Raw genomic sequence first — 72,089 nt, 5'->3', positions numbered from 1 at the left:
CAATCCTCAATCCTCAATCCTCAATCTTCAATCTTCAATCCTCAATCCTCAATCTTCAATCCTCAATCCTCAATCCTCAATCCTCAATAGCCAATCTTCAATCTTCAATGCTCAATCTTCAATCCTCAATCCTCAATCTTCAATCCTCAATCCTCAGTCCTCAATCCTCAATCCTCATTCTTCAATCCTCAATACCCAGTCCTCAATCTTCAATCCTAAATCCTCAATCCTCAATTCTCAATCCTCAATCCTCAGTCCTCAGTCCTCAAACCGCAATCCTCAACCCTCAGCCCTCATAGTCAATCCTCAATCCTCAATTCTCAATACTCAATCTTCAATCCTCAATACTGAATCTTCAATACTCAATCCTCTATGCTCAATCCTCAATCTTCAATCCTCAATAGTCAATCATCAATCCTCAATCCTCAATCCTCAATCCTCAATCCTCAACCCTCAATCGTCAGTCTTCAAACCTCAATACTCAATCTTCAATCCTCAATCCTCAATCCTCAATCCTCAAGCCTCATCCTTCAATCCTCAATACCCAATCCTCAATCTTCAATACTCAATCCTCAATCCTCAATCCTCAATTCTTGATACTCAATCCTCAGTCCTCAGTCCTCAAACCTCAATCCTCAACGCTCAGCTCTCATCCTCAATCCTCAATCCTCAATCGTCAATCCTCAATCCTCAATCTTCAATCCTCAATAATCTATCTGCAATCCTAGATCCCCAATCCCCAATCCTCAATCCTTAATCCTCAATCTTCAATCCTCAATCCCTGTCCTCAATCTTCAATCCTCAATGCTCAGTCCTCAATCCTCAATCTTCAATCCTCAATCTTCAGTCCTCAATCCTCAATCTTCAATCCTCAATCCTCAGTCCTCAATCCTCAATCCTCATTCTTCAATCATCAATATTCAATCTTCAATCCTCAATCCTCAATCCTCAATCCTCAATCCTCAATCCTCAACCCTCAATCCTCAATCTTCAATCCTGAGTACTCATTCTTCAATCCTCAACCCTCAACCCTCAATCCTTAATCCTCATTCTTCAATCCTCAATACCCAATCCTCAATCTTGAATCCTCAATCCTCAATCCTCAATTCTCGATCCTCAATCCTCAATCCTCAATACTCAATCTTCAATCCTCAAAGCTCAATCCTCAGCATTCAATCTTCAATACTCAATCTTCAATCCTCAATCCTCAGTCCTCATCCTCAATCCTCAATCCTAAATCCTCAATCTTCAATCGTCAATACTAAATCTTCAATCCTCACTCTTCAGTCCTCAATCCTCAATCCTCAATCCTCAATATTCCACACAACCCTCAACCATCAATCCTCAATACTCAACCATCAATACTCAAGCGTCAATCCTCAATCCTCAATTCTCAACCCTCAATCCTCAGTCCTCAAACCTCAAACCCGAATCCTCAACCCTGAATCCTCAATCTTCAGCCCTCAGTCCTCAACAATCAATTGTCAATCCTCAATCCTCAATAGAATATCCTCAATTCACAGTTTTCAATACCCAATCCCCATACTTCAATCTCCAAATCTCAATCCACAAACATCAATTCCCATCACTCAACCCTCAACACTAAGACCTCAATATTCAATCCACAATCCTCAATCCTCAATCATCAATCCTCAATCCTCAATCCTCAATCCTCAATCGTCATTACTCAATCCTCAATCGTCAATCCTCAATCCCCAATCCTCAATCTTCAATCCTCAATCCTCAATCCTCAATCCTCAATAGCCAATCTTCAATCCTCAATACTCAATCTTCAATCCTCAATCATCAATCCTCAGTCCTCAATCCTCAATCGTCAATCCTCAATCCTCAATCCTCAATTCTCAATCCTCAATCCTCAATCCTCAGACCTCAAACATCAATACTCAACCATCAGACCTCGTCCTCAATCCACAACCCTCAATCCTCAATCCTCAACATTCAATCATCAATATTCAATCTTCAATCCTCAATCCTCAATCCTCAATCCTCAATCCTCAATCCTCAATGTTCAATCCTCAATCCTCAATCCTCAATCTTCAATCCTCAACCCTCAATCCTCAATCCTCATTCTTCAATCCTCAACCCTCAATCCTCAATCCTTAATCCTCATTCTTCAATCCTCAATACCCAATCCTCAATCTTGAATCCTCAATCCTCAATCCTCAATTCTCGATCCTCAATCCTCAATCCTCAGAAATCAAACATCAATACTCAACCATCAGCCCTCGTCCTCAATCGACAGCCCTCAATCCTCAATCCTCAATCTTCAATCATCAATATTCAATCTTCAGTCCTCAATCATCAGTCCTCAATCCTCAATCCTCAATCCTAAATGTTCAATCCGCAATACCCAATCCTCAATCCTCAGTCCTCAAACCTCAATCCTCAATGTTCAATCCTCAATCCTCAATCCTCAATCTTCAATCCTCAATCATCAATTCTCAATCCTCAATCCTCAATCCTCAAACCTCAATCCTCAGTCCTCAAACCACAATCCTGAATCCTCAATCCTGAAACCTCAATCTTCAGCCCTCAGTCCTCAACAATCAGTTGTCAATCCTCAATCCTCAATAGAATATCCTCAGTTCAGAGTTTTCCATACGCAATACTCACTCTGCAATCTTCAAATCTCTATCCACAAACATCAATTCTCATCACTCAACCCTCAACACTCAGTCCCCAATCCTCAATCTTCAATCCTCAATCCTCAATCCTCGATCCCCAATCCTCAATCTTCAATCCTCAATCCTCAATCCTCAATCCTCATTTTTCAATCCTCAATACCCAATCCTCAATCTTCAATCCTCAATCCTAAATCCTCAATTCTCAATCCTCAATCCTCAGTCCTCAGCCCTAAAACCTCAACCATCAACACTCAGCCCTCATCCTCAATCCTCAATCCTCATTCCTCAATCCTCAACCTTCAATCCTCAATTCTCAATCTTCAATGCTCAATCCTCTATCCTCAACTCTCAATCCTCAACCCTCTGTCCACAGTCCTCAAACCTCAATCCTCAAACCTCAGCCCTCATCCTCAATCCTCAATCTTCAATCCTCAATCCTCAACCCTCAATCCTCAACACTCAATCCTCAGTCCTCAGTCCTCAATCCTCAATCCTCAACCCTCAGCCCTCATCGTCAATCCTCAATCCTCAATCCTCAATCATCAATCCTCAATCCTCAATCCTCAATCCTCAATCGTCATTACTCAATCCTCAATCGTCAATCCTCAATCCCCAATCCTCAATCTTCAATCCTCAATCCTCAATCCTCAATCCTCAATAGCCAATCTTCAATCCTCAATACTCAATCTTCAATCCTCAATCATCAATCCTCAGTCCTCAATCCTCAATCGTCAATCCTCAATCCTCAATCCTCAATCCTCAATTCTCAATCCTCAATCCTCAATCCTCAGACCTCAAACATCAATACTCAACCATCAGACCTCGTCCTCAATCCACAACCCTCAATCCTCAATCCTCAACATTCAATCATCAATATTCAATCTTCAATCCTCAATCCTCAATCCTCAATCCTCAATCCTCAATCCTCAATGTTCAATCCTCAATCCTCAATCCTCAATCTTCAATCCTCAACCCTCAATCCTCAATCCTCATTCTTCAATCCTCAACCCTCAATCCTCAATCCTTAATCCTCATTCTTCAATCCTCAATACCCAATCCTCAATCTTGAATCCTCAATCCTCACCCCTCAATTCTCGATCCTCAATCCTCAATCCTCAGAAATCAAACATCAATACTCAACCATCAGCCCTCGTCCTCAATCCACAGCCCTCAATCCTCAATCCTCAATCTTCAATCATCAATATTCAATCTTCAGTCCTCAATCATCAGTCCTCAATCCTCAATCCTCAATCCTAAATGTTCAATCCGCAATACCCAATCCTCAATCCTCAGTCCTCAAACCTCAATCCTCAATGTTCAATCCTCAATCCTCAATCCTCAATCTTCAATCCTCAATCATCAATCCTCAATCCTCAATCCTCAATCCTCAAACCTCAATCCTCAGTCCTCAAACCACAATCCTGAATCCTCAATCCTGAAACCTCAATCTTCAGCCCTCAGTCCTCAACAATCAGTTGTCAATCCTCAATCCTCAATAGAATATCCTCAGTTCAGAGTTTTCCATACGCAATACTCACTCTGCAATCTTCAAATCTCTATCCACAAACATCAATTCTCATCACTCAACCCTCAACACTCAGTCCCCAATCCTCAATCTTCAATCCTCAATCCTCAATCCTCGATCCCCAATCCTCAATCTTCAATCCTCAATCCTCAATCCTCAATCCTCATTCTTCAATCCTCAATACCCAATCCTCAATCTTCAATCCTCAATCCTAAATCCTCAATTCTCAATCCTCAATCCTCAGTCCTCAGCCCTAAAACCTCAACCATCAACACTCAGCCCTCATCCTCAATCCTCAATCCTCATTCCTCAATCCTCAACCTTCAATCCTCAATTCTCAATCTTCAATGCTCAATCCTCTATCCTCAATTCTCAATCCTCAACCCTCTGTCCACAGTCCTCAAACCTCAATCCTCAAACCTCAGCCCTCATCCTCAATCCTCAATCTTCAATCCTCAATCCTCAACCCTCAATCCTCAACACTCAATCCTCAGTCCTCAGTCCTCAATCCTCAATCCTCAACCCTCAGCCCTCATCGTCAATCCTCAATCCTCAATGTTCAATCCTCAATACCCATTCCTCAGTCTTCAATCCTCAATCCTCAATCCTCAATGTTCAATCCTCAATCCTCAATCCTCAATCATCAATCCTCAATCCTCAATCCTCAATCCTCAATCCTCAATCCTCAAACCTCAATCCTCAGTCCTCAAACCACAATCCTGAATCCTCAATCCTGAAACCTCAATCTTCAGCCCTCAGTCCTCAACAATCAGATGTCAATCCTCAATCCTCAATAGAATATCCTCAGTTCAGAGTTTTCCATACGCAATACTCAATCTGCAATCTTCAAATCTCTATCCACAAACATCAATTCTCATCACTCAACCCTCAACACTCAGTCCCCAGTCCTCAATATTCAATCCTCAATCCTCAATCCTCCATCCCCAATCCTCAATCTTCAATCCTAAATCCTCAATCCTCAATCCTCATTCTTCAATCCTCAATACCCAATCCTCAATCTTCAATCCTCAATCTTAAATCCTCAATTCTCAATCCTCAATCCTCAGTCCTCAGTCCTAAAACCTCAACCATCAACCCTCAGCCCTCATCCTCAATCCTCAATCCACATTCCTCAATCCTCAACCTTCAATCCTCAATTCTCAATCTTCAATACTCAATCCTCAATCCTCAATTCTGAATCCTCAATCCTCAGTCCACAGTCCTCAAACCTCAATCCTCAAACCTCAGCCCTCATCCTCAATCCTCAATCCTCAATCCTCAATCCTCAATCCTCAATCTTCAATCCTCAATCCCCAATCCTTAATCTTCAATCCTCAATCATCAACCCTCAATCCACAATCCTCAATCTTCAATCCCCAATCCTCAATCTTCAATCCTCAATCCTCAATACTCAATCCTCAATCCTCAATCCTCAATCCCCAATCCTTAATCTTGAATCCTCAATACCCAATCTTCAATCCTCGATCCTCAATCCTCAATCCTCAATCCTCAATCCTCAATCCTCAATTCTCAATCCTTAATCTTCAATCCTCAATCCTCAATCCTCAATCCACAATCCTCAATATTCAATCCTCAATACTCAATCTTCAATCCTCAATCCTCAATCCTCAATCATCAATCCTCAATCCTCATTCCTCAATCCTCAATCCTCAATCCTCATTCTTCAATCCTCAATACCCAATCCTCAATCTTGACTCCTCAATCCTCAATCCTCAATTCTCAATCCTCAATCCTCAATCCTCAGACCTCAAACCTCAATTCCGAATCCTCAATCCTGAATTCTCAATCTTCAGCCCTCAGTCCTCAACAATCAGGAGACAATCCTCAATCCTCAATAGAATATCCTCAATTCGCAGTTTTCGATACACAATACTCAATTTGCAATCTTCAAATCTCCATCCACAAACATCAATTCTCATCATTCAACCCTCAACACTCAGTCCTCAATGTTCAATCCTCAATCCTCAATCCTCAATCTTCAATCCTCAATACTCAATCTTCAATCCTCAATCCTCAATCCTCAATCCTCAGTCCTCATTCTTCAATCCTCAATACCCAATCCTCAATCTTCAATCCTCAATCCTCAATCCTCAATCCTCAATCACCTATCCTCAATCTTCAATCCTCAAACCTCAATCCTCAATACTCATTCTTTAATCCTCAATACCCAATCCTCAATCTTCAATCCTCAATCCTCAATCCTCAGTGATCAATCCTCAATCTTCAATACTCAATCGTCAATCCACAGTCCTCAATCCTCAACCCTCAATCCTCGTTCCTCAAACCTCGGTCCTCAACCCTCAGTCCCCATCCTCAACTCTCAATTCTCAACCCTCAATCATCAACCCTCAATCTTCAATCCTCAATCCCCATCCTCAATCTTCAATCCTCAATGCTCAATCCTCAATCCTCAATCCTCAATCCTCAATCCTCAGTCCTCAATCATCAATCCTCAATCCTCAGTCCTCAATCTTCAATCATCCATACTCAATCTTCAATCCTCAATCCTCAATTCTCAATCGTCAATACACAATCCTCAATCTTCAATCCTCAATCTTCAATCCTCAATACTCAAACCTCAATCCTCAACCCTCAGTCCCCATCCTCAATTCTCAATTCTCAATCCTGAATGCTCAACCCTCAATCTTCAATCCTCAATAATCAATCTCCAATCCTAGATCCCCAGTCCCCAATCCTCAATCCTTAATCCTCAATCTTCAATCCTCAATCCCTGTCCTCAATCTTCAATCCTCAATGCTCAGTCCTCAATCCTCAATCCTCAGTCCTCAATCCTCAATCCTCAATCCACAAACCTCAATCCTCAACCGTCAGACCTCGTTCTCAATCCCCAACACTCAATCCTCAATCCTCAGTCTTCAATCGTCAAAACTAAATCTTCAATCCTCAATCTTCAGTCCTCAATCCTCAATCCTCAATCCTCAATATTCAACACACAACCCTCAACCATCAATCCTCAATACTCAACCATCAATACTCAATTCTCAATACTCAATAGAATATCCTGAATTCTCAGGGTTCAATACACAATCCACAATATTCAATAATCAAATCTCAATCCTCAAACATCAATTCTCAACACTCAATCCTCAACACTCAGTCCTCTCCCTTCAATCCTCCATCCTCAACCATCAATCCTCAAGCGTCAATCCTCAATCCTCAATCCTCAACCCTCAATCCTCAGTCCTCAAACCTCAATCCTCAATCATCAATCCTCAAACCTCAATCCTCAGTCCTCAAACCACAATCCTGAAACCACAATCCTGAAACCTCAATCATCAGCCCTCAGTCCTCAGCAATCAGTTGTCAATCCTCAATCCTCAATAGAATATCCTCAGTTCAGAGCTTTCCATACGCAATACTCAATCTGCAATCTTGAAATCTCTATCCACAAACATCAATTCTCATCACTCAACCCTCAACACTCAGTCCCCAATTCTCAATCTTCAATTCTCAATCCTCAATCCTCAATGCCCAATCCTCAATCTTCAATCCTCAATACTCAATCTTCAATCCTCAATCCTCAATCCTCAATCCTCAATCTCAATCCTCAATCCTCAATCCTCAATCCTCAATCCTCATTCTTCAATCCTCAATACCCAGACCTCAATCTTCAATCCTAAATCCTCAATCCTCAATTCTCAATCCTCAATCCTCAGTCCTCAGTCCTCAAACCTCAATCCTCAACCCTCAGCCCTCATAGTCAATCGTCAATCCTCAATCCTCAATCCTCAATCTTCAATCCTCAATACTGAATCTTCAATCCTTAATCCTCAATCCTCAATTATTAATACTCAATACTCAATACTCAATCGTCAATCCTCAATCCCCAATCCTTAATCTTCAATCCTCAATCCTCAATCCTCAATCCACAATCCTCAATATTCAATCCTCAATACTCAATCTTCAATCCTCAATCCTCAATCCTCAATCATCAATCCTCAATCCTCATTCCTCAATCCTCAATCCTCAATCCTCATTCTTCAATCCTCAATACCCAATCCTCAATCTTGAATCCTCAATCCTCAATCCTCAATTCTCAATCCTCAATCCTCAATCCTCAGACCTCAAACCTCAATTCCGAATCCTCAATCCTGAATTCTCAATCTTCAGCCCTCAGTCCTCAACAATCAGGAGACAATCCTCAATCCTCAATAGAATATCCTCAATTCGCAGTTTTCGATACACTATACTCAATTTGCAATCTTCAAATCTCCATCCACAAACATCAATTCTCATCACTCAACCCTCAACACTCAGTCCTCAATGTTCAATCCTCAATCCTCAATCCTCAATCTTCAATCCTCAATGCTCAATCTTCAATCCTCAATCCTCAATCCTCAATCCTCAGTCCTCATTCTTCAATCCTCAATACCCAATCCTCAATCTACAATCCTCAATCCTCAATCCTCAATCCTCAATCACCTATCCTCAATCTTCAATCCTCAAACCTCAATCCTCAATACTCATTCTTTAATCCTCAATACCCAATCCTCAATCTTCAATCCTCAATCCTCAATCCTCAATCGTCATTCGTCAATCCTCAATCGTCAATCCTCAATCCCCAATCTTCAATCTTCAATCCTCAATCCTCAATCCTCAATCCTCAATAGTCAAACTTCAATCCTCAATCCTCAGTCCTCAATCCTCAATCGTCAATCCTCAATCCTCAATCTTCAATCCTGAATCCTCAATCCTCAATCCTCAATCCTCAATCCTCAATCCTCAGTCCTCAAACCACAATCCTGAATCCTCAATCCTGAATCCTCAATCTTCAGCGCCCTGTCCTCAACAATCAGATATCAATCCTCAATCCTCAATAGAATATCCTCAGTTCGGAGTTTTCCATACGCAATACTCAATCTGCAATCTTCAAATCTCTATCCACAAACATCAATTCTCATCACTCAACCCTCAACACTCAGTCCCCAATCCTCAAACTACAATCCTCAATCCTCAATCCTCAATCCTCAATCCTCATTCTTCAATCCTCAATACCCAGTCCTCAATCTTCAATCCTCAATCCTCAATCCTCAATCTTCAATCCTCAATCCTCAATCCTCTATCCTCAATCCTCATTCTTCAATCCCCAATACCCAATCCTCAATCTTCAATCCTCAATCCTGAATCCTCAATTCTCAATCCTCAATCCTCAGTCCTCAGTCCTCAAACCTCAATCCTCAACCCTCAGCCCTCATAGTCATTCGTCAATCCTCAATCCTCAATCCTCAATCTTCAATCCTCAATACTGAATCTTCAATCCTCAATCCTCAATCCTCAATTCTTAATCCTCAATACTCAATCCTCAATCCTCAATCCTCAATCCCCAATCCTTAATCTTCAATCCTCAATCCTCAATCCTCAATCCACAATCCTCAATATTCAATCCTCAATACTCAATCTTCAATCCTCAATCCTCAATCCTCAATCCTCAATCCTCAATCCTCATTCCTCAATCCTCGATCTTCAACCCTCAATACTCAATCTTCAGTCCACAATCCTCAATCCTCAATCCTCAATCCTCATTCTTCAATCCTCAATACCCAATCCTCAGTCTTGAATCCTCAATCCTCAATCCTCAATTCTCAATCCTCAATCCTAAATCCTCAGACCTCAAACATCAATACTCAACCCTCAGTCCTCGTCCTCAATCCACAGCCCTCAATCCTCAATCCTCAATCTTCAATCATCAATATTCAATCTTCAGTCCTCAACCCTCAGTCCTCAATCCTCAATCCTCAATCCTCAATGCTCAATCCGTAATACCCAATCCTCAATCCTCAGTCCTCAAACCTCAATCCTGAATCCTCAAGCCTGGATCCTCAATCTTCAGACCTAAGTCCTCAACAATCAGTTGTCAATTCTCAATCCTCAATAGAATATCATCAATTCACAGTTTTCAATACTCAATACTCAATCTGCAATCTTTAGATCTCTATCCACAAACCTCAATTCTCATCACTCAACCCTCAGCTCTCAGACCCCAATCCTCAATCTTCAATCCTCAATCCTCAATCCTCAATCCTTAATCCTCAATACTCAATCCTCAATCGTCAATCCTCAATCCCCAATCCTTAATTTTCAATCCTCAATCCTCAATCCTCAACCCACAATCCTCAATATTCAATCCTCAATACTCAATCTTCAATCCTCAATCCGCAATCCTCAATCCTCAATCCTCAGTCCTCAGTCCTCAAACCTCAATCCTCAACCCTGAGCCCTCATAGTCATTCCTCAATCCTCAATCCTCAATCCTCAATCTTCAATCCTCAATACTGAATCTTCAATCCTCAAATCTCAATCCTCAACATTCAATCCTCAATACTCAATCTTCAATCGTCAATCCTCAGTCCTCATCCTCAATCCTCAATCCTAAATCCTCAATCTTCAATCGTCAATACTAAATCTTCAATCCTCACTCTTCAGTCCTCAATCCCCAATACCCAATCCTCAATCTTCAATCCTCAATCCTGAATCCTCAATTCTCAATCCTCAATCCTCAGTCCTCAGTCCGCAAACCTCAATCCTCAATATTCAATCCTCAATCCTCAATCCTCAGACCTCAAACCTCAATTCTGAAACCTCAATCCTGAATCCTCAATCTTCAGCCCTCAGTCCTCAACAATCAGGTGACAATCCTCAATCCTCAATAGAATATCCTCAATTCGCAGTTTTCGATACACAATACTCAATCTGCAATCTTCAAATCTCTATCCACAAACATCAATTCTCATCACTCAACCCTCTGTTCAATCCTCAATCCTCAATCCTCAATCGTCATTACTCAATCCTCAATCGTCAATCCTCAATCCCCAATCCTCAATCTTCAATCCTCAATCCTCAATCCTCAATCCTCAATAGCCAATCTTCAATCCTCAATACTCAATCTTCAATCCTCAATCATCAATCCTCAGTCCTGAATCCTCAATCGTCAATCCTCAATCCTCAATCCTCAATTCTCAATCCTCAATCCTCAATCCTCAGACCTCAAACATCAATACTCAACCATCAGACCTCGTCCTCAATCCACAACCCTCAATCGTCAATCCTCAACCTTCAATCATCAATATTCAATCTTCAATCCTCAATCCTCAATCCTCAATCCTCAATCCTCAATCCTCAATGTTCAATCTTCAATCCTCAATCCTCAATCCTCAATCTTCAATCCTCAACCCTCAATCCTCAATCCTCATTCTTCAATCCTCAACCCTCAATCCTCAATCCTTAATCCTCATTCTTCAATCCTCAATACCCAATCCACAATCTTGAATCCTCAATCCTCAATCCTCAATTCTCGATTCTCAATCCTCAATCCTCAGAAATCAAACATCAATACTCAACCATCAGCCCTCGTCCTCAATCCACAGCCCTCAATCCTCAATCCTCAATCTTCAATCATCAATATTCAATCTTCAGTCCTCAATCATCAGTCCTCAATCCTCAATCCTCAATCCTAAATGTTCAATCCGCAATACCCAATCCTCAATCCTCAGTCCTCAAACCTCAATCCTCAATGTTCAATCCTCAATCCTCAATCCTGAATCTTCAATCCTCAATCATCAATCCTCAATCCTCAGTCCTCAATCCTCAATCCTCAATCCTCAATCTTCAATCCTCAACACTCAATCATCAATCTTCAATCCTCAATACTCAATCTTCAATCCTCAAAGCTCAATCCTCAACATTCAATCCTCAATACTCAGTCTTCAATCGTCAATCCTCAGTCCTCATCCTCAATCCTCAATCCTCAATCCTCAGTCTTCAATCCTCAATACTCAATATTCAATCCTCAATCCTCAATCCTCAGACCTCAAACCTCAATTCTGGAACCTCAATCCTGAATCCTCAATCTTCAGCCCTCAGTCCTCAACAATCAGGTGACAATCCTCATTCCTCAATAGAATATCCTCAATTCGCAGTTTTCGATACACAATACTCAATCTGCAATCTTCAAATCTCTATCCACAAACATCAATTCTCATCACTCAACCCTCAACACTCAGTCCTCAATGTTCAATCCTCAATCCTCAATCCTCAATCTTCAATCCTCAATACTCAATCTTCAATCCTCAATCCTCAATCCTCAATCCTCAATCCTCATTCTTCAATCCTCAATACCCAATCCTCAATCTTCAGTCCTCAATCCTCAATCCCCAATTCTCAATCTTCATTCCTCAATCCTCAGACCTCAAACATCAATCCTCAACCGTCAGTCCTCGTCCTCAATCCTCAACACTCAATCCTAAATCCTCAATCTTCAATCGTCAATACTAAATCGTCAATCCTCACTCTTCAGTCCTCAATCCTCAATCCTCAATCCTCAATGTTCCACACAACCCTCAACCATCAATCCTCAATACTCAACAATCAATACTCAATTCTCAATACTCAGTAGAATATCCTGAATTCTCATGGTTCAATACTCAATCCACAAATTCAATAATCAAATCTCAATCCTCAAACATCAATCCTCAACACTCAATCCTCTACACTCAGTCCTCTCTCTTCAATCCTCCATCCTCAACCATCAATCCTCAAGCGTCAATCCTCAATCCTCAATCCTCAACCCTCAATCCTCAGTCCTCAAACCTCAATCCCGAATCCTCAATCCTGAATCCTCAATCTTCAGCCTTCAGTCCTCAACAATCAATTGTCAATCCTCAATCCTCAATAGAATATCCTCAATTCACAGTTTTCAATACTCAATCCCCATTCTTCAATCTTCAAATCTCAATCCACAAACATCAATTCCCATCACTCAACCCTCAACACTAAGTCCTCAATATTCAATCCACAATCCTCAATCCTCAATCTTCAATCCTCAATCCTCTATCCTCAATCGTCAGTACTCAATCCTCAATCGTCAATCCTCAATCCCCAATCCTCAATCTTCAATCCTCAATCCTCAATCCTCAATCCTCAATAGCCAATCTTCAATCCTCAATACTCAATCTTCAGTCCTCAATCATCAATCCTCAGTCCTCAATCCTCAATCGTCAATCCTCAATCCTCAATCCTCAATTCTCAATCCTCAATCCTCAATCCTCAGACCTCAAACATCAATACTCAACCATCAGACCTCGTCCTCAATCCCCAACCCTCAATCCTCAATCCTCAACCTTCAATCATCAATATTCAATCTTCAATCCTCAATCCTCAATCCTCAATCCTCAATCCTCAATCCTCAATGTTCAATCCTCAATCCTCAATCCTCAATCTTCAATCCTCAACCCTCAATCCTCAATCCTCAATCCTCAAACCTCAATCCTCAGTCCTCAAACCACAATCCTGAATCCTCAATCCTGAAACCTCAATCTTCAGCCCTCAGTCCAAAACAATCAGTTGTCAATCCTCAATGCTCAATAGAATATCCTCAGTTCAGAGTTTTCCATACGCAATACTCAATCTGCAATCTTCAAATCTCTATCCACAAACATCAATTCTCATCACTCAACCCTCAACACTCAGTCCCCAATCCTCAATCTTCAATCCTCAATCCTCAATACTCAATCCTCTATGCTCAATCCTCAATCTTCAATCCTCAATACTCAATCATCAATCCTCAATCCTCAATCCTCAATCCTCAATCCTCAACCCTCAATCGTCAGTCTTCAAACCTCAATACTCAATCTTCAATCCTCAATCCTCAATCCTCAATCCTCAAGCCTCATCCTTCAATCCTCAATACCCTATCCTCCATCTTCAATACACAATCCTCAATCCTCAATTCTTAATACTCAATCCTCAGTCCTCAGTCCTCAAACCTCAATCCTCAACGCTCAGCTCTCATCCTCAATCCTCAATCCTCAATCCTCAATCCTCAATCCTCAATATTCAATCCTCAATAATCAACCTTCAATCCTCAATCCTCAGTCCTCAAACCTCAATTCTGAATCCTCAATCCTGAATCCTCAATCTTCAGCCCTCAGACCTCAACAATCAATTGTCAATACTCAATCCTCAATATTCAACCCTCAATACTCAACCTTCAATCCTCAATCCGCAATCATCAATCCTCAATCCTCAATCGTCAGTCATCAATCCTCAATCTTCAATACTCAATCGTCAATCCTCTGTCCTCAATCCTCAACCCTCAATCCTCGTTCCTCAAACCTCAATCCTCAACCCTCACTCCCCAACCGCAATTATCAATTCTCAATCCTGAATCCTCAACCCTCAATCTTCAATCCTCAATGCTCAGTCCTCAATCTTCAATCTTCAATCCTCAATCTTCAATCCTCAATCCTCAGTCTTCAATCCTCAATCCTCAGTCCTCAATCCTCAGTCCTCATTCTTCAATCCTCAATACCCAGTCCTCAATCTTCAATCCTACATCCTCAATCCTCAATTCTCAATCCTCAATCCTCAGTCCTCAGTCCTCAAACCGCAATCCTCAACCCTCAGCCCTCATAGTCAATCCTCAATCCTCAATTCTCAATACTCAATCTTCAATCCTCAATACTGAATCTTCAATCCTCAATCCTCAATCCTCAATTCTCAATCCTCAATACTCAGTCCTCAATCGTCAATCCTCAATCCTCAATCCTCATTCTTCAATCATCAATCCTCAATCCACAATCTTCAATCCTCAATACTCATTCTTCAATCCTCAACCCTCAATCCTCAATCCTTAATCCTCATTCTTCAATCCTCAATACCCAATCCTCAATCTTGAATCCTCAATCCTCAATCCTCAATTCTCGATCCTCAATCCTCAATCCTCAGAAATCAAACATCAATACTCAACCATCAGCCCTCGTCCTCAATCCACAGCCCTCAATCCTCAATCCTCAATCTTCAATCATCAATATTCAATCTTCAGTCCTCAATCAGCAGTCCTCAATTCTCAATCCTCAATCCTCAATGTTCAATCCGCAATACCCAATCCTCAATCCTCAGTCCTCAAACCTCAATCCTGAATCCTCAATCCTGAATCCACAATCTTCAGACCTAAGTCCTCAACAATCAGTTGTCAATTCTCAATCCTCAATAGAATATCATCAATTCACAGTTTTCAATACTCAATACTCAATCTGCAATCTTTAAATCTCTATCCACAATCATCAATTCTCATCACTCAACCCTCAACACTCAGTCCCCAATCCTCAATCTTCAATACTCAATCCTCAATCCTCAATTCTCAATCCTCAATCCTCAGTCCACAGTCCTAAAACCTCAATCCACAAACCTCAGCCCTCATCCTCAATCCTCAATCCTCAATCCTCAATCCTCAATCCTCAATCTTCAATCCTCAATCCCCAATCCTTAATCTTCAATCCTCAATCATCAATCCTCAATCCACAATCCTCAATCTTCAATCCTCAATACTCAATCTTCAGTCCTCAATCCTCAATACTCAATCCTCAATCCTCAATCCTCAATCTTGTATCCGCAATCCTCAATCCTCAATTCTCAATCCTCAATCCTCAATCCTCAATCCTCAATCTTCAATCCTCAATACTCAATCTTCAATCCTCAATCCTCAATCCTCAATCCTCAATCCTCATTCTTCAATCCTCAATACCCAATCCTCAATCTTCAGTCCTCAATCCTCAATCCCCAATTCTCAATCCTCAATCCTCAATCCTCAGACCTCAAACATCAATCCTCAACCGTCAGTCCTCGTCCTCAATCCTCAACACTCAATCCTAAATCCTCAATCTTCAATCGTCAATACTAAATCTTCAATCCTCACTCTTCAGTCCTCAATCCTCAATCCTCAATCCTCAATGTTCCACACAACCCTCAACCGTCAATCCTCAATACTCAACAATCAATACTCAATTCTCAATACTCAGTAGAATACCCTGAATTCTCATGGTTCAATACTCAATCCACAAATTCAATAATCAAATCTCAATCCTCAAACATCAATCCTCAACACTCAATCCTCTACACTCAGTCCTCTCTCTTCAATCCTCCATCCTCAACCATAAATCCTCAAGCGTCAATCCTCAATCCTCAATCCTCAACCCTCAATCCTCAGTCCTCAAACCTCAATCCCGAATCCTCAATCCTGAATCCTCAATCTTCAGCCCTCAGTCCTCAACAATCAATTGTCAATCCTCAATCCTCAATAGAATATCCTCAATTCACAGTTTTCAATACTCAATCCCCATTCTTCAATCTTCAAATCTCAATCCACAAACATCAATTCCCATCACTCAACACTCAACACTAGGTCCTCAATATTCAATCCACAATCCTCAATCCTCAATCTTCAATCCTCAATCCTCAATCCTCAATCGTCATTACTCAATCCTCAATCGTCAATCCTCAATCCCCAATCCTCAATCTTCAATCCTCAATCCTCAATCCTCAATCCTCAATAGCCAATCTTCAATCCTCAATACTCAATCTTCAGTCCTCAATCATCAATCCTCAGTCCTCAATCCTCAATCGTCAATCCTCAATCCTCAATCCTCAATTCTCAATCCTCAATCCTCAATCCTCAGACCTCAAACATCAATACTCAACCATCAGACCTCGTCCTCAATCCACAACCCTCAATCCTCAATGCTCAACCTTCAATCATCAATATTCAATATTCAATCGTCAATCCTCAATCCTCAATCCACAATCCTCAATATTCAATCCTCAATACTCAATCTTCAATCCTCAATCCGCAATCCTCAATCCTCAATCGTCAGTCATCAATCCTCAATCTTCAATACTCAATCGTCAATCCTCTGTCCTCAATCCTCAACCCTCAATCCTCGTTCCTCAAACCTCAATCCTCAACCCTCACTCCCCAACCGCAATTATCAATTCTCAATCCTGAATCCTCAACCCTCAATCTTCAATCCTCAATGCTCAGTCCTCAATCTTCAATCTTCAATCCTCAATCTTCAATCCTCAATCCTCAGTCTTCAATCCTCAATCCTCAGTCCTCAATCCTCAGTCCTCATTCTTCAATCCTCAATACCCAGTCCTCAATCTTCAATCCTACATCCTCAATCCTCAATTCTCAATCCTCAATCCTCAGTCCTCAGTCCTCAAACCGCAATCCTCAACCCTCAGCCCTCATAGTCAATCCTCAATCCTCAATTCTCAATACTCAATCTTCAATCCTCAATACTGAATCTTCAATCCTCAATCCTCAATCCTCAATTCTCAATCCTCAATACTCAGTCCTCAATCGTCAATCCTCAATCCTCAATCCTCATTCTTCAATCATCAATCCTCAATCCACAATCTTCAATCCTCAATACTCATTCTTCAATCCTCAACCCTCAATCCTCAATCCTTAATCCTCATTCTTCAATCCTCAATACCCAATCCTCAATCTTGAATACTCAATCCTCAATCCTCAATTCTCGATCCTCAATCCTCAATCCTCAGAAATCAAACATCAATACTCAACCATCAGCCCTCGTCCTCAATCCACAGCCCTCAATCCTCAATCCTCAATCTTCAATCATCAATATTCAATCTTCAGTCCTCAATCAGCAGTCCTCAATCCTCAATCCTCAATCCTCAATGTTCAATCCGCAATACCCAATCCTCAATCCTCAGTCCTCAAACCTCAATCCTGAATCCTCAATCCTGAATCCACAATCTTCAGACCTAAGTCCTCAACAATCAGTTGTCAATTCTCAATCCTCAATAGAATATCATCAATTCACAGTTTTCAATACTCAATACTCAATCTGCAATCTTTAAATCTCTATCCACAATCATCAATTCTCATCACTCAACCCTCAACACTCAGTCCCCAATCCTCAATCTTCAATACTCAATCCTCAATCCTCAATTCTCAATCCTCAATCCTCAGTCCACAGTCCTAAAACCTCAATCCTCAAACCTCAGCCCTCATCCTCAATCCTCAATCCTCAATCCTCAATCCTCAATCCTCAATCTTCAATCCTCAATCCCCAATCCTTAATCTTCAATCCTCAATCATCAATCCTCAATCCACAATCCTCAATCTTCAATCCTCAATACTCAATCTTCAATCCTCAATCCTCAATACTCAATCCTCAATCCTCAATCCTCAATCTTGTATCCGCAATCCTCAATCCTCAATTCTCAATCCTCAATCCTCAATCCTCAGACCTCAAACATCAATACTCAACCCTCAGTCCTCGTCCTCAATCCACAGCCGTCAATACTCAATCCTCAATCTTCAATCATCAATATTCAATCTTCAGTCCTCAACCCTCAGTCCTCAATCCTCAATCCTCAATCCTCAATCTTCAATCCTCAATACTCAATCTTCAATCCTCAATCCTCAATCCTCAATCCTCAATCCTCATTCTTCAATCCTCAATACCCAATCCTCAATCTTCAGTCCTCAATCCTCAATCCCCAATTCTCAATCCTCAATCCTCAATCCTCAGACCTCAAACATCAATCCTCAACCGTCAGTCCTCGTCCTCAATCCTCAACACTCAATCCTAAATCCTCAATCTTCAATCGTCAATACTAAATCTTCAATCCTCACTCTTCAGTCCTCAATCCTCAATCCTCAATCCTCAATGTTCCACACAACCCTCAACCGTCAATCCTCAATACTCAACAATCAATACTCAATTCTCAATACTCAGTAGAATACCCTGAATTCTCATGGTTCAATACTCAATCCACAAATTCAATAATCAAATCTCAATCCTCAAACATCAATCCTCAACACTCAATCCTCTACACTCAGTCCTCTCTCTTCAATCCTCCATCCTCAACCATAAATCCTCAAGCGTCAATCCTCAATCCTCAATCCTCAACCCTCAATCCTCAGTCCTCAAACCTCAATCCCGAATCCTCAATCCTGAATCCTCAATCTTCAGCCCTCAGTCCTCAGCAATCAATTGTCAATCCTCAATCCTCAATAGAATATCCTCAATTCACAGTTTTCAATACTCAATCCCCATTCTTCAATCTTCAAATCTCAATCCACAAACATCAATTCCCATCACTCAACACTCAACACTAGGTCCTCAATATTCAATCCACAATCCTCAATCCTCAATCTTCAATCCTCAATCCTCAATCCTCAATCGTCATTACTCAATCCTCAATCGTCAATCCTCAATCCCCAATCCTCAATCTTCAATCCTCAATCCTCAATCCTCAATCCTCAATAGCCAATCTTCAATCCTCAATACTCAATCTTCAGTCCTCAATCATCAATCCTCAGTCCTCAATCCTCAATCGTCAATCCTCAATCCTCAATCCTCAATTCTCAATCCTCAATCCTCAATCCTCAGACCTCAAACATCAATACTCAACCATCAGACCTCGTCCTCAATCCACAACCCTCAATCCTCAATGCTCAACCTTCAATCATCAATATTCAATATTCACTCGTCAATCCTCAATCCTCAATCCACAATCCTCAATATTCAATCCTCAATACTCAATCTTCAATCCTCAATCCGCAATCCTCAATCCTCAATCCTCAATCCTCAGTCCTCATCCTCAATCCTCAATCCTAAATCCTCAATCTTCAATCGTCAATACTAAATCTTCAATCCTCACTCTTCAGTCCTCAATCCTCAATCCTCAATCCTCAATATTCCACACAACCCTCAACCATCAATCCTCAATACTCAACCATCAATACTCAAGCGTCAATCCTCAATCCTCAATCCTCAACCCTCAATCCTCAGACCTCAAACCTCAAACCCGAATCCTCAACCCTGAATCCTCAATCTTCAGCCCTCAGTCCTCAACAATCAATTGTCAATCCTCAATCCTCAATAGAATATCCTCAATTCACAGTTTTCAATACTCAATCTCCATTCTTCAATCTTCAAATCTCAATCCACAAACATCAATTCCCATCACTCAACCCACAACACTAAGTCCTCAATATTCAATCCACAATCCTCAATCCTCAATCTTCAATCCTCAATCCTCAATCCTCAATCGTCATTACTCAATCCTCAATCGTCAACCCTCAATCCCCAATCCTCAATCTTCAATCCTCAATGCTCAATCCTCAATCCTCAATAGCCAATCTTCAATCCTCAATACTCAATCTTCAATCCTCAATCATCAATCCTCAGTCCTGAATCCTCAATCGTCAATCCTCAATCCTCAATCCTCAATTCTCAATCCTCAATCCTCAATCCTCAGACCTCAAACATCAATACTCAACCATCAGACCTCGTCCTCAATCCACAACCCTCAATCCTCAATCCTCAACCTTCAATCATCAATATTCAATCTTCAATCCTCAATCCTCAATCCTCAATCCTCAATCCTCAATCCTCAATGTTCAATCCTCAATCCTCAATCCTCAATCTTCAATCCTCAACCCTCAATCCTCAATCCTCAATCCTCAAACCTCAATCCTCAGTCCTCAAACCACAATCCTGAATCCTCAATCCTGAAACCTCAATCTTCAGCCCTCAGTCCAAAACAATCAGTTGTCAATCCTCAATGCTCAATAGAATATCCTCAGTTCAGAGTTTTCCATACGCAATACTCAATCTGCAATCTTCAAATCTCTATCCACAAACATCAATTCTCATCACTCAACCCTCAACACTCAGTCCCCAATCCTCAATCTTCAATCCTCAATCCTCAATCCTCAATCCCCAATCCTCAATCTTCAATCCTTAATACTCAATCTTCAATGCTCAATCTTCAATCCTCAATCCTCAATCTTCAATCCTCAATCCTCAGTCCTCAATCCTCAATCCTCATTCTTCAATCCTCAATACCCAGTCCTCAATCTTCAATCCTAAATCCTCAATCCTCAATTCTCAATCCTCAATCCTCAGTCCTCAGTCCTCAAACCGCAATCCTCAACCCTCAGCCCTCATAGTCAATCCTCAATCCTCAATTCTCAATACTCAATCTTCAATCCTCAATACTGAATCTTCAATCCTCAATCCTCAATCCTCAATTCTCAATCCTCAATACTCAGTCCTCATAGTCAATCCTCAGTCCTCAATCCTCAATCCTCAATATTCAATCCTCAATACTGAATCTTCAATCCTCAATCCTCAATCCTCAATCCTCAATCTTCAATCCGCAATACCCAATCCTCAATCCTCAGTCCTCAAACCTCAATCCTGAATCCTCAATCCTGAATCCTCAATCTTCAGACCTATGTCCTCAACAATCAGTTGTCAATTCTCAATCCTCAATAGAATATCATCAATTCACAGTTTTCAATACTCAATACTCAATCTGCAATCTTTAAATCTCTATCCACAATCATCAATTCTCATCACTCAACCCTCAACACTCAGTCCCCAATCCTCAATCTTCAATCCTCAATCCTCAATACTCAATACTCTATGCTCAATCCTCAATCTTCAATCCTCAATACTCAATCATCAATCCTCAATCCTCAATCCTCAATCCTCAATCCTCAACCCTCAATCGTCAGTCTTCAAACCTCAATACTCAATCTTCAATCCTCAATCCTCAATCCTCAATCCTCAAGCCTCATCCTTCAATCCTCAATACCCAATCCTCTATCTTCAATACTCAATCCCCAATCCTCAATTCTTAATACTCAATCCTCAGTCCTCAGTCCTCAAACCTCAATCCTCAACGCTCAGCTCTCATCCTCAATCCTCAATCCTCAATCCTCAATCCTCAATCCTCAATATTCAATCCTCAATAATCAATCTTCAATCCTCAATCCTCAGTCCTCAAACCTCAATTCTGAATCCTCAATCCTGAATCCTCAATCTTCAGCCCTCAGTCCTCAACAATCAATTGTCAATACTCAATCCTCAATATTCAACCCTCAATACTCAACCTTCAATCCTCAATCCGCAATCATCAATCCTCAATTCTCAATCGTCAGTCATCAATCCTCAATCTTCATACTCAATCGTCAATCCTCTGTCCTCAATCCTCAACCCTCAATCCTCGTTCCTCAAACCTCAATCCTCAACCCTCACTCCCCATCCGCAATTATCAATTCTCAATCCTGAATCCTCAACCGTCAATCTTCAATCCTCAATAATCTATCTCCAATCCTAGATCCCCAATCCCCAATCCTCAATCCTTAATCCTCAATGTTCAATCCTCAATCCCTGTCCTCAATCTTCAATCCTCAATGCTCAGTCCTCAATCCTCAATCTTCAATCCTCAATCTTCAATCCTCAATCCTCAGTCTTCAATCCTCAATCCTCAGTCCTCAATCCTCAGTCCTCATTCTTCAATCCTCAATACCCAGTCCTCAATCTTCAATCCTACATCCTCAATCCTCAATTCTCAATCCTCAATCCTCAGACCTCAGTACTCAAACCTCAATCCTCAACCCTCAGCCCTCATAGTCAATCCTCAATCCTCAATTCTCAATACTCAATCTTCAATGCTCAATACTGAATCTTCAATCCTCAATCCTCAATCCTCAATTCTCAATCCTCAATACTCAGTCCTCAATCGTCAATCCTCAATCCTCAATCCTCATTCTTCAATCATCAATCCTCAATCCACAATCTTCAATCCTCAATACTCATTCTTCAATCCTCAACCCTCAATCCTCAATCCTTAATCCTCATTCTTCAATCCTCAATACCCAATCCTCAATCTTGAATCCTCAATCCTCAATCCTCAATTCTCGATCCTCAATCCTCAATCCTCAGAAATCAAACATCAATACTCAACCATCAGCCCTCGTCCTCAATCCACAGCCCTCAATCCTCAATCCTCAATCTTCAATCATCAATATTCAATCTTCAGTCCTCAATCAGCAGTCCTCAATCCTCAATCCTCAATCCTCAATGTTCAATCCGCAATACCCAATCCTCAATCCTCAGTCCTCAAACCTCAATCCTGAATCCTCAATCCTGAATCCACAATCTTCAGACCTAAGTCCTCAACAATCAGTTGTCAATTCTCAATCCTCAATAGAATATCATCAATTCACAGTTTTCAATACTCAATACTCAATCTGCAATCTTTAAATCTCTATCCACAATCATCAATTCTCATCACTCAACCCTCAACACTCAGTCCCCAACCCTCAATCTTCAATACTCAATCCTCAATCCTCAATTCTCAATCCTCAATCCTCAGTCCACAGTCCTCAAACCTCAATCCTCAAACCTCAGCCCTCATCCTCAATCCTCAATCCTCAATCCTCAATCCTCAATCCTCAATCTTTAATCCTCAATCCCCAATCCTTAATCTTCAATCCTCAATCATCAATCCTCAATCCACAATCCGGAATCTTCAATCCTCAATACTCAATCTTCAATCCTCAATCCTCAATACTCAATCCTCAATCCTCAATCCTCAATCTTGTATCCTCAATCCTCAATCCTCAATTCTCAATCCTCAATCCTCAATCCTCAGACCTCAAACATCAATACTCAACCCTCAGTCCTCGTCCTCAATCCACAGCCCTCAATACTCAATCCTCAATCTTCAATCATCAATATTCAATCTTCAGTCCTCAACCCTCAGTCCTCAATCCTCAATCCTCAATCCTCAATCTTCAATCCTCAATCCTCAATACTCAATCTTCAATCCTCAATCCTCAATCCTCAATCCTCAATCCTCATTCTTCAATCCTCAATACCCAATCCTCAATCTTCAGTCCTCAATCCTCAATCCTCAATTCTCAATCCTCAATCCTCAATCCTCAGACCTCAAACATCAATACTCAACCATCAGACCTCGTCCTCAATCCACAACCCTCAATCCTCAATGCTCAACCTTCAATCATCAATATTCAATATTCAATCGTCAATCCTCAATCCTCAATCCTCAATCCTCAATCCTCAATCCTCAATCCTCAATACTCAATCCTCTATGCTCAATCCTCAATCTTCAATCCTCAATACTCAATCATCAATCCTCAATCCTCAATCCTCAATCCTCAATCCTCATTCTTCAATCCTCAATACCCAGTCCTCAATCTTCAATCCTAAATCCTCAATCCTCAATTCTCAATCCTCAATCCTCAGTCCGCAGTCCTCAAACCGCAATCCTCAACCCTCAGCCCTCATAGTCAATCCTCAATCCTCAATTCTCAATACTCAATCTTCAATCCTCAATACTGAATCTTCAATCCTAAATCCTCAATCCTCAATTCTCAATCCTCAATACTCAGTCCTCATAGTCAATCCTCAATCCTCAATCCTCAATCCTCAATCTTCAATCCTCAATACTGAATCTTCAATCCTCAATCCTCAATCCTCAATCCTCAATGTTCAATCCGCAATACCCAATCCACAATCCTCAGTCCTCAAACCTCAATCCTGAATCCTCAATCCTGAATCCTCAATCTTCAGACCTAAGTCCTCAACAATCAGTTGTCAATTCTCAATCCTCAATAGAATATCATCAATTCACAGTTTTCAATACTCAATACTCAATCTGCAATCTTTAAATCTCTATCCACAATCATCAATTCTCATCACTCAACCCTCAACACTCAGTCCCCAATCCTCAATCTTCAATCCTCAATCCTCAATACTCAATCCTCTATGCTCAATCCTCAATCTTCAATCCTCAATACTCAATCATCAATCCTCAATCCTCAATCCTCAATCCTCAATCCTCAACCCTCAATCGTCAGTCTTCACACCTCAATACTCAATCTTCAATCCTCAATCCTCAATCCTCAATCCTCAAGCCTCATCCTTCAATCCTCAATACCCAATCCTCAATCTTCAATACTCAATCCTCAATCCTCAATTCTTAATACCCAATCCTCAGTCCTCAGTCCTCAAACCTCAGTCCTCAACGCTCAGCTCTCATCCTCAATCCTCAATCCTCAATCCTCAATCCTCAATCCTCAATATTCAATCCTCAATAATCAATCTTCAATCCTCAATCCTCAGTCCTCAAACCTCAATTCTGAATCCTCAATCCTGAATCCTCAATCTTCAGCCCTCAGTCCTCAACAATCAATTGGCAATCCTCAATCCTCAATATTCAATCCTCAATACTCAACCTTCAATCCTCAATCCGCAATCATCAATCCTCAATTCTCAATCGTCAGTCATCAATCCTCAATCTTCAATACTCAATCGTCAATCCTCTGTCCTCAATCCTCAACCCTCAATCCTCGTTCCTCAAACCTCAATCCTCAACCCTCACTCCCCATCCGCAATTATCAATTCTCAATCCTGAATCCTCAACCCTCAATCTTCAATCCTCAATAATCCATCTCCAATCCTAGATCCCCAATCCCCAATCCTCAATCCGTAATCCTCAATCTTCAATCCTCAATCCCTGTCCTCAATCTTCAATCCTCAATGCTCAGTCCTCAATCTTCAATCCTACATCCTCAATCCTCAATTCTCAATCCTCAATCCTCAGTCCTCAGTCCTCAAACCACAATCCTCAACCCTCAGCCCTCATAGTCAATCCTCAATCCTCAATTCTCAATACTCAATCTTCAATCCTCAATACTGAATCTTCAATCCTCAATCCTCAATCCTCAATTCTCAATCCACAATACTCAGTCCTCAATCGTCAATCCTCAATCCTCAATCCTCATTCTTCAATCATCAATCCTCAATCCTCAATCTTCAATCCTCAATACTCATTCTTCAATCCTCAACCCTCAATCCTCAATCCTTAATCCTCATTCTTCAATCCTCAATACCCAATCCTCAATCTTGAATCCTCAATCCTCAATCCTCAATTCTCGATCCTCAATCCTCAATCCTCAGAAATCAAACATCAATACTCAACCATCAGCCCTCGTCCTCAATCCACAGCCCTCAATCCTCAATCCTCAAACTTCAATCATCAATATTCAGTCTTCAGTCCTCAATCAGCAGTCCTCAATCCTCAATCCTCAATCCTCAATGTTCAATCTGCAATACCCAATCCTCAATCCACAGTCCTCAAACCTCAATCCTGAATCCTCAATCCTGAATCCTCAATCTTCAGACCTAAGTCCTCAACAATCAGTTGTCAATTCTCAATCCTCAATAGAATATCATCAATTCACAGTTTTCAATACTCAATACTCAATCTGCAATCTTTAAATCTCTATCCACAATCATCAATTCTCATCACTCAACCCTCAACACTCAGTCCCCAATCCTCAATCTTCAATACTCAACCCTCAATCCTCAATTCTCAATCCTCAGTCCTCAGTCCACAGTCCTCAAACCTCAATCCTCAAACCTCAGCCCTCATCCTCAATCCTCAATCCTCAAACCTCAATCCTCAATCCTGAATCTTCAATCCTCAATCCCCAATCCTTAATCTTCAATCCGCAATCATCAATCCTCAATCCACAATCCTCAATCTTCAATCCTCAATACTCAATCTTCAATCCTCAATCCTCAATCCTCAATACTCAATCCTCGATCCTCAATCCTCAATCCTCAATCTTCAATACTCAATCCGCCAATCCTCAATATTCAGCACGCAACCCTCAACCATCAATCCTCAATACTCGACCATCAATCCTCAATTCTCAATACTCAGTAGAATATACTGAGTTCTCAGTTTTCAATACTCAATCCTCAATCTTCAATCTTCGAATCTCCATCCACAAACATCAATTCTCATCTCTAAACCCTCAACACACAGTCCTCAATCTTCAATCCTCAATCCTCAATCTTCAATCTTCAATCCTCAATACTCAATCTTCAATACTCAATCCTCAATTCTCATTCTTCAATCCTCAACACCCAATCCTCAATCTTGAATCCTCAATCCTCAATCCTCAATTCTCAATCCTCAATCCTCAATCCTCAGACCTCAAACATCAATACTCAACCCTCAGTCCTCGTCCTCAATCCACAGCCCTCAATACTCAATCCTCAATCCTGAATCCTCAATCCTGAATCCTCAATCTTCAGACCTAAGTCCTCAACAATCAGTTGTCAATTCTCAATCCTCAATAGAATATCATCAATTCACAGTTTTCAATACTCAATACTCAATCTGCAATCTTTAGATCTCTATCCACAAACATCAATCCTCATCACTCAACCCTCAGCTCTCAGACCCCAATACTCAATCTTCAATCCCCAATCCGCAACCCTCAATCCTCAATCCTCAATCCTCAATCCTCAATCCTCAATGTTCAATCCTCAATCCTCAATCCTCAATCTTCAATCCTCAACCCTCAATCCTCCATCCTCAATCCTCAAACCTCAATCCTCAGTCCTCAAACCACAATCCTGAATCCTCAATCCCGAAACCTCAATCTTCAGCCCTCAGTCCTCAACAATCAGTTGTCAATCCTCAATGCTCAATAGAATATCCTCAGTTCAGAGTTTTCCATACGCAATACTCAATCTGCAATCTTCAAATCTCTATCCACAAACATCAATTCTCATCACTCAACCCTCAACACTCAGTCCCCAATCCTCAATCTTCAATCCTCAATCCTCAATCCTAAATCCCCAATCCTCAATCTTCAATCCTTAATACTCAACCTTCAATGCTCAATCTTCAATCCTGAATCCTCAATCTTCAATACTCAATCCTCAGTCCTCAATCCTCAATCCTCATTCTTCAATCCTCAATACCCAGTCCTCAATCTTCAATCCTAAATCCTCAATCCTCAATTCTCAATCCTCAATCCTCAGTCCTCAGTCCTCAAACCGCAATCCTCAACCCTCAGCCCTCATAGTCAATCCTCAATCCTCAATTCTCAATACTCAATCTTCAATCCTCAATACTGAATCTTCAATCCTCAATCCTCAATCCACAATTCTCAATCCTCAATACTCAGTCCTCATAGTCAATCCGCAATCCTCAATCCTCAATCCTCAGTCTTCAATCCTCAATACTGAATCTTCAATCCTCAATCCTCAATGTTCAATCCGCAATACCCAATCCTCAATCCTCAGTCCTCAAACCTCAATCCTGAATCCTCAATCCTGAATCCTCAATCTTCAGACCTAAGTCCTCAACAATCAGTTGTCAATTCTCAATCCTCAATAGAATATCATCAATTCACAGTTTTCAATACTCAATACTCAATCTGCAATCTTTAAATCTCTATCCACAATCATCAATTCTCATCACTCAACCCTCAACACTCAGTCCCCAATCCTCAATCTTCAATCCTCAATCCTCAATACTCAATCCTCTATGCTCAATCCTCAATCTTCAATCCTCAATACTCAATCATCAATCCTCAATCCTCAATCCTCAACCCTCAATCGTCAGTCTTCAAACCTCAATACTCAATCTTCAATCCTCAATCCTCAATCCTCAATCCTCAAGCCTCATCCTTCAATCCTCAATACCCAATCCTCAATCTTCAATACTCAATCCTCAATCCTCAATTCTTAATACTCAATCCTCAGTCCTCAGTCCTCAAACCTCAATCCTCAACGCTCAGCTCTCATCCTCAATCATCAATCCACAATCCTCAATCCTCAATCCTCAATATTCAATCCTCAATAATCAATCTTCAATCCTCAATCCTCAGTCCTCAAACCTCAATTCTGAATCCTCAATCCTGAATCCTCAATCTTCAGCCCTCAGTCCTCAACAATCAATTGTCAATCCTCAATCCTCAATATTCAATCCTCAATACTCAACCTTCAATCCTCAATCCGCAATCATCAATCCTCAATTCTCAATCGTCAGTCATCAATCCTCAATCTTCAATACTCAATCGTCAATCCTCTGTCCTCAATCCTCAACCCTCAATCCTCGTTCCTCAAACCTCAATCCTCAACCCTCACTCCCCATCCGCAATTATCAATTCTCAATCCTGAATCCTCAACCCTCAATCTTCAATCCTCAATAATGTATCTCCAATCCTAGATCCCCAATCCCCAATCCTCAATCCTTAATCCTCAATCTTCAATCCTCAATCCCTGTCCTCAATCTTCAATCCTCAATGCTCAGTCCTCAATCTTCAATCCTACATCCTCAATCCTCAATTCTCAATCCTCAATCCTCAGTCCTCAGTCCTCAAACCTCAATCCTCAGTCCTCAATCTTCAATCCTCAATCCTCAACCCTCAATCCTCAACACTCAATCCTCAGTCCTCAGTCCTCAATCCTCAATCCTCAACCCTCAGCCCTCATCGTCAATCCTCAATCCTCAATGTTCAATCCTCAATACCCAATCCTCAGTCTTCAATCCTCAATCCTCAATCCTCAATGTTCAATCCTCAATCCTCAATCCTCAATCATCAATCCTCAATCCTCAATCCTCAATCCTCAATCCTCAATCCTCAAACCTCAATCCTCAGTCCTCAAACCACAATCCTGAATCCTCAATCCTGAAACCTCAATCTTCAGCCCTCAGTCCTCAACAATCAGATGTCAATCCTCAATCCTCAATAGAATATCCTCAGTTCAGAGTTTTCCATACGCAATACTCAATCTGCAATCTTCAAATCTCTATCCACAAACATCAATTCTCATCACTCAACCCTCAACACTCAGTCCCCAGTCCTCAATATTCAATCCTCAATCCTCAATCCTCCATCCCCAATCCTCAATCTTCAATCCTAAATCCTCAATCCTCAATCCTCATTCTTCAATCCTCAATACCCAATCCTCAATCTTCAATCCTCAATCTTAAATCCTCAATTCTCAATCCTCAATCCTCAGTCCTCAGTCCTAAAACCTCAACCATCAACCCTCAGCCCTCATCCTCAATCCTCAATCCACATTCCTCAATCCTCAACCTTCAATCCTCAATTCTCAATCTTCAATACTCAATCCTCAATCCTCAATTCTGAATCCTCAATCCTCAGTCCACAGTCCTCAAACCTCAATCCTCAAACCTCAGCCCTCATCCTCAATCCTCAATCCTCTATCCTCAATCCTCAATCCTCAATCTTCAATCCTCAATCCCCAATCCTTAATCTTCAATCCTCAATCATCAACCCTCAATCCACAATCCTCAATCTTCAATCCCCAATCCTCAATCTTCAATCCTCAATCCTCAATACTCAATCCTCAATCCTCAATCCTCAATCCCCAATCCTTAATCTTGAATCCTCAATACCCAATCTTCAATCCTCGATCCTCAATCCTCAATCCTCAATCCTCAATCCTCAATCCTCAATTCTCAATCCTTAATCTTCAATCCTCAATCCTCAATCCTCAATCCACAATCCTCAATATTCAATCCTCAATACTCAATCTTCAATCCTCAATCCTCAATCCTCAATCATCAATCCTCAATCCTCATTCCTCAATCCTCAATCCTCAATCCTCATTCTTCAATCCTCAATACCCAATCCTCAATCTTGACTCCTCAATCCTCAATCCTCAATTCTCATTCCTCAATCCTCAATCCTCAGACCTCAAACCTCAATTCCGAATCCTCAATCCTGAATTCTCAATCTTCAGCCCTCAGTCCTCAACAATCAGGAGACAATCCTCAATCCTCAATAGAATATCCTCAATTCGCAGTTTTCGATACACAATACTCAATTTGCAATCTTCAAATCTCCATCCACAAACATCAATTCTCATCACTCAACCCTCAACACTCAGTCCTCAATGTTCAATCCTCAATCCTCAATCCTCAATCTTCAATCCTCAATACTCAATCTTCAATCCTCAATCCTCAATCCTCAATCCTCAGTCCTCATTCTTCAATCCTCAATACCCAATCCTCAATCTTCAATCCTCAATCCTCAATCCTCAATCCTCAATCACCTATCCTCAATCTTCAATCCTCAATCCTCAATCCTCAGTGATCAATCCTCAATCTTCAATACTCAATCGTCAATCCACAGTCCTCAATCCTCAACCCTCAATCCTCGTTCCTCAAACCTCGGTCCTCAACCCTCAGTCCCCATCCTCAACTCTCAATTCTCAACCCTCAATCATCAACCCTCAATCTTCAATCCTCAATCCCCATCCTCAATCTTCAATCCTCAATGCTCAATCCTCAATCCTCAATCCTCAGTCCTCAGTCATCAATCCTCAATCCTCAGTCCTCAATCTTCAATCATCAATACTCAATCTTCAATCCTCAATCCTCAATTCTCAACCGTCAATACTCAATCCTCAATCGTCAATCCTCAATCCCCAATCGTCAATCTTCAATCCTCAATCCTCAATCCTCAATCCTCAATCTTCAATCCTGAATACTCAATCTTCAATCCTCAATCTTCAATCCTCAATCCTCAATCTTCAATCCTCAATCCTCAATCCTCAATTCTCAATCGTCAATACTCAATCCTCAATCTTCAATCTTCAATCCTCAATCCTCAATTCTCAACCTTCAATCCTCAACCCTCAATCCTCAATCATCAATATTCAATCCTCAATACTCAATCTTCAATCCTCAATCCGCAATCATCAATCCTCAATCCTCAATCCTCAGTGATCAATCCTCAATCTTCAATACTCAATCGTCAATCCACAGTCCTCAATCCTCAACCCTCAATCCTCGTTCCTCAAACCTCGGTCCTCAACCCTCAGTCCCCATCCTCAATTCTCAATTCTCAACCCTCAATCATCAACCCTCAATCTTCAATCCTCAATCCCCATCCTCAGTCTTCAATCCTCAATGCTCAATCCTCAATCCTCAATCCTCAGTCCTCAATCATCAATCCTCAATCCTCAGTCCTCAATCTTCAATCATCCATACTCAATCTTCAATCCTCAATCCTCAATTCTCAATCGTCAATACACAATCCTCAATCTTCAATCCTCAATCTTCAATCCTCAATACTCAAACCTCAATCCTCAACCCTCAGTCCCCATCCTCAATTCTCAATTCTCAATCCTGAATGCTCAACCCTCAATCTTCAATCCTCAATAATCAATCTCCAATCCTAGATCCCCAGTCCCCAATCCTCAATCCTTAATCCTCAATCTTCAATCCTCAATCCCTGTCCTCAATCTTCAATCCTCAATGCTCAGTCCTCAATCCTCAATCCTCAGTCCTCAATCCTCAATCCTCAATCCACAAACCTCAATCCTCAACCGTCAGACCTCGTTCTCAATCCCCAACACTCAATCCTGAATCCTCAGTCTTCAATCGTCAAAACTAAATCTTCAATCCTCAATCTTCAGTCCTCAATCCTCAATCCTCAATCCTCAATATTCAACACACAACCCTCAACCATCAATCCTCAATACTCAACCATCAATACTCAATTCTCAATACTCAATAGAATATCCTGAATTCTCAGGGTTCAATACACAATCCACAATATTCAATAATCAAATCTCAATCCTCAAACATCAATTCTCAACACTCAATCCTCAACACTCAGTCCTCTCCCTTCAATCCTCCATCCTCAACCATCAATCCTCAAGCGTCAATCCTCAATCCTCAATCCTCAACCCTCAATCCTCAGTCCTCAAACCTCAATCCTCAATCATCAATCCTCAAACCTCAATCCTCAGTCCTCAAACCACAATCCAGAAACCACAATCCTGAAACCTCAATCATCAGCCCTCAGTCCTCAGCAATCAGTTGTCAATCCTCAATCCTCAATAGAATATCCTCAGTTCAGAGCTTTCCATACGCAATACTCAATCTGCAATCTTGAAATCTCTATCCACAAACATCAATTCTCATCACTCAACCCTCAACACTCAGTCCCCAATTCTCAATCTTCAATTCTCAATCCTCAATCCTCAATGCCCAATCCTCAATCTTCAATCCTCAATACTCAATCTTCAATCCTCAATCCTCAATCCTCAATCCTCAATCTCAATCCTCAATCCTCAATCCTCAATCCTCAATCCTCATTCTTCAATCCTCAATACCCAGTCCTCAATCTTCAATCCTAAATCCTCAATCCTCAATTCTCAATCCTCAATCCTCAGTCCTCAGTCCTCAAACCTCAATCCTCAACCCTCAGCCCTCATAGTCAATCGTCAATCCTCAATCCTCAATCCTCAATCTTCAATCCTCAATACTGAATCTTCAATCCTTAATCCTCAATCCTCAATTATTAATACTCAATACTCAATACTCAATCGTCAATCCTCAATCCCCAATCCTTAATCTTCAATCCTCAATCCTCAATCCTCAATCCACAATCCTCAATATTCAATCCTCAATACTCAATCTTCAATCCTCAATCCTCAATCCTCAATCATCAATCCTCAATCCTCATTCCTCAATCCTCAATCCTCAATCCTCATTCTTCAATCCTCAATACCCAATCCTCAATCTTGAATCCTCAATCCTCAATCCTCAATTCTCAATCCTCAATCCTCAATCCTCAGACCTCAAACCTCAATTCCGAATCCTCAATCCTGAATTCTCAATCTTCAGCCCTCAGTCCTCAACAATCAGGAGACAATCCTCAATCCTCAATAGAATATCCTCAATTCGCAGTTTTCGATACACAATACTCAATTTGCAATCTTCAAATCTCCATCCACAAACATCAATTCTCATCACTCAACCCTCAACACTCAGTCCTCAATGTTCAATCCTCAATCCTCAATCCTCAATCTTCAATCCTCAATGCTCAATCTTCAATCCTCAATCCTCAATCCTCAATCCTCAGTCCTCATTCTTCAATCCTCAATACCCAATCCTCAATCTACAATCCTCAATCCTCAATCCTCAATCCTCAATCACCTATCCTCAATCTTCAATCCTCAAACCTCAATCCTCAATACTCATTCTTTAATCCTCAATACCCAATCCTCAATCTTCAATCCTCAATCCTCAATCCTCAATCGTCATTACTCAATCCTCAATCGTCAATCCTCAATCCCCAATCTTCAATCTTCAATCCTCAATCCTCAATCCTCAATCCTCAATAGTCAATCTTCAATCCTCAATCCTCAGTCCTCAATCCTCAATCGTCAATCCTCAATCCTCAATCTTCAATCCTCAATCCTCAATCCTCAATCCTCAATCCTCAATCCTCAATCCTCAGTCCTCAAACCACAATCCTGAATCCTCAATCCTGAATCCTCAATCTTCAGCGCCCTGTCCTCAACAATCAGATATCAATCCTCAATCCTCAATAGAATATCCTCAGTTCGGAGTTTTCCATACGCAATACTCAATCTGCAATCTTCAAATCTCTATCCACAAACATCAATTCTCATCACTCAACCCTCAACACTCAGTCCCCAATCCTCAAACTACAATCCTCAATCCTCAATCCTCAATCCTCAATCCTCATTCTTCAATCCTCAATACCCAGTCCTCAATCTTCAATCCTCAATCCTCAATCCTCAATCTTCAATCCTCAATCCTCAATCCTCTATCCTCAATCCTCATTCTTCAATCCCCAATACCCAATCCTCAATCTTCAATCCTCAATCCTGAATCCTCAATTCTCAATCCTCAATCCTCAGTCCTCAGTCCTCAAACCTCAATCCTCAACCCTCAGCCCTCATAGTCATTCGTCAATCCTCAATCCTCAATCCTCAATCTTCAATCCTCAATACTGAATCTTCAATCCTCAATCCTCAATCCTCAATTCTTAATCCTCAATACTCAATCCTCTATCCTCAATCCTCAATCCCCAATCCTTAATCTTCAATCCTCAATCCTCAATCCTCAATCCACAATCCTCAATATTCAATCCTCAATACTCAATCTTCAATCCTGAATCCTCAATCCTCAATCCTCAATCCTCAATCCTCATTACTCAATCCTCGATCTTCAACCCTCAATACTCAATCTTCAGTCCACAATCCTCAATCCTCAATCCTCAATCCTCATTCTTCAATCCTCAATACCCAATCCTCAGTCTTGAATCCTCAATCCTCAATCCTCAATTCTCAATCCTCAATCCTAAATCCTCAGACCTCAAACATCAATACTCAACCCTCAGTCCTCGTCCTCAATCCACAGCCCTCAATCCTCAATCCTCAATCTTCAATCATCAATATTCAATCTTCAGTCCTCAACCCTCAGTCCTCAATCCTCAATCCTCAATCCTCAATGCTCAATCCGTAATACCCAATCCTCAATCCTCAGTCCTCAAACCTCAATCCTGAATCCTCAAGCCTGGATCCTCAATCTTCAGACCTAAGTCCTCAACAATCAGTTGTCAATTCTCAATCCTCAATAGAATATCATCAATTCACAGTTTTCAATACTCAATACTCAATCTGCAATCTTTAGATCTCTATCCACAAACCTCAATTCTCATCACTCAACCCTCAGCTCTCAGACCCCAATCCTCAATCTTCAATCCTCAATCCTCAATCCTCAATCCTTAATCCTCAATACTCTATCCTCAATCGTCAATCCTCAATCCCCAATCCTTAATTTTCAATCCTCAATCCTCAATCCTCAACCCACAATCCTCAATATTCAATCCTCAATACTCAATCTTCAATCCTCAATCCGCAATCCTCAATCCTCAATCCTCAGTCCTCAGTCCTCAAACCTCAATCCTCAACCCTCAGCCCTCATAGTCATTCCTCAATCCTCAATCCTCAATCCTCAATCTTCAATCCTCAATACTGAATCTTCAATCCTCAAATCTCAATCCTCAACATTCAATCCTCAATACTCAATCTTCAATCGTCAATCCTCAGTCCTCATCCTCAATCCTCAATCCTAAATCCTCAATCTTCAATCGTCAATACTAAATCTTCAATCCTCACTCTTCAGTCCTCAATCCCCAATACCCAATCCTCAATCTTCAATCCTCAATCCTGAATCCTCAATTCTCAATCCTCAATCCTCAGTCCTCAGTCCGCAAACCTCAATCCTCAATATTCAATCCTCAATCCTCAATCCTCAGACCTCAAACCTCAATTCTGAAACCTCAATCCTGAATCCTCAATCTTCAGCCCTCAGTCCTCAACAATCAGGTGACAATCCTCAATCCTCAATAGAATATCCTCAATTCGCAGTTTTCGATACACAATACTCAATCTGCAATCTTCAAATCTCTATCCACAAACATCAATTCTCATCACTCAACCCTCTGTTCAATCCTCAATCCTCAATCCTCAATCGTCATTACTCAATCCTCAATCGTCAATCCTCAATCCCCAATCCTCAATCTTCAATCCTCAATCCTCAATCCTCAATCCTCAATAGCCAATCTTCAATCCTCAATACTCAATCTTCAATCCTCAATCATCAATCCTCAGTCCTGAATCCTCAATCGTCAATCCTCAATCCTCAATCCTCAATTCTCAATCCTCAATCCTCAATCCTCAGACCTCAAACATCAATACTCAACCATCAGACCTCGTCCTCAATCCACAACCCTCAATCGTCAATCCTCAACCTTCAATCATCAATATTCAATCTTCAATCCTCAATCCTCAATCCTCAATCCTCAATCCTCAATCCTCAATGTTCAATCTTCAATCCTCAATCCTCAATCCCCAATCCTCAATCTTCAATCCTCAATCCTCAATCCTCAATCCTCAATAGCCAATCTTCAATCCTCAATACTCAATCTTCAGTCCTCAATCATCAATCCTCAGTCCTCAATCCTCAATCGTCAATCCTCAATCCTCAATCCTCAATTCTCAATCCTCAATCCTCAATCCTCAGACCTCAAACATCAATACTCAACCATCAGACCTCGTCCTCAATCCACAACCCTCAATCCTCAATGCTCAACCTTCAATCATCAATATTCAATATTCAATCGTCAATCCTCAATCCTCAATCCACAATCCTCAATATTCAATCCTCAATACTCAATCTTCAATCCTCAATCCGCAATCCTCAATCCTCAATCCTCAATCCTCAGTCCTCATCCTCAATCCTCAATCCTAAATCCTCAATCTTCAATCGTCAATACTAAATCTTCAATCCTCACTCTTCAGTCCTCAATCCTCAATCCTCAATACTCAGTCCTCATAGTCAATCCTCAATCCTCAATTCTCAATACTCAATCTTCAATCCTCAATACTGAATCTTCAATCCTCAATCCTCAATCCTCAATTCTCAATCCTCAATACTCAGTCCTCATAGTCAATCCTCAGTCCTCAATCCTCAATCCTCAATCTTCAATCCTCAATACTGAATCTTCAATCCTCAATCCTCAATCCTAAATCCTCAATCTTCAATCCGCAATACCCAATCCTCAATCCTCAGTCCTCAAACCTCAATCCTGAATCCTCAATCCTGAATCCTCAATCTTCAGACCTAAGTCCTCAACAATCAGTTGTCAATTCTCAATCCTCAATAGAATATCATCAATTCACAGTTTTGAATACTCAATACTCAATCTGCAATCTTTAAATCTCTATCCACAATCATCAATTCTCATCACTCAACCCTCAACACTCAGTCCCCAATCCTCAATCTTCAATCCTCAATCCTCAATACTCAATCCTCTATGCTCAATCCTCAATCTTCAATCCTCAATACTCAATCATCAATCCTCAATCCTCAATCCTCAATCCTCAATCCTCAACCCTCAATCGTCAGTCTTCAAACCTCAATACTCAATCTTCAATCCTCAATCCTCAATCCTCAATCCTCAAGCCTCATCCTTCAATCCTCAATACCCTATCCTCAATCTTCAATACTCAATCCTCAATCCTCAATTCTTAATACTCAATCCTCAGTCCTCAGTCCTCAAACCTCAATCCTCAACGCTCAGCTCTCATCCTCAATCCTCAATCCTCAATCCTCAATCCTCAATCCTCAATATTCAATCCTCAATAATCAATCTTCAATCCTCAATCCTCAGTCCTCAAACCTCAATTCTGAATCCTCAATCCTGAATCCTCAATCTTCAGCCCTCAGACCTCAACAATCAATTGTCAATACTCAATCCTCAATATTCAACCCTCAATACTCAACCTTCAATCCTCAATCCGCAATCATCAATCCTCAATCCTCAATCGTCAGTCATCAATCCTCAATCTTCAATACTCAATCGTCAATCCTCTGTCCTCAATCCTCAACCCTCAATCCTCGTTCCTCAAACCTCAATCCTCAACCCTCACTCCCCAACCGCAATTATCAATTCTCAATCCTGAATCCTCAACCCTCAATCTTCAATCCTCAATGCTCAGTCCTCAATCTTCAATCTTCAATCCTCAATCTTCAATCCTCAATCCTCAGTCTTCAATCCTCAATCCTCAGTCCTCAATCCTCAGTCCTCATTCTTCAATCCTCAATACCCAGTCCTCAATCTTCAATCCTACATCCTCAATCCTCAATTCTCAATCCTCAATCCTCAGTCCTCAGTCCTCAAACCGCAATCCTCAACCCTCAGCCCTCATAGTCAATCCTCAATCCTCAATTCTCAATACTCAATCTTCAATCCTCAATACTGAATCTTCAATCCTCAATCCTCAATCCTCAATTCTCAATCCTCAATACTCAGTCCTCAATCGTCAATCCTCAATCCGCAATCCTCATTCATCAATCATCAATCCTCAATCCACAATCTTCAATCCTCAATACTCATTCTTCAATCCTCAACCCTCAATCCTCAATCCTTAATCCTCATTCTTCAATCCTCAATACCCAATCCTCAATCTTGAATCCTCAATCCTCAATCCACAATTCTCGATCCTCAATCCTCAATCCTCAGAAATCAAACATCAATACTCAACCATCAGCCCTCGTCCTCAATCCACAGCCCTCAATCCTCAATCCTCAATCTTCAATCATCAATATTCAATCTTCAGTCCTCAATCAGCAGTCCTCAATCCTCAATCCTCAATCCTCAATGTTCAATCCGCAATACCCAATCCTCAATCCTCAGTCCTCAAACCTCAATCCTGAATCCTCAATCCTGAATCCACAATCTTCAGACCTAAGTCCTCAACAATCAGTTGTCAATTCTCAATCCTCAATAGAATATCATCAATTCACAGTTTTCAATACTCAATACTCAATCTGCAATCTTTAAATCTCTATCCACAATCATCAATTCTCATCACTCAACCCTCAACACTCAGTCCCCAATCCTCAATCTTCAATACTCAATCCTCAATCCTCAATTCTCAATCCTCAATCCTCAGTCCACAGTCCTAAAACCTCAATCCTCAAACCTCAGCCCTCATCCTCAATCCTCAATCCTCAATCCTCAATCCTCAATCCTCAATCTTCAATCCTCAATCCCCAATCCTTAATCTTCAATCCTCAATCATCAATCCTCAATCCAAAATCCTCAATCTTCAATCCTCAATACTCAATCTTCAATCCTCAATCCTCAATACTCAATCCTCAATCCTCAATCCTCAATCTTGTATCCGCAATCCTCAATCCTCAATTCTCAATCCTCAATCCTCAATCCTCAGACCTCAAACATCAATACTCAACCCTCAGTCCTCGTCCTCAATCCACAGCCCTCAATACTCAATCCTCAATCTTCAATCATCAATATTCAATCTTCAGTCCTCAACCCTCAGTCCTCAATCCTCAATCCTCAATCCTCAATCTTCAATCCTCAATACTCAATCTTCAATCCTCAATCCTCAATCCTCAATCCTCAATCCTCATTCTTCAATCCTCAATACCCAACCCTCAATCTTCAGTCCTCAATCCTCAATCCCCAATTCTCAATCCTCAATCCTCAATCCTCAGACCTCAAACATCAATCCTCAACCGTCAGTCCTCGTCCTCAATCCTCAACACTCAATCCTAAATCCTCAATCTTCAATCGTCAATACTAAATCTTCAATCCTCACTCTTCAGTCCTCAATCCTCAATCCTCAATCCTCAATCTTCCACACAACCCTCAACCGTCAATCCTCAATACTCAACAATCAATACTCAATTCTCAATACTCAGTAGAATACCCTGAATTCTCATGGTTCAATACTCAATCCACAAATTCAATAACCAAATCTCAATCCTCAAACATCAATCCTCAACACTCAATCCTCTACACTCAGTCCTCTCTCTTCAATCCTCCATCCTCAACCATAAATCCTCAAGCGTCAATCCTCAATCCTCAATCCTCAACCCTCAATCCTCAGTCCTCAAACCTCAATCCCGAATCCTCAATCCTGAATCCTCAATCTTCAGCCCTCAGTCCTCAACAATCAATTGTCAATCCTCAATCCTCAATAGAATATCCTCAATTCACAGTTTTCAATACTCAATCCCCATTCTTCAATCTTCAAATCTCAATCCACAAACATCAATTCCCATCACTCAACACTCAACACTAGGTCCTCAATATTCAATCCACAATCCTCAATCCTCAATCTTCAATCCTCAATCCTCAATCCTCAATCGTCATTACTCAATCCTCAATCGTCAATCCTCAATCCCCAATCCTCAATCTTCAATCCTCAATCCTCAATCCTCAATCCTCAATAGCCAATCTTCAATCCTCAATACTCAATCTTCAGTCCTCAATCATCAATCCTCAGTCCTCAATCCTCAATCGTCAATCCTCAATCCTCAATCCTCAATTCTCAATCCTCAATCCTCAATCCTCAGACCTCAAACATCAATACTCAACCATCAGACCTCGTCCTCAATCCACAACCCTCAATCCTCAATGCTCAACCTTCAATCATCAATATTCAATATTCAATCGTCAATCCTCAATCCTCAATCCACAATCCTCAATATTCAATCCTCAATACTCAATCTTCAATCCTCAATCCGCAATCCTCAATCCTCAATCCTCAATCCTCAGTCCTCATCCTCAATCCTCAATCCTAAATCCTCAATCTTCAATCGTCAATACTAAATCTTCAATCCTCACTCTTCAGTCCTCAATCCTCAATCCTCAATCCTCAATATTCCACACAACCCTCAACCATCAATCCTCAATACTCAACCATCAATACTGAAGCGTCAATCCTCAATCCTCAATCCTCAACCCTCAATCCTCAGACCTCAAACCTCAAACCCGAATCCTCAACCCTGAATCCTCAATCTTCAGCCCTCAGTCCTCAACAATCAATTGTCAATCCTCAATCCTCAATTCACAGTTTTCAATACTCAATCTCCGTTCTTCAATCTTCAAATCTCAATCCACAAACATCAATTCCCATCACTCAACCCTCAACACTAAGTCCTCAATATTCAATCCACAATCCTCAATCCTCAATCTTCAATCCTCAATCCTCAATCCTCAATCGTCATTACTCAATCCTCAATCGTCAATCCTCAATCCCCAATCCTCAATCTTCAATCCTCAATGCTCAATCCTCAATCCTTAATAGCCAATCTTCAATCCTCAATACTCAATCTTCAATCCTCAATCATCAATCCTCAGTCCTGAATCCTCAATCGTCAATCCTCAATCCTCAGTCCTCAATTCTCAATCCTCAATCCTCAATCCTCAGAACTCAAACATCAATACTCAACCATCAGACCTCGTCCTCAATCCACAACCCTCAATCCTCAATCCTCAACCTTCAATCATCAATATTCAATCTTCAATCCTCAATCCTCAATCCTCAATCCTCAATCCTCAATCCTCAATGTTCAATCCTCAATCCTCAATCCTCAATCCTCAATCTTCAATCCTCAACCCTCAATCCTCAATCCTCATTCTTGAATCTTCAACACTCAATCCTCAATCCTTAATCCTCATTCTTCAATCCTCAATACCCAATCCACAATCTTGAATCCTCAATCCTCAATCTTCAATTCTCGATCCTCAATCCTCAATCCTCAGAAATCAAACATCAATACTCAACCATCAGCCCTCGTCCTCAATCCACAGCCCTCAATCCTCAATCCTCAATCCTCAATCCTCAATACTCAATCTTCAATTCTCAATCCTCAATCCTCTATCCTCAATCCTCATTCTTCAATCCCCAATACCCAATCCTCAATCTTCAATCCTCAATATTGAATCCTCAATTCTCAATCCTCAATCCTCAGTCCTCAGTCCTCAAACCTCAATCCTCAACCCTCAGCCCTCATAGTCATTCCTCAATCCTCAATCCTCAATCCTCAATCTTCAATCCTCAATACTGAATCTTCAATCCTCAATCCTCAATCCTCAATCCTCAATCCTCAATCCTCAATCCTCAATCCTCATTCCTCAATCCTCAATCTTCAACCCTCAAAACTCAATCTTCAGTCCTCAATCCTCAATCCTCAATCCTCACTCTTCAATCCTCAATGCTCAATCCTCAATCCTCAATCCACATTCTTCAATCCGCAATACCCAATCCTCAACCTACAATACTCAATCCTCAATCCTCAATTCTCAATCCTCAATCCTCAGCCCTCAGACCTCAAACCTCAATCCTCCACCCTCATCCCTCATCCTCAATCCTCAATTCTCAATTATCAATCCACAATCTTCAATCCTCAATACTCAATCTTCAATAATCAATCCTCAATACTCAATCCTCAATACTCAATCCTCAATCGTCAATACTCAATCCCCAATCCTCAATCTCCAATTCTCAATCCTCAATACTCAATCCTCAATCCTCAATCCTCAATCTTCAATCCTCAATACTCAATCTTCATTCCTCAATCCTCAATCCTCAATCCTCAATACTCAATCCTCAATCCTCAGTCCTCAATCCTCAACCCTGAACCCTCAAACCTCAATCCTCAACCGTCAGTCCACGTCCTCAATCCTCAAACCTCAATCCTCAATCCTCAATCTTCAATCCTCAATACTCAATATTCAATCCTCGATCCTCAATCCTCAATCCTCAATCCTCAAACCTCGCTCTTCAATCCTCAATGCTCAATCCTCAATCCTCAATCCACATTCTTCAATCCGCAATACCCAATCCTCAACCTACAATACTCAATCCTCAATCCTCAATTCTCAATCCTCAATCCTCAGCCCTCAGACCTCAAACCTCAATCCTCCACCCTCATCCCTCATCCTCAATCCTCAATTCTCAATTATCAATCCACAATCTTCAATCCTCAATACTCAATCTTCAATAATCAATCCTCAATACTCAATCCTCAATACTCAATCCTCAATCGTCAATACTCAATCCCCAATCCTCAATCTCCAATTCTCAATCCTCAATCCTCAATCCACAATACTCAATCCTCAATCTTCAATCCTCAATACTCAATCTTCATTCCTCAATCCTCAATACTCAATCCTCAATCCTCAATCCTCAATCCTCAATCCTCAATCCTCAATCCTCAATCCTGAATACTCAATATTCAATCCTCAATCCTCAGTCCTCAAACCTCAGTCCTGAATCCTCAATCCTGAATCCTCAATCTTCAGACCTCAGTCCTCAACAATCAGTTGTCAATTCTCAATCCTCAATAGAATATCATCAATTCACAGTTTGCAATACTCAATACTCAATCTGATATCTTTAAATCTTATCCACAAACACCAATTCTCATCACACAACCCTCAACACTCAGTCCCCAATCCTCAATCTTCAATCCTCAATCCTCAATCTTCAATCCTCAATACTCAACCTTCAATCATCAATCTTCAATCCTCAATAATCAATCTTCAATCCTCAATCCTCAATCCTCAATACTGAATTCTCAGCCTTCAATCCTCAATAATCAATCTTCAATCCTCAATCCTCAATCCTCAATCCTCAATCCTCAATCCTCAGACATCAATCCTCAACATTCAATACTCAATCCTCAATCCTCAATCCTCAATCCTCAATCCTCAATCCTCATTCCTCAAACCTCAATCCTCAAACCTCAGTCCTCATCCTCAATTCTCAATTCTCAATCCTCAATCCTCAATCCTCAACCCTCAATCTTCAATCCTAAATAATCAATCCCAAATACTAGACCCTCAATGCCCAATCATCAATCCTCAATACCAAATCCTCAATCTTCAATCCTCAATCCTCAATCCTCAATCCTCTGTCCTCAAACCTCAATCCTCAAGCCTCAGTCCTCGTCCTCAATCCTCAACCCTCGATAATCAATCCGCAATGTTCAATCATCAATACTCAATCTTCAACCCTCAATCCTCAGTACTCAATCCTCAATCCTCAATACTCAATCCTCAGTCCTCAGTCCTCAGTCTTCAATACTCAATCCTCCAGTCCTCAATGTTCAACACACAACCCTCAACCATCAATCCAAAATTCTCAATACTCAATAGAATATCCTGAATTCTCAGTTTTCAATACTCAATCCTCAATCTTCGATCTTCTAATCTCCATCCACAAACATCAATTCTCATCACTCAACCCTCAACGCTCAGTCCTCAATCCTCAATCTTCAATCCTCAATACTCAATCTACAATCCTCAATCCTCAATCCTCAATCCTCAATCCTCAATCTTCATTCCTCAATACCCAATTCTCAATGTCCAATCCGCAAAACCCAATCCTCAATCTTCAATACTCAGTCCTCAATCCTCAATCCTCAACCCTCAATCCTCAATCCTCAGTCCTCAAACCTCAATCCTGAATCCTCAATCCTGAATCCTCAATCTTCAGCACTCAGTCCTCAACAATCAATTGTCAATCCTCAATCCTCAATAGAATATCCTCAATTCACAGTTTTCAATACTCAATCCCCATTCTTCAATCTTCAAATCTCAATCCGCAAACATCAATTCCCATCACTCAACCCTCAACACTAAGTCCTCAATATTCAATCCACAATCCTCAATTCTCAATCTTCAATCCTCAATCCTCAAACCTCAATCGTCATTACTCAATCCTCAATCGTCAATCCTCAATACCCAATCCTCAATCTTCAATCCTCAGTCCTCAATCCTCAATCCTCAATACTCAATCTTCAATCCTCAATACTCAATCTTCAATCCACAATCATCAATCCTCAGTCCTCAATCCTCAATCGTCAATCCTCAATCCTCAATCCTCAATTCTCAATCCTCAATCCTCAATCCTCAGACCTCAAACATCAATACTCAACCATCAGACCTCGTCCTCAATCCACAACCCTCAATCCTCAATCCTCAATCTTCAATCATCAATACTCAATTTTCAATCCTCAATCCTCAATTCTCAATCTTCAATCCTCAACCCTCAATCCTCAATCCTCAATACTCAATCCTCAATACTCAATCATCAATCCTCAATCCGCAATCATCAATCCTCAATTCTCAATCGTCAGTCATCAATCCTCAATCTTCAATACTCAATCGTCAATCCTCTGTCCTCTGTCCTCAATCCTCAATCCTTAATCCTCGTTTCTCAAACCTCAATCCTCAGCCCTCAGTCCCCATCCTCAATTCTCAATGCTCAATCCTGAATCCTCAACCCTCAATCTTCAATCCTCAATACTCAATCTCCAATCCTAGATACCCAATCCCCAATCCTCAATCCTTAATCCTGAATCTTCAATCCTCAATCCCCAGTCCTCAATCTTCAATCCTCAATGCTCAGTCCTCAATCCTCAATCCTCAGTCCTCAATCCTCAATCCTCAATCCACAAACCTCAATCCTCAACCGTCAGTCCTCGTCCTCAATCCTCAACACTCAATCCTCAATCCTCAATCTTCAATCGTCAATACTAAATCTTCAATCCCCAATCTTCAGTCCTCAATCCTCAATCCTCAATCCTCAATATTCAACACACAACCCTCGACCATCAATCCTCAATACTCAATCATCAATACTCAATTCTCAATACTCAACAGAATATCCTGAATTCTCATGGTTCAATACTCAATCCACAATACTCAATAATCAAATCTCAATCCTCGAACATCAATTCTCAACACTCAATCGTCAACACTCAGTCCTCTCTCTTCAATCCTCCATCCTCAACCATCAATCCTCAAGCGTCAATCCTCAATCCTCAATCCTCAATTCTCAATCCTCAGTCCTCAATCCTCAGACATCAAACATCAATACTCAACCATCAGACCTCGTCCTCAATCCACAACCCTCAATCCTCAATCCTCAATCTTCAATCATCAATATTCAATCTTCAATCCTCAATCCTCAATCCTCAACACTCAGTCCCCAATCCTCAATCTTCAATGCTCAATCCTCAATACTCAATCCTCAATCCTCAATCCTCAATATTCAATCCTCAAACCTCAATCCTCAGTCCTCAAACCACAATCCTGAAACCTCAATCCTGAAACCTCAATCTTCAGCCCTCAGTCCTCAACAATCAGTTGTCAATCGTCAATCCTCAATAGAATATCCTCAGTTCAGAGCTTTCCATACGCAATACTCAACCTGCAATCTTCAAATCTCTTTCCACAAACATCAATTCTCATCACTCAACCCTCAACACTCAGTCCCCAATTCTCAATCTTCAATCCTCAATCCTCAATCCTCAATCCCCAATCCTCAATCTTCAATCCCCAATCCTCAATCTTCAATCCTCAATACTCAATCTTCAATCCTCAATCCTCAATCCTCAATCCTCAATCTTCAATCCTCAATCCTCAATCCTCAAACCTCAATCCTCATTCTTAAATCCTCAATACCGAGTCCTCAATCTTCAATCCTAAATCCTCAATCCTCAATTCTCAATCCTCAATCCCCAGTCCTCAGTCCTCAAACCGCAATCCTCAACCCTCAGCCCTCATAGTCAATCCTCAATCCTCAATTCTCAATACTAAATTTTCAATCCTCAATACTGAATCTTCAATCCTCAATCCTCAATCCTCAATTTTCAATCCTCAATACTCAGTCCTGAATCGTCAATCCACAATCCTCAATCCTCAATCCTCAATCTTCTATCATCAATATTCAATCTTCGATCCTCAATCCTCAATCCTCAATTCTCAATCCTCATTCCTCAATGTTCAATTCTCAATACCCAATCCTCAATCTTCAATCCTCAATCCTCAATCCTCAATCCTCAATCCTCAGTCCTCAAACCACAATCGTGTATCCTCAATCCTGAAACCTCAATCTTCAGCCCTCAGTCCTCAACAATCAGTTGTCAATCCTCAATCCTCAATAGAATATCCTCAGTTCAGAGTTTTCCATACGCAATACTCAATCTGCAATCTTCAAATCTCTATCCACAAACATCAATTCTCATCACTCAACCCTCAACACTCAGTCCCCAATCCTCAATATTCAATCCTCAATCCTCAATCCATAATCCCCAATCCTCAATCTTCAATCCTCAATCCTCAATCCTCAATCCTCATTCTTCAATCCTCAATACCCAATCCTCAATCTTCAATCCTCAATCCTAAATCCTCAACTCTCAATCCTCAATCCTCAGTCCTCAGTCCTAAAACCTCAACCATCCACCCTCAGCCCTTATCCTCAATCCCCAATCCACATTCCTCAATCCTCAACCTTCAATCCTCAATTCTCAATCTTCAATACTCAATCCTCAATCCTCAATTCTCAATCCTCAATCCTCAGTCCACAGTCCTCAAACCTCAATCCTCAAACCTCAGCCCTCATCCTCAATCCTCAATCCTCAATCCTCAATCCTCAATCTTCAATCCTCAATCCCCAACCCTTAATCTTCAATCCTCAATCATCAATCCTCAATCCACAATCCTCAATCTTCAATCCTCAATACTGAGTCTTCAATCCTCAATCCACAATACTCAATCCTCAATCCTCAATCCTCAATCCTCAATCCTTAATCTTCAATCCTCAATACCCAATCTTCAATCCTCAATCCTCAATCCTCAATCCTCAATCCTCAATCCTCAATCCTCAATCCTCAATTCTCAATCCTCAATCCTCAACACTCAGAACTCAAACATCAATTCACAACCCTCAGTCCTCGTCCTCAATCCACAGCCCTCAATCCTCAATCCTCAATCTTCCATCATCAATATTCAATCTTCAGTCCTCAATCCTCAGTCCTCAGTCCTCAATCCTCGATCCTCAATGTTCAGTCCGCAATACCCAATCCTCAATCATCAGTCCTCAAACCTCAATCCTGAATCCTCAATCCTGAATCCTCAATCTTCAGACCTAAGTCCTCAACAATCAGTTGTCAATTCTCAATCCTCAATAGAATATCATCAATTCACAGTTTTCAATACTCAATACTCAGTCTGCAATCTTTAAATCTCTATCCACAAACATCAATTCTCATCTCTGAACCCTCAACACTCAGTCCTCAATCTTCAATCCTCAATCCTCAATCCTCAAAGTTCAATCCTCAATACTCAATTTTCAATCCTCAATCCTCAATTCTCAATCTTCAATCCTCAACCCTCAATCCTCAATCCTCAATATTCAATCCTCAATACTCAATCTTCAATCCTCAATCCGCAATCATCAATCCTCAATCCTCAATCGTCAGTCAACAATCCTCAATCTTCAATACTCAATCGTCAATACTCTGTACTCAACCCTCAATCCTCAATCCTCGTTCCTCAAACCTCAATCCTCAACCCTCAGTCCCCATCCTCAATTCTCGATTCTCAATCCTGAATCCTCAACCCTCAATCTTCAATCCTCAATAATCAATCTGCAATCCTAGATCCCCAATGCCCAATCCTCAATCCTTAATCCTCAATCCTCAATCCTCAATCCCCAGTCCTAAATCTTCAATCCTCAATGCTCAGTCCTCAATCCTCAATCCTCAGTCCTCAACACTCAGTCCCCAATCCTCAAACCTCAATCCTCAATCCTCAATCCTCAATCCTCAATCCTCAATCCTCAATCCTCAATCCTCAATCTTCAATCCTCAATACTCAATCTTCAACCCTCAAACCTCAATCCTCAGACCTCAAACCTCAATTCTGAATCCTCAATCCTGAATCCTCAATCTTCAGCCCTCAATCGTCAACAATCAGGTGACAATCCTCAGTCCTCAATAGAATATCCTCAATTCACAGTTTTCAATACACAATACTCAATCTGCAATCTTCAAATCTCTATCCACAAACATCAATTCTCATCACTCAACCCTCAACACTCAGTCCTCAATGTTCAATCCTCAATCCTCAATCCTCAATCCTCAATCCTCAATCTTCAATCCTCAATACTCAATCTTCAATCCTCAATCCTCAATCCTCAATCCTCAATCCACAAACCTCAATCCTCAACCGTCAGTCCTCGTCCTCAATCCTCAACACTCAGTCCCCAATCCTCAATCTTCAATCCTCAATCCTCAATACTCAATCCTCAATCCTCAATCCTCAATATTCAATCCTCAAACCTCAATCCTCAGTCCTCAAACCACAATCCTGAAACCTCAATCCTGAAACCTCAATCTTCAGCCCTCAGTCCTCAACAATCAGTTGTCAATCGTCAATCCTCAATAGAATATCCTCAGTTCAGAGCTTTCCATACGCAATACTCAACCTGCAATCTTCAAATCTCTTTCCACAAACATCAATTCTCATCACTCAACCCTCAACACTCAGTCCCCAATTCTCAATCTTCAATCCTCAATCCTCAATCCTCAATCCCCAATCCTCAATCTTCAATCCCCAATCCTCAATCTTCAATCCTCAATACTCAATCTTCAATCCTCAATCCTCAATCCTCAATCCTCAATCTTCAATCCTCAATCCTCAATCCTCAAACCTCAATCCTCATTCTTAAATCCTCAATACCCAGTCCTCAATCTTCAATCCTAAATCCTCAATCCTCAATTCTCAATCCTCAATCCCCAGTCCTCAGTCCTCAAACCGCAATCCTCAACCCTCAGCCCTCATAGTCAATCCTCAATCCTCAATTCTCAATACTAAATTTTCAATCCTCAATACTGAATCTTCAATCCTCAATCCTCAATCCTCAATTTTCAATCCTCAATACTCAGTCCTGAATCGTCAATCCACAATCCTCAATCCTCAATCCTCAATCTTCTATCATCAATATTCAATCTTCGATCCTCAATCCTCAATCCTCAATTCTCAATCCTCATTCCTCAATGTTCAATTCTCAATACCCAATCCTCAATCTTCAATCCTCAATCCCTAATTCTCAATCCTCAATCCTCAATCCTCAGACCTCAAACATCAATACTCAACCCTCAGTCCTCGTCCTCAACCCTCAGTCCTCGTCCCCAATCCTCATCCCTCAATAATCAATCCGCAATCTTCAATCATCAATACTCAATCTTCAATCCTCAATCCTCAATTCTCAATCCTCAATCCTCAATACTCAATCCCCAGTCCTCAGTCCTCAATCTTCAATACTCAATCCGCCAATCCTCAATATTCAGCACACAACCCTCAACCATCAATCCTCAATACTCAACCATCAATCCTCAATTCTCAATACTCAGTAGAATATACTGAATTCTCAGTTTTCAACACTCAATCCTCAATCTTCAATCTTCAAATCTCCATCCACAAACATCAATTCTCATCACTCAACCCTTAACACACAGTCCTCAACCTTCAATCCTCAATCTTCAATCCTCAATTTTCAAACCTCAATACTCAATCTTCAATCCTCAATCCTCAATTCTCAATCTTCAATCCTCAACACTCAATCCTCAATCCTCAATATTCAATCCTCAATAATCAATCTTCAATCCTCAATCCGCAATCATCAATCCTCAATCCTCAATCCTCAGTCATCAATCCTCAATCTTCAATACTCAATCGTCAATCCACAGTCCTCAATCATCAACGCTCAATCCTCGTCCCTCAAACCTCAATCCTCAACCCACAGTCCCCATCCTCAATCCTCAATCCTCAATCCTCAATCCTCAACCCTCAATCTTCAATCCTCAATCCCCAGTCCTCAATCTTCAATCCTGAAGGCTCAATCCTCAATCCTCAATCCTCAATCCTCAGTCCTCAATCCTCAATCCTCAATCCTCAATCCTCAATCTTCAATCATCAATACTCAATCTTCAATCCTCAATCCTCAATTCTCATTCGTCCATACTCAATCCTCAATCGTCAATCCTCAATCCCCAATCGTCAATCTTCAATCCTCAATCCTCAATCCTCAATCCTCAATCCTCAATCTTCAATCCTGAATACTCAATCTTCAATCCTCAATCCTCAATCCTCAATCCTCAATCCTCAATCCTCAATCCTTAATATTCAACACACAACAGTCAACCATAAATCCTCAACTACTCAACCATCAACCCTCAAGACTCAATACTCATTAGAATACCCTGAATTCTCATCGTTCAATACTCAAACCACAAAAATCAATAATCAAATCTCAACCCACAAAAGTCAATCCTCAACACTCAGTCCTCTCTATTCAATCCTCCATCCTCAATCCTCAATCCTCAATCCTCAATCATCAATCTTCAATTTTCAATCCTCAATTCTCAATCCTCAATCCTCAATCCTCAATCTTCAATCCTCAATACTGTATATTCAATCCTCAATCCTCAATCCTCAATTATTAATCCTCAATCCTCAGTCCTCAATCCTCAATCCGCAATCCTCAGTCCTCAATCTTCAATCATCAACACTCAATCATCAATCTTCAATCCTCAATACTCAATCTTCAATCCTCAAAGCTCAATCCTCAACATTCAATCCTCAATACTCAATCTTCAATCGTCAATCCTCAGTCCTCATCCTCAATCCTCAATCCTCAATCCTCAGTCTTCAATCCTCAATACTCAATATTCAATCCTCAATCCTCAATCCTCAGACCTCAAACCTCAATTCTGAAACCTCAATCCTGAATCCTCAATCTTCAGCCCTCAGTCCTCAACAATCAGGTGACAATCCTCAATCCTCAATAGAATATCCTCAATTCGCAGTTTTCAATACTCAATCCCCATTCTTCAATCTTCAAATCTCAATCCACAAACATCAATTCCCATCACTCAACCCTCAACACTCAGTCCTCAATATTCAATCCACAATCGTCAATCCTCAATCTTCAATCCTCAATCCTCAATCCTCAATCGTCATTACTCAATCCTCAATCGTCAATCCTCAATCCCCAATCCTCAATCTTCAATCCTCAATCCTCAATCCTCAATCCTCAATAGCCAATCTTCAATCCTCAATACTCAATCTTCAGTCCTCAATCATCAATCCTCAGTCCTCAATCCTCAATCTTCAATCCTCAATACTCAATCTTCAATCCTCAATCCTCAAAGCTCAATCCTCAACATTCAATCCTCAATACTCAATCTTCAATCGTCAATCCTCAGTCCTCATCCTCAATCCTCAATCCTCAATCCTCAGTCTTCAATTCTCAATACTCAATATTCAATCCTCAATCCTCAATCCTCAATCCCCAATCCTCAGTCCTCAGTCCTCAAACCTCAATCCTCAACCCTCAGCCCTCATAGTAAATCGTCAATCCTCAATCCTCAATCCTCAATCTTCAATCCTCAATACTGAATCTTCAATCCTCAATCCTCAATCCTCAATTATTAATCCTCAATACTCAATCTTCAATCGTCAATCCTCAATCCCCAATCCTTAATCTTCAAACCTCAATCCTCAATCCTCAATCCACAATCCTCAATCGTCAGTCATCAATCCTCAATCGTCAATACTCAATCGTCAATCCTCTGTAGTCAACCCTCAATCCTCAATCCTCGTTCCTCAAACCTCAATCCTCAACCGTCAGTCCCCATCCTCAATTCTCAATTCTCAATTCTGAATCCTCAACCCTCAATCTTCAATCCTCAATAATCAATCTCCAATCCTAGATCCCCAATCCCCAATCCTCAATCCTTAATCCTCAATCTTCAATCCTCAATCCTCAATACTCAATCCCCAGTCCTCAGTCCTCAATCTTCAATACTCATTCCTCCAATCCTCAATATTCAGCACACAACCCTCAACCATCAATCCTCAATACTCAACCATCAATCCTCAATTCTCTATACTCAGTGGAATATACTGAGTTATCAGTTTTCAATACTCAATCCTCAATCTTCAATCTCCTAATCTCCATCCACAAACATCAATTCTCATCTCTAAACCCTCAACACACAGTCCTCAATCTTCAATCCTCAATCCTCAATCCTCAATCTTCAATCCTCAATACTCAATCTTCAATCCTCAATCCTCAATTCTCAATCTTCAATCCTCAACCCTCAATCCTCAATCATCAATATTCAATCCTCAATACTCAATCTTCAATCCTCAATCCGCAATCATCAATCCTCAATCCTCAATGCTCAATCCTCAATCCTCAATCCTCAGTCCTCAATCCTCAATCCGCAATCCTCAGTCCTCAATCTTCAATCATCAACACTCAATCATCAATCTTCAATCCTCAGTCCTCAGTCCTCAGTCTTCAATACTCAATCCTCCAGTCCTCAATGTTCAACACACAACCCTCAACCATCAATCCAAAATTCTCAATACTCAATAGAATATCCTGAATTCTCAGTTTTCAATACTCAATCCTCAATCTTCGATCTTCTAATCTCCATCCACAAACATCAATTCTCATCACTCAACCCTCAACGCTCAGTCCTCAATCCTCAATCTTCAATCCTCAATACTCAATCTACAATCCTCAATCCTCAATCCTCAATCCTCAATCCTCAATCTTCATTCCTCAATACCCAATTCTCAATGTCCAATCCGCAAAACCCAATGCTCAATCTTCAATACTCAGTCCTCAATCCTCAATCCTCAACCCTCAATCCTCAATCCTCAGTCCTCAAACCTCAATCCTGAATCCTCAATCCTGAATCCTCAATCTTCAGCACTCAGTCCTCAACAATCAATTGTCAATCCTCAATCCTCAATAGAATATCCTCAATTCACAGTTTTCAATACTCAATCCCCATTCTTCAATCTTCAAATCTCAATCCACAAACATCAATTCCCATCACTCAACCCTCAACACTAAGTCCTCAATATTCAATCCACAATCCTCAATTCTCAATCTTCAATCCTCAATCCTCAAACCTCAATCGTCATTACTCAATCCTCAATCGTCAATCCTCAATACCCAATCCTCAATCTTCAATCCTCAGTCCTCAATCCTCAATCCTCAATACTCAATCTTCAATCCTCAATACTCAATCTTCAATCCACAATCATCAATCCTCAGTCCTCAATCCTCAATCGTCAATCCTCAATCCTCAATCCTCAATTCTCAATCCTCAATCCTCAATCCTCAGACCTCAAACATCAATACTCAACCATCAGACCTCGTCCTCAATCCACAACCCTCAATCCTCAATCCTCAATCTTCAATCATCAATACTCAATTTTCAATCCTCAATCCTCAATTCTCAATCTTCAATCCTCAACCCTCAATCCTCAATCCTCAATACTCAATCCTCAATACTCAATCATCAATCCTCAATCCGCAATCATCAATCCTCAATTCTCAATCGTCAGTCATCAATCCTCAATCTTCAATACTCAATCGTCAATCCTCTGTCCTCTGTCCTCAATCCTCAATCCTTAATCCTCGTTTCTCAAACCTCAATCCTCAGCCCTCAGTCCCCATCCTCAATTCTCAATGCTCAATCCTGAATCCTCAACCCTCAATCTTCAATCCTCAATACTCAATCTCCAATCCTAGATACCCAATCCCCAATCCTCAATCCTTAATCCTGAATCTTCAATCCTCAATCCCCAGTCCTCAATCTTCAATCCTCAATGCTCAGTCCTCAATCCTCAATCCTCAGTCCTCAATCCTCAATCCTCAATCCACAAACCTCAATCCTCAACCGTCAGTCCTCGTCCTCAATCCTCAACACTCAATCCTCAATCCTCAATCTTCAATCGTCAATACTAAATCTTCAATCCCCAATCTTCAGTCCTCAATCCTCAATCCTCAATCCTCAATATTCAACACACAACCCTCGACCATCAATCCTCAATACTCAATCATCAATACTCAATTCTCAATACTCAACAGAATATCCTGAATTCTCATGGTTCAATACTCAATCCACAATACTCAATAATCAAATCTCAATCCTCGAACATCAATTCTCAACACTCAATCGTCAACACTCAGTCCTCTCTCTTCAATCCTCCATCCTCAACCATCAATCCTCAAGCGTCAATCCTCAATCCTCAATCCTCAATTCTCAATCCTCAGTCCTCAATCCTCAGACATCAAACATCAATACTCAACCATCAGACCTCGTCCTCAATCCACAACCCTCAATCCTCAATCCTCAATCTTCAATCATCAATATTCAATCTTCAATCCTCAATCCTCAATCCTCAACACTCAGTCCCCAATCCTCAATCTTCAATCCTCAATCCTCAATACTCAATCCTCAATCCACAATCCTCAATATTCAATCCTCAAACCTCAATCCTCAGTCCTCAAACCACAATCCTGAAACCTCAATCCTGAAACCTCAATCTTCAGCCCTCAGTCCTCAACAATCAGTTGTCAATCGTCAATCCTCAATAGAATATCCTCAGTTCAGAGCTTTCCATACGCAATACTCAACCTGCAATCTTCAAATCTCTTTCCACAAACATCAATTCTCATCACTCAACCCTCAACACTCAGTCCCCAATTCTCAATCTTCAATCCTCAATCCTCAATCCTCAATCCCCAATCCTCAATCTTCAATCCCCAATCCTCAATCTTCAATCCTCAATACTCAATCTTCAATCCTCAATCCTCAATCCTCAATCCTCAATCTTCAATCCTCAATCCTCAATCCTCAAACCTCAATCCTCATTCTTAAATCCTCAATACCCAGTCCTCAATCTTCAATCCTAAATCCTCAATCCTCAATTCTCAATCCTCAATCCCCAGTCCTCAGTCCTCAAACCGCAATCCTCAACCCTCAGCCCTCATAGTCAATTCTCAATCCTCAATTCTCAATACTAAATTTTCAATCCTCAATACTGAATCTTCAATCCTCAATCCTCAATCCTCAATTTTCAATCCTCAATACTCAGTCCTGAATCGTCAATCCACAATCCTCAATCCTCAATCCTCAATCTTCTATCATCAATATTCAATCTTCGATCCTCAATCCTCAATCCTCAATTCTCAATCCTCATTCCTCAATGTTCAATTCTCAATACCCAATCCTCAATCTTCATTCCTCAATCCTCAATCCTCAATCCTCAATCCTCAGTCCTCAAACCACAATCGTGAATCCTCAATCCTGAAACCTCAATCTTCAGCCCTCAGTCCTCAACAATCAGTTGTCAATCCTCAATCCTCAATAGAATATCCTCAGTTCAGAGTTTTCCATACGCAATACTCAATCTGCAATCTTCAAATCTCTATCCACAAACATCAATTCTCATCACTCAACCCTCAACACTCAGTCCCCAATCCTCAATATTCAATCCTCAATCCTCAATCCATAATCCCCAATCCTCAATCTTCAATCCTCAATCCTCAATCCTCAATCCTCATTCTTCAATCCTCAATACCCAATCCTCAATCTTCAATCCTCAATCCTAAATCCTCAACTCTCAATCCTCAATCCTCAGTCCTCAGTCCTAAAACCTCAACCATCCACCCTCAGCCCTTATCCTCAATCCCCAATCCACATTCCTCAATCCTCAACCTTCAATCCTCAATTCTCAATCTTCAATACTCAATCCTCAATCCTCAATTCTCAATCCTCAATCCTCAGTCCACAGTCCTCAAACCTCAATCCTCAAACCTCAGCCCTCATCCTCAATCCTCAATCCTCAATCCTCAATCCTCAATCCTCAATCTTCAATCCTCAATCCCCAACCCTTAATCTTCAATCCTCAATCATCAATCCTCAATCCACAATCCTCAATCTTCAATCCTCAATACTGAGTCTTCAATCCTCAATCCACAATACTCAATCCTCAATCCTCAATCCTCAATCCTCAATCCTTAATCTTCAATCCTCAATACCCAATCTTCAATCCTCAATCCTCAATCCTCAATCCTCAATCCTCAATCCTCAATCCTCAATCCTCAATTCTCAATCCTCAATCCTCAACACTCAGAACTCAAACATCAATTCACAACCCTCAGTCCTCGTCCTCAATCCACAACCCTCAATCCTCAATCTTCAATCATCAATACTCAATTTTCAATCCTCAATCCTCAATTCTCAATCTTCAATCCTCAACCCTCAATCCTCAATCCTCAATACTCAATCCTCAATACTCAGTCATCAATCCTCAATCCGCAATCATCAATCCTCAATTCTCAATCGTCAGTCATCAATCCTCAATCTTCAATACTCAATCGTCAGTCCTCTGTCCTCTGTCCTCAATCCTCAATCCTTAATCCTCGTTTCTCAAACCTCAATCCTCAGCCCTCAGTCCCCATCCTCAATTCTCAATGCTCAATCCTGAATCCTCAACCCTCAATCTTCAATCCTCAATACTCAATCTCCAATCCTAGATACCCAATCCCCAATCCTCAATCCTTAATCCTGAATCTTCAATCCTCAATCCCCAGTCCTCAATCTTCAATCCTCAATGCTCAGTCCTCAATCCTCAATCCTCAGTCCTCAATCCTCAATCCTCAATCCACAAACCTCAATCCTCAACCGTCAGTCCTCGTCCTCAATCCTCAACACTCAATCCTCAATCCTCAATCTTCAATCGTCAATACTAAATCTTCAATCCCCAATCTTCAGTCCTCAATCCTCAATCCTCAATCCTCAATCCTCAATCCTCAATTCTCAATCCTCAATCCTCAACACTCAGAACTCAAACATCAATTCACAACCCTCAGTCCTCGTCCTCAATCCACAGCCCTCAATCCTCAATCCTCAATCTTCCATCATCAATATTCAATCTTCAGTCCTCAATCCTCAGTCCTCAGTCCTCAATCCTCGATCCTCAATGTTCAGTCCGCAATACCCAATCCTCAATCATCAGTCCTCAAACCTCAATCCTGAATCCTCAATCCTGAATCCTCAATCTTCAGACCTAAGTCCTCAACAATCAGTTGTCAATTCTCAATCCTCAATAGAATATCATCAATTCACAGTTTTCAATACTCAATACTCAGTCTGCAATCTTTAAATCTCTATCCACAAACATCAATTCTCATCTCTGAACCCTCAACACTCAGTCCTCAATCTTCAATCCTCAATCCTCAATCCTCAAAGTTCAATCCTCAATACTCAATTTTCAATCCTCAATCCTCAATTCTCAATCTTCAATCCTCAACCCTCAATCCTCAATCCTCAATATTCAATCCTCAATACTCAATCTTCAATCCTCAATCCGCAATCATCAATCCTCAATCCTCAATCGTCAGTCAACAATCCTCAATCTTCAATACTCAATCGTCAATACTCTGTACTCAACCCTCAATCCTCAATCCTCGTTCCTCAAACCTCAATCCTCAACCCTCAGTCCCCATCCTCAATTCTCAATTCTCAATCCTGAATCCTCAACCCTCAATCTTCAATCCTCAATAATCAATCTGCAATCCTAGATCCCCAATGCCCAATCCTCAATCCTTAATCCTCAATCCTCAATCCTCAATCCCCAGTCCTAAATCTTCAATCCTCAATGCTCAGTCCTCAATCCTCAATCCTCAGTCCTCAACACTCAGTCCCCAATCCTCAAACCTCAATCCTCAATCCTCAATCCTCAATCCTCAATCCTCAATCCTCAATCCTCAATCCTCAATCTTCAATCCTCAATACTCAATCTTCAACCCTCAAACCTCAATCCTCAGACCTCAAACCTCAATTCTGAATCCTCAATCCTGAATCCTCAATCTTCAGCCCTCAATCGTCAACAATCAGGTGACAATCCTCAGTCCTCAATAGAATATCCTCAATTCACAGTTTTCAATACACAATACTCAATCTGCAATCTTCAAATCTCTATCCACAAACATCAATTCTCATCACTCAACCCTCAACACTCAGTCCTCAATGTTCAATCCTCAATCCTCAATCCTCAATCCTCAATCCTCAATCTTCAATCCTCAATACTCAATCTTCAATCCTCAATCCTCAATCCTCAATCCTCAATCCACAAACCTCAATCCTCAACCGTCAGTCCTCGTCCTCAATCCTCAACACTCAGTCCCCAATCCTCAATCTTCAATCCTCAATCCTCAATACTCAATCCTCAATCCTCAATCCTCAGTATTCAATCCTCAAACCTCAATCCTCAGTCCTCAAACCACAATCCTGAAACCTCAATCCTGAAACCTCAATCTTCAGCCCTCAGTCCTCAACAATCAGTTGTCAATCGTCAATCCTCAATAGAATATCCTCAGTTCAGAGCTTTCCATACGCAATACTCAACCTGCAATCTTCAAATCTCTTTCCACAAACATCAATTCTCATCACTCAACCCTCGACACTCAGTCCCCAATTCTCAATCTTCAATCCTCAATCCTCAATCCTCAATCCCCAATCCTCAATCTTCAATCCCCAATCCTCAATCTTCAATCCTCAATACTCAATCTTCAATCCTCAATCCTCAATCCTCAATCCTCAATCTTCAATCCTCAATCCTCAATCCTCAAACCTCAATCCTCATTCTTAAATCCTCAATACCCAGTCCTCAATCTTCAATCCTAAATCCTCAATCCTCAATTCTCAATCCTCAATCCCCAGTCCTCAGTCCTCAAACCGCAATCCTCAACCCTCAGCCCTCATAGTCAATCCTCAATCCTCAATTCTCAATACTAAATTTTCAATCCTCAATACTGAATCTTCAATCCTCAATCCTCAATCCTCAATTTTCAATCCTCAATACTCAGTCCTGAATCGTCAATCCACAATCCTCAATCCTCAATCCTCAATCTTCTATCATCAATATTCAATCTTCGATCCTCAATCCTCAATCCTCAATTCTCAATCCTCATTCCTCAATGTTCAATTCTCAATACCCAATCCTCAATCTTCAATCCTCAATCCCTAATTCTCAATCCTCAATCCTCAATCCTCAGACCTCAAACATCAATACTCAACCCTCAGTCCTCGTCCTCAACCCTCAGTCCTCGTCCCCAATCCTCATCCCTCAATAATCAATCCGCAATCTTCAATCATCAATACTCAATCTTCAATCCTCAATCCTCAATTCTCAATCCTCAATCCTCAATACTCAATCCCCAGTCCTCAGTCCTCAATCTTCAATACTCAATCCGCCAATCCTCAATATTCAGCACACAACCCTCAACCATCAATCCTCAATACTCAACCATCAATCCTCAATTCTCAATACTCAGTAGAATATACTGAATTCTCAGTTTTCAATACTCAATCCTCAATCTTCAATCTTCAAATCTCCATCCACAAACATCAATTCTCATCACTCAACCCTGAACACACAGTCCTCAACCTTCAATCCTCAATCTTCAATCCTCAATTTTCAAACCTCAATACTCAATCTTCAATCCTCAATCCTCAATTCTCAATCTTCAATCCTCAACACTCAATCCTCAATCCTCAATATTCAATCCTCAATAATCAATCTTCAATCCTCAATCCGCAATCATCAATCCTCAATCCTCAATCCTCAGTCATCAATCCTCAATCTTCAATACTCAATCGTCAATCCACAGTCCTCAATCATCAACGCTCAATCCTCGTCCCTCAAACCTCAATCCTCAACCCACAGTCCCCATCCTCAATCCTCAATCCTCAATCCTCAATCCTCAACCCTCAATCTTCAATCCTCAATCCCCAGTCCTCAATCTTCAATCCTGAAGGCTCAATCCTCAATCCTCAATCCTCAATCCTCAGTCCTCAATCCTCAATCCTCAATCCTCAATCCTCAATCTTCAATCATCAATACTCAATCTTCAATCCTCAATCCTCAATTCTCATTCGTCCATACTCAATCCTCAATCGTCAATCCTCAATCCCCAATCGTCAATCTTCAATCCTCAATCCTCAATCCTCAATCCTCAATCCTCAATCTTCAATCCTGAATACTCAATCTTCAATCCTCAATCCTCAATCCTCAATCCTCAATCCTCAATCCTCAATCCTCAATCCTCAATATTCAACACACAACAGTCAACCATAAATCCTCAACTACTCAACCATCAACCCTCAAGACTCAATACTCATTAGAATACCCTGAATTCTCATCGTTCAATACTCAAACCACAAAAATCAATAATCAAATCTCAACCCACAAAAGTCAATCCTCAACACTCAGTCCTCTCTATTCAATCCTCCATCCTCAATCCTCAATCCTCAATCCTCAATCATCAATCCTCAATTTTCAATCCTCAATTCTCAATCCTCAATCCTCAATCCTCAATCTTCAATCCTCAATACTGAATCTTCAATCCTCAATCCTCAATCCTCAATTATTAATCCTCAATCCTCAGTCCTCAATCCTCAATCCGCAATCCTCAGTCCTCAATCTTCAATCATCAACACTCAATCATCAATCTTCAATCCTCAATACTCAATCTTCAATCCTCAAAGCTCAATCCTCAACATTCAATCCTCAATACTCAATCTTCAATCGTCAATCCTCAGTCCTCATTCTCAATCCTCAATCCTCAATCCTCAGTCTTCAATCCTCAATACTCAATATTCAATCCTCAATCCTCAATCCTCAGACCTCAAACCTCAATTCTGAAACCTCAATCCTGAATCCTCAATCTTCAGCCCTCAGTCCTCAACAATCAGGTGACAATCCTCAATCCTCAATAGAATATCCTCAATTCGCAGTTTTCAATACTCAATCCCCATTCTTCAATCTTCAAATCTCAATCCACAAACATCAATTCCCATCACTCAACCCTCAACACTCAGTCCTCAATATTCAATCCACAATCGTCAATCCTCAATCTTCAATCCTCAATCCTCAATCCTCAATCGTCATTACTCAATCCTCAATCGTCAATCCTCAATCCCCAATCCTCAATCTTCAATCCTCAATCCTCAATCCTCAATCCTCAATAGCCAATCTTCAATCCTCAATACTCAATCTTCAGTCCTCAATCATCAATCCTCAGTCCTCAATCCTCAATCTTCAATCCTCAATACTCAATCTTCAATCCTCAATCCTCAAAGCTCAATCCTCAACATTCAATCCTCAATACTCAATCTTCAATCGTCAATCCTCAGTCGTCATCCTCAATCCTCAATCCTCAATCCTCAGTCTTCAATCCTCAATACTCAATATTCAATCCTCAATCCTCAATCCTCAATCCCCAATCCTCAGTCCTCAGTCCTCAAACCTCAATCCTCAACCCTCAGCCCTCATAGTAAATCGTCAATCCTCAATCCTCAATCCTCAATCTTCAATCCACAATACTGAATCTTCAATCCTCAATCCTCAATCCTCAATTATTAATCCTCAATACTCAATCTTCAATCGTCAATCCTCAATCCCCAATCCTTAATCTTCAAACCTCAATCCTCAATCCTCAATCCACAATCCTCAATCGTCAGTCATCAATCCTCAATCGTCAATCCTCTGTAGTCAACCCTCAATCCTCAATCCTCGTTCCTCAAACCTCAATCCTCAACCGTCAGTCCCCATCCTCAATTCTCAATTCTCAATTCTGAATCCTCAACCCTCAATCTTCAATCCTCAATAATCAATCTCCAATCCTAGATCCCCAATCCCCAATCCTCAATCCTTAATCCTCAATCTTCAATCCTCAATCCTCAATACTCAATCCCCAGTCCTCAGTCCTCAATCTTCAATACTCATTCCTCCAATCCTCAATATTCAGCACACAACCCTCAACCATCAATCCTCAATACTCAACCATCAATCCTCAATTCTCAATACTCATTGGAATATACTGAGTTCTCAGTTTTCAATACTCAATCCTCAATCTTCAATCTTCTAATCTCCATCCACAAACATCAATTCTCATCTCTAAACCCTCAACACACAGTCCTCAATCTTCAATCCTCAATCCTCAATCCTCAATCTTCAATCCTCAATACTCAATCTTCAATCCTCAATCCTCAATTCTCAATCTTCAATCCTCAACCCTCAATCCTCAATCATCAATATTCAATCCTCAATACTCAATCTTCAATCCTCAATCCGCAATCATCAATCCTCAATCCTCAATGCTCAATCCTCAATCCTCAATCCTCAGTCCTCAATCCTCAATCCGCAATCCTCAGTCCTCAATCTTCAATCATCAACACTCAATCATCAATCTTCAATCCTCAATACTCAATCTTCAATCCTCAAAGCTCAATCCTCAACATTCAATCCTCAATACTCAATCTTCAATCGTCAATCCTCAGTCCTCATCCTCAATCCTCAATCCTCAATCCTCAGTCTTCAATCCTCAGTACTCAATATTCAATCCCCAATCCTCAATCCTCAGACCTCAAACCTCAATTCTGAAACCTCAATCCTGAATCCTCAACCTTCAGCCCTCAGTCCTCAACAATCAGGTGACAATCCACAATCCTCAATAGAATATCCTCAATTCGCAGTTTTCAATACTCAATCCCCATTCTTCAATCTTCAAATCTCAATCCACAAACATCAATTCCCATCACTCAACCCTCAACACTCAGTCCTCAATATTCAATCCACAATCCGCAATCCTCAATCTTCAATCCTTAATACTCAATCTTCAATGCTCAATCTTCAATCCTCAATCCTCAATCTTCAATCCTCAATCCTCAGTCCTCAATCCTCAATCCTCATTCTTGAATCCTCAATACCCAGTCCTTAATCTTCAAACCTAAATCCTCAATCCTCAATTCTCAATCCTCAATCCTCAGTCTTCAGTCCTCAAACCGCAATCCTCAACCCTCAGCCCTCATAGTCAATCCTCAATCCTCAATTCTCAATACTCTATCTTCAATCCTCAATACTGAATCTTCAATCCTCAATCTTCAATCCTCAATTCTCAATCCACAATACTCAGTCCTCATAGTCAATCCTCAATCCTCAATCCTTAATCCTCAATCTTCAATCCTCAATACTGAATCTTCAATCCTCAATCCTCAATCCTCAATCCTCAATGTTCAATCCGCAATACCCAATCCTCAATCCTCAGTCCTCAAACCTCAATCCTGAATCCTCAATCCTGAATCCTCAATCTTCAGACCTAAGTCCTCAACAATCAGTTGTCAATTCTCAATCCTCAATAGAATATCATCAATTCACAGTTTTCAATACTCAATACTCAATCTGCAATCTTTAAATCACTATCCACAATCATCAATTCTCATCACTAAACCCTCAACACTCAGTCCCCAATCCTCAATCTTCAATAGTCAATCCTCAATACTCAATCCTCTATGCTCAATCCTCAATCTTCAATCCTCAATACTCAATCATCAATCCTCAATCCTCAATCCTCAATCCTCAACCCTCAATCGTCAGTCTTCAAAGCTCAATACTCAATCTTCAATCCTCAATCCTCAATCCTCAATCCTCAATCCTCAAGCCTCATCCTTCAATCCTCAATACCCAATCCTCAATCTTCAATACTCAATCCTCAATCCTCAATTCTTAATACTCAATCCTCAGTCCTCAGTCCTCAAACCTCAATCCTCAACGCTCAGCTCTCATCCTCAATCCTCAATCCTCAATCCTCAATCCTCAATCCTCAATATTCAATCCTCAATAATCAATCCTCAATCCTCTATCCTCAATCCTCAATCCTCAATCCTCATTCCTCAATCCTCAATCTTCAACCCTCAATACTCAATCTTCAGTCCTCAATCCTCAATCCTCAATCCTCAATCCTCATTCTTCAATCCTCAATACCCAATCCTCAGTCTTGAATCCTCAATCCTCAATCCTCAATTCTCAATCCTCAATCCTAAATCCTCAGACCTCAAACATCAATACTCAACCCTCAGTCCTCGTCCTCAATCCAGAGCCCTCAATCCTCAATCCTCAATCTTCAATCGTCAATATTCAATCTTCAGTCCTCAATCCTCAATACTCAATCCTCAATGCTCAATCCGTAATACCCAATCCTCAATCCTCAGTCCTCAAACCTCAATCCTGAATCCTCAAGCCTGAATCCTCTATCTTCAGACCTAAGTCCTCAACAATCAGTTGTCAATTCTCAATCCTCAATAGAATATCATCAATTCACAGTTTTCAATACTCAATACTCAATCTGCAATCTTTAGATCTCTATCCACAAACATAAATTCTCATCACTCAACCCTCAGCTCTCAGACCCCAATCCTCAATCTTCAATCCTCAATCCTCAATCCTCAATCTTCAATCCTCAATACTCAACCTTCAATCATCAATCTTCAATCCTCAATAATCAATCTTCAATCCTCAATCCTCAATCCTCAATCCTCAATCCTCAGTCCTCAAACCTCAATCCTGAATCCTCAATCCTGAATCCTCAATCTTCAGCACTCAGTCCTCAACAATCAGCTGTCAATCCTCAATCCTCAATAGAATATCCTCAGTTCAGAGTTTTGAATACGCAATACTCAATCAGCAATCTTTAAATCACTATCCACAAACATCAGTTCTCATCACTCAACACTCAACACTCAGTCCCCAATCCTCAATCCTCAATCCTCAATACTGAATCCTCAATCTTCAATCCTCAATAATCAATCTTCAATCCTCAATCCTCAATCCTCAATCCTCAATCCTCAATCCTCAGATATCAATCCTCAACCTTCAATACTCAATCCTAAATCCTCAATCCTCAATCCTCAATCCTCAATCATCATTCCTCAAACCTCAATCCTCAAACCTCAGTCCTCATCCTCAATTCTCAATTCTCAATTCTCAATCCTCAATCCTCAATCCTCAACCCTCAGTCTTCAATCCTAAATAATCAATCCCCAATACTAGACCCTCAATGCCCAATCCTCAATCCCCGATACCAAATCCTCAATCTTCAATCCTCAATCCTCAATCTTCAATCCTCAATACTCAACCTTCAATCCTCAATCCTCTATTCTCAATCCTCAATCCTCAATACTCAATCGTCAATCCCCAATCCCCAATCCTCAACCTTCAATCCTCAATCCTCAATCCTCAATCCTCAATCCTCAATCCTCAACCTTCAATATTCAATACTCAATCTTCAATCCTCAATCCTCAATCCTCAATCCTCAATCCTCATTCTTCAATCCTCAATTCTCAGTCCTCAATACTCAATCCTCAATCCTCAATCCTCAATCCTCAATCTTCAATCATCAATACTCAATCTTCAATCCTCAATCCTCAATTCTGAATCGTCAATACTCAACCCTCAATCGTCAATCCTCAATCCTCAGTCTTCAAATCTCAATTCTCGATCCACAATACTTAACCCTCAATCTTCAATCCTCAATAATCAATCTCCAATCCTAGATCCCCAATCCCCAATCCTCAATCCTTAATCCTCAATCCTCAATCCTCAATACTCAATAGAATATCCTGAATTCTCAGGATTCAATTCTCAAACCTCAAACCTCAAACCTCAGCCCTCATCCTCAATCCTCAATCCACAATCCTCAATCCTCAACCCTCAACCCTCAACACTCAATCCTCAGTCCTCAGTCCTCAATCCTCAATCCTCAACCCTCAGCCCTCATCGTCAATCCTCAAACCTCAATTCTCAATCCTCAACCGTCAATTCCCAATACTCAATCTTCAATCCTCAATCCTCAATTCTCAATACTCAATACTCAATCCTCAATCGACAATCCTCAATCCCCAATGCTCAATCTTCAATCCTCAATCCTCAATCCTCAATCCTCAATCCTCAGTCTTCAATTCTCAATTCTCGATGCACAATCGTTAACCCTCAATATTCAATCCTCAATAATCAACCTCCAATGCTAGATCCCCAATCCCCAATCCTCAATCCTTAATCCTCAATCTTCAATCCTCAATCCCTAGTCCTCAATCTTCAATCCTCAATGCTCAATCCTCAATCCTCAACCCACAGTCCTCAATCCTCAACCCTCAGTCCTCGTCCTCAATCCTCAACCCTTAATAATCAATCCGCAATCTTCAATTATCAATTCTCAAGCTTCAATCCTCAGTCCTCAATACTCAATCCTCAATCCTCAATACTCAATCCTCAACCCTCAATCCTCAATCCTCAATACCCAATCCTCAATACTCAATCATCAATCCTCAATCCGCAATCATCAATCCTCAATTCTCAATCGTCAGTGATCAATCCTCAATCTTCAATACTCAATCGTCAATCCTCTGTCCTCAATCCTCAATCCTCAATCCTCGTTTCTCAAACCTCAATCCTCAACCCTCAGTCCCCATCCTCAATTCTCAATTCTCAATCCTGAATCCTCAACCCTCAGTCTTCAATCCTCAATAATCAATCTCCAATCCTAGATACCCAATCCCCAATCCTCAATCCTTAATCCTCAATCTTCAATCCTCAATACCCTGTCCTCAATCTTCAATCCTCAATGCTCAGTCCTCAATCCTCAATCCTCAGTCCTCAATCCTCAATCCTCAATCCACAAACCTCAATCCTCAACCGTCAGCCCTCGTCCTCAATCCTCAACACTCAATCCTCAATCCTCAATCTTCAATCGTCAATACTAAATCTTCAATCCCCAATCTTCAGTCCTCAATCCTCAATCCTCAATCCTTAATATTCAACACACAACCCTCGACCATCAATCCTCAATACTCAACCATCAATACTCAATTCTCAATACTCAATAGAATATCCTGAATTCTCATGGTTCAGTACTAAATCCACAATATTCAATAATCAGATCTCAATCCTCAAACATCAATTCTCAACACTCAATCCTCAACACTCAGTCCTCTCTCTTCAATCCTCCATCCTCAACCATCAATCCTCAAGCGTCAATCCTCAATCCTCAATCCTCAACCGTCAATCCTCAGTCCTCAAACCTCAATCCCGGATCCTCAATCCTGAATCCTCAATCTTCAGCCCTCATTCCTCAACAATCAATTGTCAATCCTCAATCCTCAATAGAATATCCTCAATTCACAGTTTTCAATACTCAATCCCCATTCTTCAATCTTCAAATCTCAATCCACAAACATCAATTCCCATCACTCAACCCTCAACACTAAGTCCTCAATATTCAATCCACAATCCTCAATTCTCAATCTTCAATCCTCAATCCTCAAACCTCAATCGTCATTAATCAATCCTCAATCGTCAATCCTCAATACCCACTCCTCAATCTTCAATCCTCAATCCTCAATCCTCAATCCTCAATACTCAATCTTCAATCCTCAATACTCAATCTTCAATCCTCAATCATCAATCCTCAGTCCTCAATCCTCAATCGTCAATCCTCAATCCTCAATCCTCAATTCTCAATCCTCAATCCTCAATCCTCAGACCTCAAACATCAATACTCAACCATCAGACCTCGTCCTCAATCCACAACCCTCAATCCTCAATCCTCAATCTTCAATCATCAATACTCAATTTTCAATCCTCAATCCTCAATTCTCAATCTTCAATCCTCAACCCTCAATCCCCAATCCTCAATACTCAATCCTCAATACTCAATCATCAATCCTCAATCCGCAATCATCAATCCTCAATTCTCAATCGTCAGTCATCAATCCTCAATCTTCAATACTCAATCGTCAATCCTCTGTCCTCTGTCCTCAATCCTCAATCCTCAATCCTCGTTTCTCAAACCTCAATCCTCAGCCCTCAGTCCACATCCTCAATTCTCAATGCTCAATCCTGAATCCTCAACCCTCAATCTTCAATCCCCAATACTCAATCTCCAATCCTAGATACCCAATCCCCAATCCTCAATCCTTAATCCTGAATCTTCAATCCTCAATCCCCAGTCCCCAATCTTCAATCCTCAATGCTCAGTCCACAATCCTCAATCCTCAGTCCTCAATCCTCAATCCTCAATCCACAAACCTCAATCCTCAACCGTCAGTCCTCGTCCTCAATCCTCAACACTCAATCCTCAAACCTCAATCTTCAATCGTCAATACTAAATCTACAATCCCCAATCTTCAGTCCTCAATCCTCAATCCTCAATCCTCAATATTCAACACACAACCCTCGACCATCAATCCTCAATACTCAATCATCAATACTCAATTCTCAATACTCAACAGAATATCCTGAATTCTCATGGTTCAATACTCAATCCACAATATTCAATAATCAAATCTCAATCCTCGAACATCAATTCTCAACACTCAATCGTCAACACTCAGTCCTCTCTCTTCAATCCTCCATCCTCAACCATCAATCCTCAAGCGTCAATCCTGAATCCTCGATCCTCAATTCGCAATCCCCAATCCTCAATCTTCAATCCTCAATCCTCAATCCTCAAGCCTCAGTCCTCAATCCTCAATCTTCAATCCTGAATACTCAATCTTCAATCCTCAATACTCAATCTTCAATCCTCAACCCTCAATCCTCAATCCACAATCCTCAATCCTCAATGATCAACCTTCTATCCTCAATACTCTATCTTCAATCCTGAATCCTCAATCCTGAATCGTCAATCCTCATTCTTCAATCCTCAATACCCAATCCTCAATCCTCAATCCACAATCCTCAATCCCCAATACTCAATCTTCAATCCTCAATCCTCAACCCTCAATCCGCAATCCTCAATCCTCAGTCACGAATACTCAATCTTCAATACTCAATCCTCAATCCTCAATCCTCAATCCTCAATCCTCAATCCTCAATCCTCACTCCTCAAACCTCAATCCTCAACCCTCACTCCTTATCCTCAATACTCAATTCTCAATCCTCAATCCTCAATTCTCAATCTTCAATCCTCAATAATCAATCTCCAATCCTAGATCCTCAATCCCCAATCCTCAATCGTTAATCCTCAATCTTCAATCCTCAATCCCTATTCCTCAATCCTCAATACTCAATCTTCAATCCTCAATCCTCAATTCTCAATCCTCAATACTCAATCCTCAATAGTCAATCCTCAATCGTCAATCCTCAATCCCCAATCCTGAATCTTCAATCCTCAATCCTCAACCCTCAATCCTCAATCCTCAATCTTCAATCCTTAATACTCAATCTTCAATCCTCAATTCTCAATCCTCAATCCTCAATCCTCAATCCTCAATCCTCAATCTTCAATCCTCTACCGTCAGTCCTCGTCCTCAATCCTCAACCCTCAATCCTCAATCCTCAATCTTCAATCATCAATACTCAATCTTCAATCCTCAATTCTCAATCCTCAATACTGAATTCTCAGCCTTCAATCCTCAATAATCAATCTTCAATCCTCAATCCTCAATCCTCAATCCTCAATCCTCAATCATCAGACATCAATCCTCAACCTTCAATACTCAATCCTCAATCCTCAATCCTCAATCCTCAATCCTCAATCCTCATTCCTCAAACCTCAATCCTCAAACCTCAGTCCTCATCCTCAATTCTCAATTCTCAATCCTCAATCCTCAATGCTCTACCCTCAATCTTCATTCCTAAATAATCAGTCCCAAATACTAGACCCTCAATGCCCAATCCTCAATCCTCAATACCAAATCCTCAATCTTCAATCCTCAATCCTCAATCCTCAATCCTCTGTCCTCAAACCTCAATCCTCAACCCTCAGTCCTCGTCCTCAATCCTCAACCCTCAATAATCAATCCGCAATGTTCAATCATCAATACTCAATCTTCAACCCTCAATCCTCAATACTCAATCCTCAATCCTCAATACTCAATCCTCAGTCCTCAGTCCTCAGTCTTCAATACTCAATCCTCCAGTCCTCAATGTTCAACACACAACCTTCAACCATCAATCCAAAATTCTCAATACTCAATAGAATATCCTGAATTCTCAGTTTTCAATACTCAGTCCTCAATCTTCGATATTCAAATCTCCATCCACAAACATCAATTCTCATCACTCAACCCTCAACGCTCAGTCCCCAAACTTCAATCCTCAATCCTCAATCCTCAATCCTGAATCCTCAATCCTCAATCCTCAATCTTCATTCCTCAATACCCAATCCTCAATGTTCAATCCGCAATACCCAATTCTCAATCTTCAATACTCAGTCCTCAATCCTCAATCCTCAATCCTCAATCCTCAATCCTCAGTCCTCAAACCTCAATCCTGAATGCTCAATCCTGAATCCTCAATCTTCAGCACTCAGTCCTCAACAATCAGTAGTCAATCCTCAATCCTCAATAGAATATCCTCAGTTCAGAGTTTTGAATACGCAATACTCAATCTGCAATCTTTAAATCACTATCCACAAACATCAATTCTCATCACTCAACCCTCAACCCTCTGTCCCCAATCCTCAATCTTCAATCCTCAATCCTGAATCCTCAATTCTCAATCCTCAATCCTCAGTCCTCAGTCCTCAAACCTCAGTCCTCAACCCTCAGCCCTCATAGTCAATCCTCAATCCTCAATCCTCAATCCTCAATCTTCAATCCTCAATACTGTATCTTCAATACTCAATCCTCGATCCTCAATTCTTAATCCTCAGTACTCAATCCTCAATCGTCAATCCTCAATCCCCAATCCTTAATATTCAATCCTCAATCCTCAATCCTCAATCCACAATCCTCAATCTTCAATTCTCAATACTCAATCTTCAATCCTCAATCGTCAATCCTCAATCCTCAATCCTCAATCCTCAATCCTCAACCCTCAATATTCAATCCAAAATAATCAATTCCAAATACTAGACCCTCAATGCCCAATCCTCAATCCTCAATACCAAATCCTCAATCTTCAATCCTCAACCCTCAATTATCAATTCTCAATCCTCAATCCTCAATCCTCTGTCCTCAAACCTCAATCCTCAACCCTCAGCCCTCGTCCTCAATCCTCAACCCTCAATAATCAATCCGCAATCTTCAATCATCAATACTCAATCTTCAACCCTCAATCCTCAATACTCAATCCTCAATCCTCAATACTCAATCCTCAGTCGTCAGTCCTCAGTCTTCAATACTCAATCCACCAATCCTCAATATTCAACACACAACCCTCAACCACCAATCCAAAATTCTCAATACTCAATAGAATATCCTCAATTCTCAGTTTTCAATACTCAATCCTCAATCTTCGATCTTCAAATCTCCATCCACAAACATCAATTCTCATCACTCAACCCTCAACGCTCAGTCCTCAATCCTCAATCTTCAATCCTCAATACTCAATCTTCAATCCTCAATCCTCAATCCTCAATCCTCAATCCTCAATCTTCATTCCTCAATACCCGATCCTCAATGTTCAATCCGCAATACCCAATCCTCAATCTTCAATACAAAGACCTCAATCCTCAATCCTCAATCCTCAATCCTCAATCCTCAGTCCACAAACCTCAGTCCTGAGTCCTCAATCCTGAATCCTCAATCTTCAGCACTCAGTCCTCAACCATCAGTTGTCAATCCTCAATCCTCAATAGAATATCCTCAGTTCAGAGTTTTGAATACGCAATACTCAATCTGCAATCTTTTAATCACTATCCACAAACATCAATTCTCATCACTCAACCCTCAACACTCAGTCCCCAATCCTCAATCTTCAATCCTCAGTCCTGAATCCTCAATTCTCAATCCTCAATCCTCAGTCCTCAGTCCTCAA

This window comes from Calliopsis andreniformis, unplaced genomic scaffold (genome assembly GCF_051401765.1).
Source record: "Calliopsis andreniformis isolate RMS-2024a unplaced genomic scaffold, iyCalAndr_principal scaffold0106, whole genome shotgun sequence".
In the NCBI taxonomy this organism is placed as follows: domain Eukaryota; kingdom Metazoa; phylum Arthropoda; class Insecta; order Hymenoptera; family Andrenidae; genus Calliopsis; species Calliopsis andreniformis.
The sequence above is the reverse complement of the archived record's forward strand: the minus strand, read 5'-3'. Positions refer to the sequence as shown.